A 71667-nucleotide genomic window follows, 5' to 3' on the forward strand; every position below is an offset into this window, starting at 1 on the left:
TCCAATAAAATCTATTTGCCAGGTATGGGCGGGAAATAATCCCTTTTGGATATGACCTTGGTAGGGGTGTGGAACTCCCCGTTTATTTAACTGTTGGCATAACTGACATTGTTGTACTGCAGTGGCAATATCATCGTGAGTGACAAGGATTCCCCTTTGTTGTGCCCACCTGTATGACGCTTGTTCTCCCAAGTGTCCACTCTTTTCGTGGACCCATTGTGCTAAGCCTGGGTTGTGCGTTGCACGAATCTGCACCAGCTGATTAGCATGAGAATTATGCTTTCGTTCTGCAGAAATTAAAGAACTGTGAGCATCAACATGAAATACAGTAACAATTGTGTTTTGACACCATAACCATATGTCTTCCCATAATTTCTTTCCCCATATTTCTTTATCATTAATTTTCCAATCATGTTTTTTCCATTGTGGCATCCACGTTGCCAAACCTTGTGCCACTGCCCACGAATCAGTATATATATGACATTGTTGCCCCTGTTCTTGTTGAAGTGCCTGATACACCGCATAAAGTTCAGCATATTGGCTACTCATATTATCTCCAGTGGTGACAATTATTTGTTGGGTGGATGGGTTATAGGCAACTGCTTTCCATTTCCGTGAGCTCGATATCATTTTGGCAGAACCATCCGTAAACCAGGTATGTTTTTGTTGTTCTTCAGTCAATTGATCATATGAGACACCCCATTTAACAGGAGATTCTGTTATATCAGTCTTGGGTGACACAGTTGGCTCACTGCTATATTGAGACACTTGTTCATGCAATAGAGACAACCCCTTTGGGCCAGGTTTGGCCCGGTCTTGAATATACCATTTCCATTTGATGATGTTAAATTCTTGTGCATGTCCAATTTTATGAGTAACAGGCGTGCTATGAATCCATTGCATGATGGGTATTTGGGGCGGCATAATTACCTCATGTCCGAGGGTAAGGCTTTTTGAGTCTATTAGAGCCCAATAGCAGGCTAACAACTGTTTTTCAAAAGGACTATATCTTTCACTGGAACAGGGAAGCTTGCTACTCCAAAATCCCAGAGGATAACGTCGGGCACCTTGTTTTTGCCATAAACTCCAGCTGGCATACTGATCAATGACATCTACCTGTAACTCAATGGGTCCCGGTTTAATTGGCCATAGATCTAAAGCAGTCTGAATAGCATGCTTGGCTGCTTCAAAAGCTTCTTTTTGTTCCATTCCCCATTCAAATTCATATTTTTTCCTGGTAACTTTATATAAAGGTGCAAGGAGCCGACTTAAATGTGGAATATGTGCCCTCCAAAATCCAAATAATCCAATAAATTTTTGTGCTTCCTTTTTGTTACGGGGTGCTGCAAAATCTAATATCTTTTGTCTAGCTTTAGGTAAAATTTCTTGTTTTCCATTATTCCAAAGTACTCCCAAAAATTTAACATTTGAACTCGGGCCCTGAATTTTAGCTGGATTAGTTTTCCATCCATCCTCCTCAAGTATGTCCATTACTTTTTCTAACTGTTGTTGTACTTTTTCTTCTTCATTTCCTTGGATCATAATATCATCTATATAATGTACTATTTGGACATCATCAGAAGCAGGTACCTTTGCCAAGGTTTCAGCAACCTGTCGATGGCAGATAGTGGGACTATGCACATATCCCTGAGGAAGTCTAGTAAAGGTATATTGTCCCAGCCACATGAAAGCAAACTGTTCTTGGACACTTTTAGGTATAGGTATGGTGAAAAAGGCATTAGCCAAGTCTATGACTGCATACCAAGTGCCTGGATAACATTGCACTTTTTCTATAAGAGTAATCAAATCAGGGACGGCCGCTTGAATAGCCGGAGTCACTTTGTTTAGCTCTCTGTAATCTACAGTCATTCTCCATGTCCCATCACCTTTTTTAACAGGCCAGATAGGATTATTCCAGGCTGTAGTTACTCTGCGAAGGACTTTTACAGCCAAATAATCTTCTATGGTCTCAGATATTTCTTGTTGTCCTCCAGGGATGCGATACTGTCTTTGATTGATCACTTGTGTGGCAGGTGGAATTTCTACTTCATGATGCAAACATCCCACAATTACAGCATTAATATGAAAAGACAAAGCTCTAATAGCAAACTGGTATTGTCCATCAGCCAAATTTAATGTCAATCCTTTTAGAATATCAATCTCAATTATATATTCTGGTATTGGCACAATCATAACTAGATATGTGTGCCGGGGTAGTTGCCCAATTTGCATAGAAAGATTAGTGGTAACTGCCTGGATTTCTTTTCCTCCCAATCCAGTTATCAGAATTGATGTACCTTGAAACTTAGTTGGATTCCCATAGATAAGGGTGGCCTCTGCCCCTGTATCTACAAGTGCCTTCACACTAGTTGTAGATCCATGCTTCCAAAATATTTTAATTGGTACATGTGGTCTAATATCTTTTCTTATAGTGGCACTAATCGATACAGAGGTTTGGCCTTCCCCTCAATCACATAAGTCAGCAAGAAGAGGATCCAAGGGAGGAGGTGGTGCACTAGGTGCAGTAGGCACTGGGTTGGAAGCATCCTCTATACTGTCCCTTCTATTCACTTGTTTTACATTCAGCCCTTTTTCTTTATATAGTTTCCATAATTCTCTAGTGTCAACTCCATCAATCTGGTCTTTAGGTACTCCTGCCTGGAGTAGGGCCAAAAACATATCACCTCGAGTCATTTTATCCTTTTTAAAGAATGTTTCTCTTTTTTCCCTTCTTGGAGAGTTTTCAGTTGTCTGCCAGTCTCCCAAGTCTGCTAGCTGCATAATCTTATCTGCAAGTGTTGATATAGGGCTTTCAGTTTCATTCATGAGAAGGGTTGTAATTATTTGTTTGTATGCCGGAGGTGCAGTTTTTATTAACTTGTTTCGCACCTGGACACTTAAAGTCATTTCATTTAAAGCTTCACCACACCCCAGAAACACAGCCCGTTTCATGGTTTCTTCTCTCATCTTTTGAACACAATCTTTTAAAGTATACCATGGTCTATTAGTGTCTGGCCACATATCATCCGTGGGGTATTTATCTTGAGCTCCTTTTACTGCAAGAGCCAATAAAGTTGTACCATCAGTGTCTTGTCCACGATCATTTGGGGGGTGAGCATTCATGCTCCAGTCTCTGAAAGCTCCCCATATTACTGGATCATTGGACAAAATTACAAATTTAAAAGCATCTCCTGCATCCAGATTAATTTCTGTAGCACCCATATCATATAGGCGAACAAGCCAGGTTATAATGTCTTCTCCAGGCTTTTGTGTAGCCCGGGCTAAAATATCAGAAATTTCTTGTTGGTTAAAATCCTCAATCACATCTTTCCTTACAGGATGATTACCATCCATTTCCATCCGCCGACGGCAAAGAGGACGTGCCTCTGTGCGTTTGGGCGGGTTTTCCTCTTCCTCATAATCAGTTTCAGAATCATCATCCCAGATATCACCATCCCATGTGTCCGGGTCCCACTTAGGACCGGCCGATGCTATGGCCATATGAACTTTTCGTTCGTTTACCTTTCCTCTCCTCTTTCTATATTTATATTTGGCAACTCTTACAGCAGCCTTTTCTGCTATAGCTTGGTAGTTACGAGCCTGATCTCCCAGTGCAAGATATTGACATTGAATCATAGCCAAGCGAGACTGCAAATCTAAATTTTCTTTTTCCAAGAGTGCCTTCTCTGTCTGTATCTTATCTCTATCTTCTATAGCCCGGCGATAAGCAGTCAACAAACACCAACCTCGCCGTGCCAAAAAAGAAACATCATCTTTCTCTTTCCTTTCCACCGTCTGCAAAGCTTTGGTCACAGCCAACGGTTCAAATCGTCGCAGACGAGCATCCCAAGCTTCACATAGCCCTGACCTATGAGCCCACTCCCCAGCCAGAGTGCAAAAGGGAGGGTCCTCCCATCCTGGAATTTCTTCCACCTTGGCTTCAGTTACCTTTCGTTTGAATAGGAAAGGCATCTCCTTAATCGAATCCTGCTCACAGCGCCAATTATGTTATGAGAGGTTCGGGGATTCGATCGGAGACGTAAAAGACACTTTTCCCGGGAAAAGGCCAGTTCCCACCACACAGAAAGCAGCTTTTCTATTTCGTTTTGTGCTGGTGGCTGTAGGTCAATGGAGCGGCCAAACATGGCTGTACTCATGTCAAGACAGTGGGGGATGTCAGAGGTACGTTGGGAGAAGCTGATCCTCTTACTGTTGGGGAGTGAGGGAGAGAGAGAACTGGGGGTACACGGGGGTGTGGAGTGCCTCCTTCAGGACCTGCTTCAGCTGGGGGAGAGAATGCTCCAGCTGTTTCCAGAATGACAGCTTGCCTCACACACCCCTGGGATGGGTGAGGGGGCATGACCTCTACCCAGGAAATGCCCCTTCCCCACCCTCTGGGCTCCTTCCCCTTCCCATTTGAGTGGGTTTTGGCTTCAGAGTCCCCATCAACTTCACTGATTTAAACACAGCCTCAAATCCCACCCCTTTTCTTGTTGAAAAAGGAGGGTGCTGAGGCCGGCGGGCAGCAGCCCTGCCCTGGCATGATGTGGTCACCACTGTGCTTGGAGGCAGTGAGAGGCTGAGACACACGGAGGGCCTGGGAGCTACATCTAGCTGGGAGGCGGCACACACTGGCGCGGGGTGATGCTGAGTGGTTTGCATCTTTCCTTGAGGGACCAGAGAGTCAGGAGTGGAAGGAATGGGGCTGGAGCAGGGGGACCTGGCCCAGGGAGAGGGAGGAGGCCAGCAAAGGAGGAGGCCAGAGAATCCACTCCTGTGGTCCTCAGCAGGCCTGTGAGGGTGTAAAGAAAATACGTTGTCCCCACTTGGTTTCCATGCCCTTGTCTTCTAGAAAGAGTTTGAGCAGCTGATGTTCAAGGACAAATGACAATGAGGAGGAGGAAGCAGGCCCTCTCCTCTGGGGACAGAGTCACATCCTACGATAAGCCACCCTAGTCCCCTGAGCTTCCTGGCAACTCAGTCAACAAAGGCGAGTGCCCACCCCACATTTCTCTGAGTCAGGAAAGTGGACACAGGCACAAGGAGATTCATCACCTGGGTGGCCTCAAGAGCTAGGAGTTCCAAGGACCAGTTTGTAACCAACTTAGGAAGGGTCTCATCGCCATGGAACTGGCTGTTGCGTGACTAGGCAGCTCGGAGAACAACCCAGCTGCCTCCCTATCTGAGTACTGAGTACTAGTGTGAAGTGAGGGACACAGAGAACTTCATCCCTCCTCCCGCTCCCCCCGCTTCGTCCCTCTGATCCTTGTGACCTTCCTACAGCAAGTGCCACTACAAACCTGGGAGGTGAAGGTCACTCAGAAGGAGGTAGGTGAGACATTGGAAGGCAAGAATGTGTTCTGGGGACGAGGCTGTGACCACATTAGGGAGTGTGAGCATGATATGACAGGTGGGAGCGGGATCAAGTCTAAAGACCCCTGGTTCTTCCTCAGATCCTGTACAATGCTGGGTAGTCAGACTGGGAGTGGGCACATATCTTCTCCCCCACCTCCCCCACCCCGGCTAAGTACCTGGAGAGGGCAGCAGGGACAGGACTTCTGTGGCTTTCCCTGCACTGACCTTCCCCAGCCCCTCCCTGCACCCTCTAGCAGCTCAGTCATGCCAAGAAGTTGGCTCAGGGCAGAAGGCAAAGACCAGTCTCAGCTCCCTTCATAAAGAGGATGCAGCCTGGTCGAGCCCTCAGGGTTGGTGAGAGTGCCCTGCCTGGCCTGGTCCTAGCTCCTGGTGTGGTGAGTGGTGCCAATGTGTCCAGAGGAGCCCAGTGTGCACCGAGGGAGCCACGGGGCCGCTGACCAGGGAGACACTGGGGCCCCTGGCTGTGGCCATGGCCATCTTCCTGCTCCTGGTGTACCTGATGCACCGACACCAACGCTGGGCCCCGTGCTACCCACCAGGTCCCATGCCCCTGCCTGGGCTGGGCAACCTGCTGCAGGTGGACTTCCAGGACTTGCTTTCTTGCTTTACTCAGGTGAGGAAGGTGGGGGTGGGCACAGATGTCCTGGGGACCCCACCAAGCAGCAGACCGTGGGTGGTGGGTGAAGCCACAGGCTGGACAGGGAGCTGGGGGGAAAGGAGGCGGCAGGTTTGAGAGGACTCCTGGGGGAGGGCATCTGTGCAGGGCCTGAGGACAGTCTGAATTTTCCAATCAAAGGTCACAGAGGGCAAAGGCCTGGAGGTGGGTGGGACTTGGCAGCGGGTTTGGGATCCAGTGGGACAGAGCTTAAGTTATGTGAGCCTGAGTCCCGTCTGAGGACATCAGGAGGAAAGGTCTTGAGATTGTGGGAGAGGAGTCTGGTTGTGAGCCCCATTTACATCAGGAAATTGAGGTTGAGAGGGGACAGTGGGACAGTGACCAGGTTCAAATCTTTTGCTGCTGTGAGACCTTGGGCCTCACTGCTCACCATGTGACCCTCAGTTTCTTCACCTGTAAAATGGGATGCTCACTTGGCCTTGTAACAATTTTGGCGACCTCTGCAAGGTCATAGCTGGGTTGTCTGATACAATGTGATATCCATGACTACAGTGGGTGTGATCCTCAGCATCACGAGTCCAGATAAAGTCCTGCATCAGACTTGGTGAGGTCCAGGGGTCCCCCAAGAATAGTGCCTGACTTGAAGCCCATGGTTGTGCTCAAGGGCTGGCGGCCATGCTCAGGCACTGGTGTACTGCAATGAGGACTTGCCCACTGCTCTTTGGTTCTCATACTTGGGTTTGAGTGGCGCCCATGGCAATTGGAGTAGGGACAGACTGCGTCCTGGTGGGGACTGGGCCTCCAGTGACTGGAGTCAAGACAGGGTCTAACCTACATGGGTCTCAAATGTGGGGCAGAGAGAATGGCTAGCGAATGGTGGGCCCAGGGCATGGAGGAAGGAGACTGTATCAGGGCTGGGGAAGGATGAGTGTTGGCCTCTCAGAGGACCTGGCCTGTAGTGAATGGGGGCAGGACTGTGTGAGCAATGACTGGGGGTGGGGCCTGGACAGAACGCTGTTGGAAGGGCCATCAAAGTGCGTGGGATTGGGGGCCAGGGAGGACAAGGTTTGCGAGGGGTGGGGGGGCTGGCACAGGGTGGGCCTGACCCAAAGAGGTGGGACTGTCTGAGCAAGTGTAGAGGGCGGGCATGTCAAAGGGGGCGGGACTGTGAGAGCAGGGCAGGGGGCAGGGCCGGGACCCACTTTCATACATCATCATCACCCAGAGTCCACAGTTTACATCAGGGTTCACTCTTGGTCTTGCACATTCTCTGAGTTTGGACAAATATACACTGACATATATCCACCATGATAGGATCATACAGAGAAGTTTCACTGGCCTAAAAATCCTCTCTATCCGCCTCTTCCCTGACCCCTGGCTACTGGCAAACACTGATCTTTTTTCTGTCTCTATAGTTTTGCTTTTTCCCGAATGTCATTTAGGTGGAATCACACAGCATGTAGCCTTTTCAGATTGCCTTCTTTCACTTGGTAATAGGCATTTAAGGTTCATCCATGCCTTTTCATGGCTGGATAGTGCATTTTTTTTTTTTAGTGCTGAAGAATATTCCATTGTCAGGATGTACCACAGTTTATCCATTCACCTGCTGAAAGCCATCTTGGTTACTTTCCAGGTTTGGCAATTATGAACAAGGCTGCTGTGAACATCCCTCTGCAGGTTTTCTGTGGACATAAGTTCTCAACTCCTTTGGGTCAATATCAAGGAGTGTGATTGCTGGATCATCCGGTGAGAATGTTTAATTTTGTAAGGAACCGCCAAACTGCCTTCCACAGTGTCTGTGCCACTGTGTATTCTCACCAGCAATGTATGAGACCTGCTGTTGCTCCACGTCCTTGCAGCATTCTGTGTTCTCAATGTTCCGGATTTGACCACTCTAATAGGTGTGTAGAGGAGATGTATTTTTATAAAATAATTTTTAAACCATGGTAAAAAAACACAACAAAATTTGCCATGTCAACCAGTAAGTGTACAGGTCAGTAGTGTCAAGTATATTTGAGACAGGAACCAGCCTAATGAGACAGGGCCATCTGCAAGGCCCCTGGCCTAACAAGATAAGGCCCCTAACCAATCGGCAAGCTAGGCGAATCAGGTAGAGACCACCAAGACCCACATTCCGCAGTTTCGGGACTCTCCTGGGTTTATGCATACATCCTAGCACCCAGGAGTTGTCTGAAGGTGACCCTAGCGCAATTAGCATGTTAAACATCACACCTGGGGTGGAGAGCTAGCATGCTAATGATACATGCAACGCATTGTGGTGGTGGCATGTTGAACAACAGTGCAAGCGCAAGAAAAACCCCACCTCTACGTGCCATGACAAGGCACTCCTCCCCAGCCCCTGCCTAATAAAAGCCCCACAATCCCGCTTCCTAGGGAGCCGGTCACCTGTCCCTTTCCCTTCTGCCGGCTCCCTTGTGCCTCTCCTGTGCACAAGCTTATAAACTTTTACTTTTCTACTCCTGTTTGTTGTCTCTCTTGATTTCCATCCTGGGGAACAACAAGAACCCTATGCACCGGTAACATATTCACATTGTTGTGCAACGGGTCTCCAGAGCTTTTTCCTCTGGACAAGCTGAAGCCCTGTACCCATAAACCAACTCAGAGAGGCGGGCCTTGCTCGGCTCCCCCTCTCCTTTTAGCTCCTTGGCCGCGGCCTCATGCGCCCCCCGACGCCCGCCTGCGGAACTGCAGCGGCGGCCGCCCTGCCGGGGCCTCCACCCGGATCCTAGCGCTGCGCTGAGCGGGTCGGCACTGCGAGTTAGGTGAGGCGGCCAGGCCCGCGGCCCCACGAGCTGCACGCAGCTTCCACTCTTCCTTTCTGTCTCCAGGGAGGAGCAGGAATTGGGGGGCTTCCTCCGCGGGCGCTCCCTGCCGCGGGGGGAGGGGCAAGGCGAGCCAAATGCCACCACCTTGCCCAGCACCCTGGCCGGAGATGCAGCTCCCTACCTGCCTTCTAGGCCTCTCTCCCCGCGTTCGCTCCGCCACCAGTAGGGGGCCCAGGGCGAGGAGCTCCCTGCTCCGCCATCGTGATGGCGTCACTCTTGGACTCTAAGTCTAAGGTCACAGTGTCCAGAGGACAGTTCTCTGAGCGGTTGAACACCTGTGACACGCGTGGTCCCTGGGGGCGCTCCCCCTCTACCCGGGAAGCCCAGCAGAAGCCTAGCGAGAGCGGGCTGAGTGTGTTTCTAAAATAAGAAATCTGAGTAACTTACATGTGGAGCAGTAGCTCAGAGCCTGCCTTTTTAAAAAAAAGTATAATTCAATTAAAATTATTTTATTGAGATCATATGGCTTATAACTTTGTTTATATTTCCAGGTATACATTATTATATTTCAGTTTCTGTATAGACTGCACGGTGTTCACCGCCAACAGTCTAGTTTACATCCCTCACCATCCACATGTGCCCTTTCACCCCTTTTGCCCTCCCCTTCTCCTCTTTCCCTCTGATAACCACCAATCTATTCTCCTTATCTATGTGTTTATCTTCCACATAGTGAAATCATGTGGTATTTGTCTTCCTCTGTCTCACATATTTCACTTAGCACAATACCCTCAAAGTCCATCCATATTGTCGCAAATGGCACGATTTTGTCTTTTTTTTTAAGGCTTGGTAGTATTCCATTATATATGTATAAAATATCTTATTTACTGGTTGACGGGCACTTGGGTTGCTTCCACATCTTGGCTATAGTGAATAATGCTGCAATGAACTTAGGGGTGCATAGATCTTTTTGAATTATCGATTTCATGTTCTTTGGATAAATACCCAGTAGTTCAATAGCTGGATTATATGGAATTTCTATTTTTAATTTTTTGAGACATCTCCATTCTGTTTTGCATAGTGGCTGCACCAGTTTGCGTTCCCACCAGCAATGTATGAGAGCTCCCTTTTCTCTGCATCTTCTCCAACACTTGTTATTTCTTGTGTTGTTAACAATAGCCATCCCGATGGGTGTGAGGTGATATCTCATTGTAGTTTTGATTTGCATTTCCCTAACAACTAGTGATGTTGAACATCTTTTCATGTGGCTGTTGGCCATCTGTATACCTTCTTTCTTTCCGGATATGAAAGATGTCTATTCATATCCTCTGCCCATTTTTTGATGGGGTTGTTCATTTTTTTTTGTTGAGTTGTATGAGTTCTTTATATATTTTGCAAATTAACTCCTTGTTGGATATATGATTTGCAAATATTTTCTGCCAGTTAGTGGGTTGTGTTTTCATTTTGTTGATGATTTCCTTTGCCTTTGCCGTACAGAGGCTTTTTAGTCTGATGTAGTCCCATTTGTTTATTTTTCCTTTGTTTCCCTTGCCTGAGTAGACATGGTATTCCAAAAGATACTGCTAAGACCGATGTCAAAGACTGTACTCCTTATATTTTCTTCCAGGAGTTTTATGGTTTCAGGTCTTTCCTTCATGTCTTTAACCAACTTTGAGTTAATTTTTGTGTATAGTGGAAGATAATGGTCTACTTGCATTCTTTTGCATGTGGCTGTCCAGTTTTCCCAACTCCATTTGTTGAACACACTTTCCTTCCTCCATTGTATGTTCTTGGCTCCTTTGTCGAAGATTAGCTTTCCATAGAAGTGTGGTTTTATTCTGGGATCTCGATTCTGTTCCATGGATCTGTGTGTCTGTTTTTCTGCCAGTACTATGCTGTTTTGATTACTATAGCTTTGTAGTATTCTTTGAATTCAGGGAGTGTGATACCTCCAAATTTCTTCTTTCTTCTCAGGATTGCTTTGGCTATTCGGGGTCTTTTGTTTTTCCATGTAAATTTTAAGATTCTTTATTCTATTTCTGTGAAGAATGTCGTTGGGATTCTGATTGGGATTGCATTGAATCTGTGGATTCCTTTAGGTAATATGGACATTTTAACTATGTTCGTTCTTTCAATCCATGAGCATGGAGTATCTTTCCATTTCTTCATGTCCTTCGATATCTTTCAATAATGTCATATAGTTTTCACCGTATAGGTATTTCACCTCCATGGTTAAATTTATTCCTAGTTATTTTATTTCTTTGTTGTGATTGTAAAAGGGATTATATTCTTGATTTATCTTTATGCTAGTTCATTATTGGTGTATAGAAATGCAACTAATTTTTCCCTGTTGATTTACTGCAACTTTACTGTGTTCATTGATTATTTCCAACAGTTTTGGAGAATTTTTTAGGGTTTTCTATATGTAGAAACATGTCATCCACAAATACTGACAGTTTTACATCTTCCTTTCCAATTTGGATCCCTTTTATTTCTTTTTCTTGCCTAATTGCTCTGGCTAAAACTTCCAGGACTATGTTGAATAAGAGTGGCGAGAGTGGGCATCCTTGTTTTGTTCCTGTTCTCAGAGCAATAACTTTCAGCTTTTCACTGCTGAGTATGATGTTGTGTCCAGGTTTGACATATGTGGCCTTTATAATGTTGAGGTGGAGCATGCATTTTGAGATGGCCCCAAATGCTGCTCTGACTTTGACCTCCTGACACGACCCCTGAGACTCAGTCTCCTCCATGCCTTGGGGACCATAGGGCCACCTGCCCTATAGGGCTGTGGGGAGGACATGTGGAGTGAGCAGCAGAGCCTGGCACGGGATTCTCTGATCAATGGAAGCTGCAATTGCACAATGATTGCAAAGGCCATCGTCCTCACGATTGTACTGTGTGCTCATTGTACTCACAAGGTTTCCTCAAGGCCCCCCGTCCTGGACAACAGGCTGCTAGTATCGGGGGCTCTGCCTGAATTACAGGCGTGTCTGTCCCTGCCCTTCATATCCTCATTATGGTGACTACTTGGAGGGCAAGACACAGCTAAAACAGGGGTTGATAAAGACAATTTGTCCAGGGCCACCGTGTGACCAACAGTGGGACCATCCTGCACCCTCCCCACCCCCTCTGCTAACACCGTCTGATTCTCTGACAGTCCTGGGAAGAAAGTTGGTGCTCATAGTACAGGACAATCAACTGAGGCCAATGAGAGGCCATAGGCTGGATCTGGGAAGTCCTGAGGATGCGCGTGCGTCTTGACCTCCTGGTCTGTTGAGTGGCCTCAAAGCTGCTCTCTCAGCCCCCTGGAGGCCCAGTGACCCCAGTTCCCCAGGACCAGTCCTCATTTGGATTAGCATAGCTGCCTCCCTCCCTCTGCCCCTCACCCCCTTGCACAAGACTTTCCAGTGGCCCTTTGGTCCCACTGCCAGATCACCTTGGCTTGCAGTGCCTAGCCAGCCAAAGTCCTCCAGGAAGTCTTCCCAGAGAGTCCTGCTCCAACCTGAAGCAGTGTCCCTACGCCCCTTAAAGCAGTCCCTGTAGAGCTGGCCTGGTCTGTCAGCCTTCCTGTTCCTCTTCTTGGTCATGAGCACCTTGGAGCAGGGGCCCACCATCGTCTTCCCGCCAGGCTGTGAGTGCCCAGCCCAGCACCCAGCACATGGTCCGTCCAGCGGGGGTGGAACAGAATCCAAGGCCTGAGCAAAGCAAGATGCAGGGAAGGCCAGGGAAACTGAGGAAGGCCCTGCTGGGCCCCAGCAAGTGATACCCTCTTGCCTTGGGCCTGGCAGGAGACTGGGGATGTGGGAATTCAGAAGGGGAGGAGCAGTTTTCACAAGTCAAGCAGGAACTGCAAACATAAAAGCCAATACCAAGAGGCCACAGCCCTGGGGAGCCATCTCTGGGTGGCCATCTCTGAGTGGGGGATGTCCTGAGGCACCCTGGGAAGAAGCTGGTCCTCTTACTGTTGGGGAGTGAGTGAAGGAGAGAACTGGGGGGACACGGGGGTGTGGAGTGCCTCCTGCAGGCCCTGCTTCAGCTGGGGGAGAGAATACTCCAGCTGTTTCCAGAATGAGAGCTTATCTCACATACCCCTGGGATGCATGAGGGGGCCTGATTCCTACCCAGGAAATGCCCCTTCCCCACCCTCTGGGCTCCTGAGCCTCCCCATTTGAGTGGGTTTTGGCCTCAGACTTCCCATCAACTTCACTGATTTAAAAACTCAGCCTCAAATCCCACCCCTTTTCTTGTTGAAGAAGGAGGGTGCTGAGGCTGGTGGGCAGCAGCCCTGCCCTGGCACAGTGTGGTCACACCCCTGCTTGGAGGAGGTGAGAGGCTGAGCAACAGGGATGGCCTGGGAGCCACAATTCCAGCTGGGACAGTGTGGTACCGAGGTTTGCATCTTTGCTTGAGGGACCACCGAGTCAGGGTTGGACGGGATGGGGCTGCAGCAGGCGGGACCCGGCCCAGGGAGAGGGAGGAGGCCAGCAAAGGGGGAGGGCCAAGAATCCACTCCTGTGGTCCTCAGCAGGCTTGTGAGGGTGTAGAGAAATTACATCATCCCCACTTGGTTTCCATCCCCTTGTCTTCTGGAAAGAATTTGAGCAGCTGATGTTCAAGGACAAATGATAATGAGGAGGGGGAAGCAGGCCCCCTCCTCTGGGGACAGAGTCACAGCCTATGCTGACACCCTAGTCCCCTGAGTTTCCTGGCAGCTCAGTCAACAAGGGCGAGTGCCCACCCCACATTTCTCTGAGTCAGGAAAGTGGACACAGGCACGAGCAGATTCATCACCTGGGTGGCCTCAAGAGCTAGGAGGTCAAAGGCCCAGTTTGTAACACTTAGGAAGGGTCTCCTGGCCATCGAACTGGCTGTTGGGTCACTATGTGAAGATGAAGCTGAACCCCAGGAAGCTGAGTAAGCAGCCAGCCAGTTGAGGGTCCTCAGCATCACTGTCGGCAGCCTCCAGGTGGCAGGAGCGGGGGGTTAGCTCCTGGCAAACACTGAGAAGAGTGCTGGGTCCGTGTGTGTGTGTTTGTGTGTGCCTGGTGCATGTATTAAAGTGTGTGTGTACGTCGTCTTGTGAGTGTGTTCATGTGTGTGTGCAAGTGCTTGTGTGTCAGTCTGTGAGCATATGGGTAGTGTCTGAACGTGTGTGTGATTTGTGAGTGTAGGACCGTGTCTGTGTGTATTGAATGTACTGGTGTGAAGTGAGGGCCAGGAGAATTTCACCCCCACACCCATTGACCCTCTGATCATTGTGACCTCCCTGAGAGTGCCAGTAACACACCTGGTAGGTGAAGGTCACTCAGAAGGAGGAAGGTGAGATATGGGAAGGCAGGAATGTGTTCTGGGGACGAGGCTGTGACTGCATTAGGGAATGTGAGGCTAATGTGACAGGTGGGGCAGGATCTAGTCCAAAGACAGCTGGTTCTTCCTCGGAGCCTGTACAATGCTGGGGAGTCATGCTTGGGGTGGGGACTTCCATTTTCTCTACCCCCGACCCTGGGTAAGCACAGGGGGAAGGGGGAGGGACAGGACTTCTGTGCCACCCCTGCACCTTGCCTTCCCTATCTGCTCCCTGCACCTCTGAAGGGACAATTATCCCAACCTGTTGGTTCAGAGCAGAGAGCAAAGGCCAGTCTCAGATCCCTTTATAAAGAGGGCCCAGGCTGGTCGAGCCCTCAGGGTTGGTGAGAGTGCCCTGCTTGGCTTGGTCCTAGGTCCTGGTGTGGTGAGAGGTGCCAGTGTGTCCAGAGGAGCCCAGTGCCCACTGAGGCAGCCATGGAGCTGCTGACCGGGGAGACACTGGGGCCCCTGGCCGTGGCCGTGGCCATCTTCCTGCTCCTGGTGGACCTGATGCACCGGCGCCAATGCTGGGCCCCACGCTACCCACCAGGCCCCATGCCCCTGCCTGGGCTGGGCAACCTGCTGCAGGTGGACCTCCAGGACACACTTTGCTGCTTTACTCGGGTGAGGAAGGTGGGGGTGGGCACAGAAGCCCAGGGGACCCCACCTAGCAGCAGACAGTGGGTGGTGGGTGAAGCCACAGGCTGGACAGGGAGCTGGGGGGAAAGGAGGAGGCAGATTTGAGAGGCCTCCTGGGGGAGGGCATCTGTGCAGGGCCTGGAGGACAGTTTGAATTTTCCAATCAAAGGTCAGAGTGGGCCAAGGCCTGGAGGGGGTGGGTCTTGGCTGTGGGTTTGGGATCCAGTGGGACAGAGCTTAAGTTATGTGAGCCTGAGTCCCTTCTGAGGACATCAGGAGGAAAGGTCTTGAGATTGGCGGAGGGGAGTCTGGTCATGAGCCCCATTTAGTCAGGAAATTGAGGTTGAGAAGGGACAGTGACCAGGTTCAAATCTTTTGCTGATGTGAGACCTAGGGCCTCACTGCTCACCTCCGTGACCCTCATGGGATGAAGAAACATCCCATTTCTTCACCTGTAAAATGGGATGCTAACTTGGCCTCCTGACAATGTTGGTGACCTCTGTAAAGTCATAGCTGGGGGGTCTGATCCAATGTGAGGTCCTCAGCTGTGCAGGTTGTGACCCCCAGCATCACTGTGACCAGATAGAGCCCTTTCACCCCCTCGCTGCTGGCACCTCAGGGTCCCCCAAGGCTAGGGCCAGGAGACTGAGGCCCCCAGCCTGGTGGGGCCGGCTTGTGGAACGCCCTTGACTTTCGACTTGCAGTTGCGGCGACGCTTCGGGGACGTGTTCAGCCTGGAGCTGGGCTGGACGCCCGTGGTCGTGCTCAACGGACTGGCAGCCACGCGCGAGGCGCTGGTGTACCGCGGCGAGGACACCTCCGACCGCCCACCTGTGCCCTTCATGGAGCACCTGGGCTTCGGGCTGCGCTCTGAAGGCAAGCAGAGGAGGGGAGGACCGCAGCCCGGCGGGGACTGGGCCTGCAGTGCGGGCCAAGCCGAGGGAGGGTGGTGGGCCTGTGCTGCAGGGAAGAGTCAGTGAATTTGAAGGAGCGGCAGGTGGAGGCAGGAGCCTCAGTCAAGTGTGGGGAGGTGGCTGTGGGCTGGACAGAGGGCGGGGCCTTACAGGGAGTGGGCGAGACCCGGGCCACTGTGAGCAGGAAGGGGACCTCCGGGTGGCGGGAATGAGGAGGGTGGAGTCAGTGTGGGCGGGGCAGGGGCGGGCCTGGACCTTCCTTGCGCGGAAGAAGGTCAGGGTGGACAGAGCTAAGAGTGGGGCCAAGATCTTCCCGCAGTGGGGAGAGCTGGCGAGCAATGTGGGCGGGCAGAGGGTGGGACCTGTTTCCAGATGGAAGGGGGTGTAAAGTGGGCGGGACCTGGTGTTGTGGCTGGCGGGAATGAGGTTAGTGTGGGCAAAGTAGGCGGCGCGGTGGTACGTGCAGGGTAAGGGGCGGGGGAGGTACCGACTGAGGCGGGGAGCAGAGCTGGTCCATGGCAGAGACCGAAGGGCAGGCGAGCCCGTGAGCAAGGTGTGCTCGCAGAGGTGGGGCCAGGGCACACCGGAGCCACGCCCACATCCGCCCGCCCCTAGGGGTGATCATGGCGCGCTACCGACACGGGTGGCGGGAGCAGCGGCGCTTCTCCGTGTCCACCCTGTGCAACTCCGGCCTGGGCAAGAAGTCGTTGGAGCAGTGGGTGACCGAGGAGGCCTCGTGCCTCTGCGCTGCCTTCGCAGATCAGGCCGGTGAGTGCTGGGCTGAGGGACAGGAGACAGGGATGGAGGCTGGGAAGAGGAGATGGAGGCGACCCCCTGACCTGCACCGTCCCCTCCCAGGACGCCCCTTTAGCCCCAACGCCCTCCTGAATAAAGCAGTGAGCAACGTGATCGCCTCCCTGACCTTCGGGTGCCGCTTCGAGTACAAGGACCCGCGCTTCCTCAAGCTATTGGACCTCACAGAGTACTTACTGAAAGAGGAGACTGGTTTCCTGCCCGAGGTGCGAGGGTGGAGGGTCCAAGGAGTCACACAGGCAAGCTCCATGGAGGAGACCTGCACCTGCAATGGGCCTCCACGGAGGAGGATTTGGAAGAGGGGTGTTGGATCAGCAGGGCCCAGGAGAAGGCTAAGGAACCTGTACCTCCCACATTGGAAGCCACCAGGACCCATGAGATGTAGATTTTAGGTTTATATATTTGGGGACAAGGCCAGGAGAAAGGGTGGAGGTCAGAACTTAGGAAGGAACCAGGTCAATAGTGAGGACACCCTGGAGGCGGCTGGGACCTGACTGTTGGAGGTGAACACTTGAGCACAGGGAGGACCCAGGGCCCCACATCTGTGGCTCTGACTGGTGCTGAATGCGATCCCCGTGCTCCTGCACATCCCGGGGCTGGCTGCCGAGGTCTTTCCAGGGCATAGGGCCTTCATGGCACTGGTGGATGAGCTGGTTGCTGAGCACAAGATGGCCGGGGACATGGCCCAGCCTCCCCGAGACCTGACTGACTCCTTCTTGGACGAGGTGGGGAAGGTGAGCTGCCAGGGACAAGGACAGGGTTGGAGGTTGAGGGACCCACGAGGTGAGCCTGGGCACGGTGGGGCCAGTGTATCACTCAGTGATCAGGAACCCGGGCTGATGGGTACAGAGTGGGAGGTAATTTGGGGGTTTCCTCCCTCTGCCCCTGAGCCCACTCTCTCTGCATGGCCCAGGCCAAGGGGAACCCCGAGAGCAGCTTCAATGATGAGAACCTGCGCCTGGTGGTGTCTGACCTGTTCACTGCCGGGATGGTGACCACCTCGACCACGCTGGCCTGGGCCCTCCTGCTCATGATCCTGTACCCGGATGTGCAGCGTGAGCCCAGCTTGGGGGTCTGGTGAGATGGGCCAGGGAGGAGAGGGACAGGCTGGGGACCCTGAGCTTGGTTTGGTTACCAGGAGCTCTGAGCAGAGGCTGGGCCCTGGCCGAAGGTCAGAGGGACTTCCTCCTCCCCGTGGGCACAGCCCCTGCACAGGAGTCAGGAGGAGGTTGGGGCCCAGCCCCCTGGCTTCTGACCACTGTGGGGATGCTTGTCTGTCCAGGCCGTGTCCAACAGGAGACTGATGAGGTGAGAGGGCAGGCGCAGCAACCAGAGATGGGGAACCAGACCCACATGCCCCTCACTATGGCCATGGTCCATGAGGTACAGCGCTTTGGGGATATCATCCCACTGGGCTTGCCCCACATGACATTGAAGTGCAGGGCTTCCTCATCCCCAAGGTAGGCCTGCGGCCCTCCTCACCCCAGCTCAGCTCCACCTGCCCCCTGGTAGCCCCAGCGTGGCCATTGCCAGGTGTGACCAGGACTGGAACTCAAGACACCTAATCCTCATTTCCACAGGCACCAACTGTCCAGCCTGGGTGGGTGTGGGGATGAAGCAGAGGCAGGGCTGGCCCTGTGCATTCAGGGACCCAGTAGGGGGCTGGAGGGGGTGACAACCTAAAATATGCCCCAGTGTGTTGGAGGAACCCATGAATGCAAGGACAGGTGGTAGGGATGGCTCCCGTGAGAGGCATGTCACTTGGCCCTGCCATGGGGACAGGGAAGGTGTGGGGAATTTCTTAGGCTGAAATGGACTTGGAAGAGTCCATTTGTATACCAGGCAGAAAGTGGCCCACACATGTTTGGTGTTAGGGGTTGGGGGTGCTCCAGCCTAGACATCACCAATACAAGGCATCAGCTGCCAGAGGACGACGCTCATCACCAACCTGTCATCGGTGCTGAAGGACGAGACCGTCTGGAAGAAGCCCTTCCGCTTCCACCCCGAGCACTTCCTGGACGCCCAGGGCCGCTTCGTCAAGCAGGAGGCCTTCATGCCCTTCTCAGCAGGTGCCTGTGGGGAGCCTGGCTCGCTGCCCCCTCCTGAGGGAGTCTTGGAGGCATTGAGCCCAGGACCCCAGGCTCACTGACCCCCATACCCACCCACAGGCCGCCGCTCGTGCCTCGGGGAGCCCCTGGCCCGCATGGAGCTCTTCCTCTTCTTCACCTGCCTCCTGCAGCGCTTCAGCTTCTCGGTGCCCACTGGGCAGCCCCGCCTCAGTGACCACGGTGTCTTTGGCTTCCTGGTGACCCCGTCCCCCTAGCAGCTCTGTGCTGTTACCCACTAAAGGGGGACAACCTGCTCCTTGAGGGTGTGCTGGTGTCTAATAAACCACACTGATTGCTCCAACCTGGTTTGAGTCCCACCAGGCCCCCTGATCAGCCCCTGGCAGAGATGCAGCCTCAGCAGCCTCCCCAGGACCAGCTCCTACCCCTCCCTGATCCAGCCTCACCTGGCATCTGACCCCATTTGAGAGACAGGTATACTGACACTCAGAAGATGACAGCTTACCCCCTAGTCACCAATAGAGAGCCAGCACCGTCTGCCCTGTTTGGTGACTAAGTCCATGTAGAAGTCTTGACTCCTGGGTGTCAGGGAGTGGGAGGCGTGTGAATGGGCTTCTGATAGGAATCAGCCCGATCCCTGGCTGAGTGAGCACCCTCAGGTTCACGGATTCACTACAGGCCTCACAGGAGACAGAAAAGCTGTTATACTGACGGTTATGGTCTTTCCAGAGAGAGGATCCAGATAGAATCAACAGTGGTCAAAGGCACATAGGTGGAGTTCAGGAAGAGTGGGCACAAGCTTCCAGCTGTCTCTCCAGAGGATTCATGCATACAGCGCTCAGTTCCTGCAGCAATGTTTTGTGACACAGCAGAGAGTATTGCTCACCAGGGAAGCTCACCCGAGTCTGAGTGTCCAGGAATTTGGTTGGGGGTCAGTCACTTAGACTTGGAGAGCCACATGGCTGACCTCAGTTACTCAGTCTCCAGCCCCTCTCGAGGTCAAACAGTGTGGCCCCAAATCCCCGCCATCAATCACATTGGTGGCAGGAACTGTGGTGTGACCCCAGCCCCAGGTACAGAGACACTCTTGTCAGGCAGGTCATCCCAAGGGCGTAGGAGAAGTTTCTCAGGATCTTGTCAGGGGCCAGGCACTTTTTCAGGAATGTGCAGGGATTGAAATCCCCAAGCCTGAGTAATCTTTTTCCACAGTCCACTCCCCTGGTTTTTGGCTCCTACACTAAAATGGTGTTATTTGTTTGAGTATCTACATTTTGTGTGTGTGTTTGTGGTAAAATACACACAACATAAAATTTACCATCTCCATTATTTTTGAGTGTACAGTTCAACGCTATTAAGTTCTTATATTGTTGTGCAACCATCACACCATCCATCACCAGAACTCTTTCATCTTGCAAAACTGAAATTCTGTCCCCATTAGACAATAACTCCCTATGGCCCGTCCCCATAGCCCCTGGCAACCACCATTCTACTTTCTGTCTCTATGAATTTGACTACTCTAGGGACCTCATATGAGGGGAATCATACAGTATTTGTCTTTTTGTGACTGACATTTCACTCAGCATGATGTCCTCAATGTTCATCAATGTTGTAGCATGTGTCAGAATTTCTGTCCTTTTTTAGGCTAAATAATACTCCATTGTATGCATAGACCACATTTTGCTTATTCCTTCATCCGTCGATGGACACTTGGGTTGCTTCTCTCTTTCAGCTTTTGTGAACACTGCTGCTATGAACATGGGGTACAAATATCTCTTTGAGACTCTGCATTCATTTTGTGGATATATAAGCACCAGACTGTTTTCCACAGCAGCTGCACCATTTTGCTTTATCACCAGCAGTGTACATAGTTCCGATTCTCCATACCCTCGCCAGCACTTTCTATTTTCTGTTTTGATAATAATAGCCATTCTAATGGGTGGGAGGTGGTATGTCACTGTGGTTTTGATTTGCATTTCCCTACTGATGAGTGACGTGGAGCATTTTTTTCATGTGCTCGTTGTCCATTTGTGTATCTTCTTTGTAGAAATGTCTATTCGAGTCCTTTGCCCATTCTACAATCAGGTTGTGCGTTTTGTTGTTGTTGTTATGAGTTTTAGGAGTTCTCTATATATTCTAGATATGAATCCCTTATCAGATACAGTCATGTGCCACATAAGGACATTTCGGTCAATGACAGACTGCATGTATGGCTGTGGTCCCTTAAGACTGGGCACCATAAGTTGGTACCACATATCCAAGGTGTGTAGTAGGCTGTACCATCTAGGTTTGTGCAAGAAACCCTATGATGTTCACGCAAAGACGAAATTGCCTAAAAATGCATTTCTCGGAATGTGTCTCCCTCCTTAAGTGACATGTGGCTGTATATGATTTGCAAATATTTTCTTCCATTCTGTAGGTTGCCGTTTAACTCTGTTGATGGTTTTTGATGTACAAATTTTTTAATTTTCATGAAGTCCAATTTGTCTATTTTCTTTTCTTTCCTATGCATCTGGTGTCATATCCAAGAAATCACTGCCAAATCCAATGTTGAGAACCTTTTGTCCTATGTTTTCTTCTAAGAATTTTCTAGTTTTAACTCTTAACATTTAAGTCTTTGTTGCATTTTGAATTAATTTTTTTGTATATGGTGCTAGGTGAAGGTCAACTTCATTCTTTTGCGTTAAGATATCCAGTTTTCCAAGCACCATTTGTTGAAAAGACTGTCCTTTCCCCATTGAATGGTCTTGCACCCATGTCAAAATCATTGGACTATATATGAGGGTTTGTTTCTGGGCCTTCTCTTCTCTTCATTGGTCTATATCTCTGTCTTTCTGCCACTAACACAGTATGTTGATTACGGTAGCTTTGTAGTAACTTTTGAAATCAGGCAGTATGAGTTTTATTCTTCTTTTTCAAGTTTATTTTGGCTATTCGAGGTCCCTTGAGATTCCATATGAATTTTAGGATTGATTTTTCTATTTTTACAAAATGTCAATGGGAGTTTGATAGAGATTGAATTAAGTCTGTAGATCACTCTGAGTAGTCTTGATGTGTTTACAATATTGTTTTCCAATCCATGAACCTAGGATGTCTTCCCATTTATTTGTGTCTTCTTTAATTTCTTTCAGCAATGTTTTGTAGTTTTCATGGTAGAAAGTCTTTCATCTCCTGGGTTAAGTTAATTCCATGTATTTTTTTTTCTGATGCTATTGTAAATGAAACATTTTCTTAATTTCGTTTTTGGAGTGTTCATTGTTAGTGTATAGAAATACAGCTGATTTTTGTGCATTGATTTTGTATCCTGCTACTTTACTGAATTTGTTTATAAGTTCTAACATGGTTTTTTTGTGGAATCTTTAGGTTTTTCTACACACAAGATCATATCATCTGGGAACAGAGATAATATCACTTCTTATTTTCCAAGTTGGATGGCTTTTGTTTCTTTTTCTTTCCTAATTGCTCTGGCGAGAGCTTCCAGTACTATGTTGAGTGGAAGTGGCCAAAGTGGGCATCCTTTCTTTCTTCCTGAAGTTAAAGGAAAAGCTTTCAGATGTTTACCATTGAATATTGAGTTTGCTGTGGGTTTCCCTATATGGTTTTTGTTATGTTGAGGTAGTTTCCTTCTATTCCTAGCTTGCTGAGTGTGTTTAACAAACACTAGCTTGAAAGAGTGTTGAAGTTTGTCAAATGCTTTTTCTGCATCAATTGAGATGATCATGTAGTTTTTGTCCTTCATTCTGTTAACGTGGTGTATAACACTGATCAATTTTCATATGTTGCATCATTCTTGAATTCCATTAATAAACCGCACCTAGTCATAATCCTTTCCCACTTGTATGATCCTTTGAATATGCTGCTCAATTTGGTTCGCTAGTGTTTTCTTGAGGACTTTTGCATCAGTGTTCGTAAGGGATATTGGTCTGTAGTTTTCTTTTCTTGTAGTGTCTTTGTCGGGCTTTGACATCAGGGTAATGCTGGCCTCCTAGAATGAATTAGGAAGTGTTCCCTCCTCTTCAGTGTTTTGGAGAAGTTTGAGTCGAATTGGTGTTAGTTCTTTAAATGTTGGGTAGAATTCAACAGTGAAGCCATCAGGTTTAGGGTATTTTTTATAGGGAGATTTTTGATGACTTATTCAATCTCCTTATTAATTAAAGTTCTATTCAGATTTTTTCCGTTTCTTTATGATTCAGTCTTGGCAGCTTTTTTATTTCTAGGGATTTGTCCATTTCATCAATAGATTATTCAATTTGTAGGCATATGGTTGTTTACAGTACTCTCTTATAATGTTTTTTATTTCTCTAGAATCAGTAGTAATATCCCTGCTTTCATTTCTGATGTTAGTAATTTGAGCCTTCTCTCTTTTTTCTTAGTGCATCCAGCTAAAGGTTTGTCAGCTTTGTTGATCTTTTTGAAGAACTAACTTTAGGTTTAATTGATTTTCTCTATTATTTATCTGATCTCCATTTCATTTATCTCAACTCTATATTATTTCCTTCTTTCTACTGGCTTTGGGTTTTCGTTGCTGTTCTTCTTCTAATTCTTTAAGGTGTAGTCTTAGGTAATTGATTTGTGATCTGTTTTAAGGTAGGCATTTACAGTTATAGACTTCCCTCTGAACACGACTTTTGCTATATTCCCTAAGTTTTGATATGTTGTTCTGTCATTTTCATTTATTGCAAGCTATTTTCTACTTTCTCTTATGATTTCTCCTTTGACCCATTGGTTGTTTATGAAGGTGTTGTTTAATTTCCACATATTTGTGAATTTTCCAGTTCTCCTTCTCTCATTGATTTCTATGTTGTGGTGGACGAATATCCTGATCACTATAAAGCCAATCCAGCATGATTTCCGTGCACAGGCAGCATATCAGCTGCTTCATCTGGAAAGTTCCACATGGCATTTAATTGAGGGGAAGAATAATTCCCCTTCTCAGCTTAAAAGAACCTTTTCAGTAGTTTCTTGATTTCGCCCTACCCCCACTTGGACTACGTTCTTGGCGACCAGAGGTCATAGAGGTGCTTTCTGTTGTCCCAGCATAATCTTTCCCTTTGGAAGGAACCCTGAAACAAGTGGCCATAACTTGGAGCAGATGAAATCCCAGCATGGAATAGTGTCACCATATGGCCCCATCCTCTCCTTTATTTTCATTTGAGCCATTACATATAGCAATAATGACAAGATTGTACATTAGCTTGTTTTTTGGAGTTGCTTTTTTTTCTTCCATTTCCTTACATATCCAGTGAGCCAGCCCCTTGGAGGTTAGCTCCATTATTTCCCAATTCCACAGGTAACTTTTACTTCCAGTAACAGACTACAGTGCAGCTGCTGTGTTACACCATTAGTGGTGCAGAAACCATTCAGGAAAGAAGGTTCATCAACCACAATCCTCCATTCTTCCTTTTCCCAAACTGTGCCTTCACCACTTTCCAGAGAGTCAGGTTTCTTCTAGTGAATGCCACTGTCGAAGCCAACTGTGTTTGGGGTCCCCAAGACCATCCTAGCTTTAATGTGCTCCTGGAGGATTCGCAAGACTTCAGAAATGCTGTTATAGTCACGGTTATTCTCTTAGTCTGTTTGGGATGCTAGAACAAAATACCCTAGAATGAGTGGTTATAAAAAGTAAAATTTATTCCTCACAGTTCTGGAGTCTGGGAAGTCCAAGATCAAGGCTCTGGCAGACTTGATGTCTGGTGAGGGCCCACTTTCTGGTTCATAGACAGTCACCTTTTCACTGTATCCTCAGTGTCTGCTAGCAGAAGGGTCAAGGGATCTCTCTGGGTTCTCTTTTATAAAGGCACCAATCCCATTCATGAGAACTCTATCTTCATGACCTAATCACCTCCCAAAGGCCCCACTAACAAATACTATCACATGGGGATTAGGTTTCAACATATGAATTTAGGGGGGACACAAACATTCCATCTACAGCCGCTATGGTTTATTACAGGAAAGGATACAGATTAAAATCAGGAAAGGTAGAAGACACATAGGACAGACAGACAGACACATAGGAGAGCCCAGCAGAGGTTTCCATTTGTCCCTTTCTAGGAGAGTCATAGGGACAGGGCTTAATACCCTAGCAACAAAAAGACACCTGAAGAGAATATTGCCAGTCAGGGAATGGCAACCGAGCCTCGGAGTCCAGGGATTTTACTGAGGTTGGTGTCGTAGTCACGGAGTACCTGTGTGGGTGATGGGGTGACTAAGTCTCCAGCCCCTCAAGAGGCCAGACTGATACAGGGAGATGCAGGGTCCCCAGGACATGTCGCATTGGTAGCATGAATGCCCTGGCATGGCCTGAGGCTCCAGGAAAACAGACACAGTTATCCAGCAGAATATTCCCAGAGCATAAAGGTCATCTCCCAGGAGCTGGTCAGTGGCCAGTCACTGCTTTACCAAGTGCAGGATTTGAACCGTCCAAACCTGCTGACTTTACTCTTTACTGCAAGTGACTCACTCAGCCTGGATACCCACATCCCAGGCCTAATTCTACCCACCACACCATGGGCCAGAGCTCAGCCAGCACCATCAAGTCTGCTGCCCCACTTCATGTATGATACCCCAGTTGGTGGGGAACTCAGGGAAGGCCGGGAAGGGATGTGCCAAATTAACACCCAGCCTCGGTCCTCAGGTGCCAGTGCCCTCCCTGGAAAGCCGATGGCAGTCCAGGAGTGAGCACCTTGCTAAGCTCTCAGTCACCCCAAGATAGGATGATCCCACTGTCCCAGCCCCTCAGGGATCCTCATGTCCAAGTGCCTTCCCAGTAGGAGTTGCTCACATCCAGGCTGTAGCTGGTGGAGGACACATGTCTGGGATCCAACCCAGGGCACTGTCCTCGGAGTGGCTGGGCCAGGTAGGGCTCTCTGGAAGCCTGGCCAGGGGCAGGGAATAAGCCCTGTGAGCCCTAGGCATGCCCTAGTGTCAGGAATCAACCTTGGACCCTGTTGTAAGAGCTTCGGTGGATTCAATCAGAGATGTAAAAAGGAACTTTCCAACCCAAACGAATGGACTGAATGCACACTTTATTGTATAGGGAAAGATAAAGGCAAAAGTTAGCAAATAGATATGGAGAATACAGGAAGTAGCTATATTCAAAGAAACATCAGACCGGGTACTTATATCATCCAAATAAGTCAGTAAAAAGAGGAAACAAAATCAGATAGATCGAAAAAGAGAAACATCAGATTGATCGAAAAGAGAAACATCAGATCGGGTACGTAGAACATCCACACCCTTACACCAGGGAGAGTCCCTTTAATTGACACTGCTAGGCGGGAGTGCCAATTGAAAGATGTCCTAGACAAGGTGTCGCCCCCGCAGGTGAGACTCTCACCAGGCCTCAGTTTCCAGCAGCTTATATAGCATAAGTAATTTCCAGAGTAAGCATTTTGGTGTTCTCATGCACAAATGGTTATCAGTTGTGTACGTGCATTGAGCTCCTTGGTTATCGTCCCAGCCCGGCACAGATGGCCAGTCCATCCTGAGCCCAAAGAGTCTTGTAATCTTACAAATTGCAACTATCTCTGTGGGACAAGGGCCAGTTCCCACCACACAGAAAGCCACTTTATATTTCTTTGTGTGCTGGTGGCTGTAGGTTCATGGATCGGCCAAACATGGCTGTACTCATGTCAAGACAGACCCTTGTGACAGTAGATAGCCGGAGGAGAAGCAGGCCACATGGGGATGTTGGAGGAGGACACCCTGGCTCTCCTCCTTGCTCTGCCAGGACACTCTGTGACCCTGGGCCACCCCTCCCTGCCTTGGGCTTCTGTTTCCACTTCAGCCAATGAGATGGTATACCAGATGGCCACTGGGTCCTGTGTTCCTGCTCTGACTCTATCGCCATGACCTTGTTAGCCTGGACACCCAGCCAAGGGAAGGGACTGCCATCCTCTCTACTGTCCCCATCGCCACAATTGACTGGCTCTGGACTGAGCACACAGGCAGTGCCCAAGGGTTTATAATGACTGTTGCTTACCCAAGTCTTGGGCAGACCCCCTGCTGCATTTAGGTAACAGCTTAGAGACCACTGACACTCAGGGCAGAAGCAGCCCCTTCAGCCTCTGTTACAAGAGGACCTTCATCCAACAGCATCCCTGACGGGGGTTCCACCAGCGTCTTCTAAGTGCATTCACGACAGGAAGCTCCCAGATCTCAGCAATCAGGGAACTTGGTGTGTCCCTTGGCACTGAGTCAGAAAGCCAGACAGGGCATCCTCAGCCTCTCCAGAGTATCCACTGTTGTGTCAGGGCTTGGTGGCAGGAGGGGGTGCTCCTGCGGCTGGTCAGGACAGGGAGTGTGGACAGGGCCACAGTGGGTTTGAGAAGATGTGAGGCCCCTGAGAGGAGGAGGTGGGCCTGCAGAGGCAGCAAGTCTGTGGATTTACTGATACTTTATCCTTCATGGTTCTGAGTCTTGGGGACGTCAGAGGCTGGGAACGAGACCAGCCACAGCTTCCTCAGGAACTGGGGCACCTAGTCCTTGGGACTTTCCTCCTTGCTTTCCATGTAAGAGGCCCTGAAAAGCACAAGCAGGCATGCCCTCTGGGTCCCTTGCTGGGAGGACTTTTTCTCAGGGCCAGGGGGCCCCTGATGCCAAGGGAGCAGGTCAGCATTGATAAAAGGCTAGGTATTCCTCCAGCCAAAGGGATGTGGCCTCAAGTTCCTGCCAACCAGGAAGGAAGCCGGAGGCAGGGGATGGTCATTCAGGAAGGTCGGGGCATCTGGCTATCTGGGCTTCCTTCCTACTCTGAAGAGTGTGACTTGATTTTTTTGATGTTCTACTTCTGACAACCTTTAAGCATGTTCTCTGTCTCTTTGCCTGCCTCCCACATCTGCAGCAGCTGATAATAAATCCCTGGTGCTCTCTCTTTTGGTCCCTACTAGAGTTTCAAACCACCAAGCCAGTCCCCACACAAGAGAGCCCTCAACCCAGCCCATCATCAAGCCACAGTAAATATCCAGGACAGTCTCCTTTCCTGGCTCTCAAGCCCTTTTGGTCCTGCTTGAGAGGCCAGTCCTGCTCTGCCCAGAGACGTCAATGATGCAAGTAGTAAAGCTTTTCATACGCTCCTGGTATGGGAATGGTGTCATCAGTCCACATCCAAAGAAAATTTTGAATGGGGACAGGGAGTCCCTTCGGCCTTTGCAGAGTGACCATAACAAGAACTTAAGACTTGCAGAGTCTGAAGAATAAAGACGTCTCAGTTTAAAGATCAAGTAGCATCAGACTTCTCAACAACAACCATCGAGGTAGAAGACAATGAGAATGGTCCTTAAAATTCTGCAGGAAAGTTATTTACAATCTAAAATTCTATACTCGGCAGAACTATTAGTCAAGTATGAATGGAGACATTTAAGACATCTAAGGACTCATAAACACCCCTCAGGAGAGCAGTGATATCAGCAAAAACGGCAGAGCTCTGAGAATTGGCCACTTCAGAAGAGCAATGAAAACACTGGCAAAACGATCAGATCCTTTTTCAGAAGTCTGGGAATTAACCACAAGGTCACAGCTACTCAGGAGCATTTTTTTCCAAGACACATGGCTAAGTCTCAGGATGAACAGGAAGCTTTGTGGCATTTCCACTTCCCTGGTCCTCTCCTCCACTCTCCAGCTCTGCAGTAACCTTGAAAAGAACTGCCAGTACTCCCAGGGAAGCCTCCTGAATGAGCATAGGACATGGAGCATTTTCAAAGCCTCATTTCCAAAGAATTGTCACTATTTCCCTGGCTGGGGGTTCCCTGGAAGACCCAATGTACATTGGTCTGTGTGTGACCTGAGAGCTCCCCTTTTGCAAATAGCCTTTTTTCAGGAGAGTTTCTTGAAGGTAATCAGAGGCCACTGTTGAAAATCAAAGCTGCCTGAGGGAATGGATAAGAGTTGGGGCAAATGATACACTAACCACACAGCTTAAAAGGAGACGCTGCGGCATGAGGTGTCCACAGGGGCTTTGAAAAGCTCTAGCACATTCCTGGGAATCTAGGAGGCCATGCAAGTGTGTAGGCCTGTGTGCAGCTGTGTGCATCCTCATGAAAGACCTCGGGGGGCCCTAAGGTCTCCCCTCTGACTGACCCTGAGATTCTGTGCAAACAGGAATTGAGGGCAGAGGGAAAGTTGTAAACTCTAAAGCCAGTGCCTGGTTGAGTGTTAAATGTATGTCCCAACACACAGAGAGCACCTCTGTGCAGCAAAGACTGGGAGAGTGATTGGTTCCAGACATTTAAGGAAATCTCTAACCAATCATTAGCTGACCACGAAGCTAACTGAGTAGACACTTTAGTGACCACACAGAACAAGGAATAGAGACTTTATTGAACTAGTTCAGAAAAGTCACTAAGCAAAGAAAGAACTATGATGATAACAAACAACCACACAAACCCTGGGGAGCAAAGAGAATCTGATTTCCCAAGTCGCCACAATATCTTCTTTAAAGTGTCTGGTTTCGACCAAAAACAACATAATATGCAAAGGAACATGAAAGTATACACACACATGAAAGAAAACCCATACACATGAAAAAGGAATCAATGGAAACTGTCCCTGATGGTGGAGTTGCTGGACACACACTGCGTATCAGCTAATTCAATATGTTCACAGAACTAAAAGAAGCATGTCTAAAGAACTAAGGGAAAGTGGGAGTATGATGTGTCACCAATTAAAGAATAACTATAATGAGATAGAAATTACAAAAAGGACCAAAGTAGAAGTTCTGGAGTTGAGCAGTACAATAACAAAATGAACATTCAATACAGAAACTCAAGAGCAGACTTGTACAGGCAGAAGAAAAATCAGTGAACATGAGGACAGCTCAGCTGAGCTGATCCAGGATGAGGAACAGAAACAAGAATGAAAACATGAGCAGAGATTCAGAAACCTGGGGGCACCATCAGGGATACCACACACACGTAATGGGAGTCCTAGCAGAAGAAGAGAGAGATAAAGGACTAGAAGGAATATTGAAGAAATATTGAAAACTGAATACTCCCGAAATTTGATGAAAAACATTAATCTGCACATCCAACAAGCTCAGTGAACGCCAAGTAGGATAAAAACAGAGATCTACACCTACACACATCATAATCAAACCATGAAAACACAAAGAGAGCTGCTTTCTTGCTTTGAAAGCAGCAAGAAAGATGTGAGCTGCTCCTCATCACGAACAAAGGATCCGAACTCAATAACATTGACGTTTCTAATCAGACACCACAGAGGCCAGAAAGCAGTGGGATGACAATATCCCTCAGGAAGTGACGGAACGATGTCACAAGTTTGGGAGGGGGCCCCCAGACTCCACCAATTGTCCAGTCAGGGTAAATGGCGAGCCCAGAGAACAACCCTTTTGCCCCCCGACACCCAGATTTAAATTTGCCACGGCTACACCAGAGCCTAGGAATCTGGGCTGCGCTGCAAGCCGGGTGAGGACCCTGAGCCCCGCAGGGAGCAGCTTCCACCAGAAGAGGTCCCGCCCAGGCATCCACAGGCCTCGCTAAGAGCCAGGGCACTTGGTGCTCAGTGTGCATGTGTGTGTGCAAGAATCTGTGCACCTTGAGTTCGAGTGTGAGTTTGTTTTTTCACGTGAGTGTTGTCTGAGTGTGGGTGGCCTTGTGGGTGTGTAGATTTCTGTGTGGTGGGTCTGTGAGTGTGTGTGTGTGATGGTAGGAGTCTGGGAAGGTATGAGTGACTTGTATGTGATTACATGTGTCTCTGTCTGTGCATGTCAAGTGTGCAGGGTGAGGTGACGGGGACAAATGGAGACCTTCAGCCCCCTCTGTCTCCCTGCCACCCCCTGCAGGGGTGGTCCCTCTCATCAACAGGCAAGTGCCAATGACCTCCCAAGTGAAGGTCTCTCAGGAAGAAGTAGGTGAGACATGGGAAGTCAAGGATGTGTTCTGGGGACGAGGTTGTGACCACATTAGGAGCTGTGAGCCTAATGTGAGGTGGGTGGGAGGATCAAGTCCAAAGATCCCTGATTCTTCCTCAGAGCTTGTACCATGCTGGTAGTTAATCTGAGGGTAGAAAATTGCCTTTTCTCCCAGCCCACCTGGTATCAGCAGCAGGAGATGGGAGGAGGGACAGGACCTCCGTGGCCACCCCTGTGCTGACTGGCCTGGCCCCTCCCTACACCCTCTGGAAGCTCAGTCATGCCAAGAAGTTGGCTCAGGGCAGAGGACAAAGACCAGTCTCAGCTCCCTTCATAAAGAGGGTCCAGGCTTGTCGAGCCCTCAGGCTTGGTGAGAGTGCCTCCCTGGCCTGGTCCTAGATCCTGGTGTGGTGAGGGTGCCAGTGTGTCCAGAGGAGCCCAGTGCACACTGAGGCAGCCATGGGGCTGCTGACTGGGGAGACACTGGGGCCCCTGGCCGTGGCCATGGCCATCTTCCTGCTCCTGGTGGACCTGATGCACCAGCGCCAATGCTGGGCCCCACACTACCCACCAGGCCCCACGCCACTGCCTGGGCTGGGCAACCTGCTGCAGGTGGACTTCCAGGACACGCTTTCCTGCTTTACTCGGGTGAGGAAGGTGGGGGTGGGCACAGAGGTCCTGGGGACCCACCTAGCAGCATGCAGTGGGTGGTGGGTGAAGCCACAGGCTGGACAGGGAGCTGGGTGGAAAGGAGGAGGCAGGTTTGAGAGGCCTCCTGGGGGAGGGCATCTGTGCAGGGCCTGGGGGACAGTTTGAATTTTCCAATTGAGGTCAGAGAGGGCAAAGGCCTGGAGGGGGTGGGACTTGGCAGTGGGTATGGAATCCAGTTGGACAGAGCTTTAGCTGTGTGAGCCTGAGTCTCTTCTGATGACGTCAAGAGGAGAGGTCTTGAGATTGGGGGAGAGGAGTCTGATCATGAGCCTCATTTAAATCAGGAAATTGAGGTTGAGAAGGGACAGTGACCAGGTCCAAATCTTTTGCTGCTGTGAGATCTTGGGCCTCACTGCTCACCCCTCTGACCCTCAGATCCTCTCCTGTAAAATGGGGTGCTAACTTGGCCTACTGACAATGTTAGTGACCTCTTAAAGTCATAGCTGGGTGGTCAGATCCAACGTGAGGTCCTTGGCCATAGAGGATGTGATCCCCAGCATCACAAGGCCAGATACAGTTTTGCACCAGCAATGGTGGGTGTCCAGGTGTCCCCCAAGGCTAGCACCAGGATACAAGGGCCTGCAGCTGGTTGGAGGCACATGGTCACACTCCTTGGGCTGGCGGCCGTGCTCAGGCGCTGGTGTACCTCAGCGGGGACTTGCCCACTGCTCTTTGGATCTCACACTTGGGTTGGGGTGTCGCCCAATGCAATCAGAGGACGGGTAGACCATGTCTCGACAGAGATTGGGCCCCCAGTGCCCAGATAAAAGACAGCGCCTAACCCACGTGGGTCTCAAACATGAGGCAGAAAGAAAGGCTAGGGAATGGTGGACCCAGGGCATGGAGGAAGGAGCCTGTACCAGGACTGTGGCAGGAGGAGTGTGGGCTTCTCAGAGGACCAGGCCTGCAGTGAAAGGGGGCAGGATTGTGTTAGTAATGATGGGGAGGGGGAGCAGGAACTGTCCCTTGTTAGAAGGGGAGTCAAAGTGAGCGGCATTGGGGGCCAGGGAGGACAAGGCACGGGGAGCCTGGGGAGCTGGCAGGAGGTGGGCCTGATCCAGAGATGCAGGACTGTCTGAGCAGGTGCAGAGAGCAGGCCTATCAAAGGGGGTGGGTCTGTGACAGCAGGGCAGGAGGCGGGGCCAGGACCCACATCCACACATCATCATCACCCAGAGTCCACAGTTTACATCAGGGTTCACCCTTGGTGTTATACATTCTATGACTTTGGACAAATGTATACTGACATGTATCTACCATGACAGGATCACAGAGAGAAGTTTCACCGCTCTAAAAATCCTCTGTGCTCCACCTATGACCTCCCCCCAGCCCCTGGCAACCACTGATCTTTCTTCTGTCTCCAAAGTGTTGCCTTTTCCGGAATGTCATATAGGTGGAATCACACAGTGTGTAGCCTTTTCAGATTGCCTTCTTTCACTTGGTAATAGGCATTTACGGTTCATCCATGGCTTTTCATGGCTTGAAGGCTCATTTCTTTTGAGTGCTGAAGAACATTCCATTGTTGGGTTGTACCACAGTTTATCCATTCACCTGCTGAAAGACATCTTGGTTGCTTCCGAGGTCTGGTAATTATGAACAAAGCTGCTGTGAACATCCCTGTGCAGGCTGTTGTGTGCACGTAAGTTCTCACCTCCTTTGAGTCAATATCAAGGAGCGTGATTGCTGGATCACATGGTAAGAATGTTGAGTTTTGTAGGGAAGCGCTAAACTGCATTCCAAAGTGGCTGTGCCATTTTGCATTCTCACCAGCAACGTATGGGACTTTCTGTTGCTCCACATCCTCGCAGCATTTGGTGTGGTGTTCTGAATTTCACCATTCTAATAGGTGTGTAGTGGAGATGTATATTGTTTTAAGAATTTTTAAATCGTGGTAAAAAAAAAACACAACAAAATTTGCCATCTCAACCAGTGAGCGTACAGTTCAGTAGGGTTAAGTACATTCACACTGTTTTTCAAAGAATCTCCACAACTTTTTCACGTTGCCAAGACGAAGCCCTGTACCCACAAACCATCTCTGAGAGGCGGGCCCTGACGGGGTCCCCCCTCCCACCCGTGATCCTTCCTTGTTCGAGGCCTCCTGCGCCCCCCGGCGTCCGGCCGCGGAACTGCAGACGCTGCCGTCCTCCTGGGGCCTCCCCCTGGATCCTAGCGCTGCGCTGGGCGGGTCCGCCCTGCGAGTCAGGTGACGCGGTCAGGCCCGCAGCCCCACAAGCTGCACGCGGCTTCCACTCTTCCTTTCTGTCCCCAGGGAGGAACGGGAATTGGGGAGTTTCCTCCGCGGGCGCTCCATGGCGCGGGGGAAGGGCACTGCGAGCCAAATGCCATCAACTTTCCCAGCGCCCTGGCTGGGGCTGTAGCTCCCTACCTGCTTTCTAGGGCGCTCTCCCAGGGGTTGCTCTGCATCTTGTTGGGTTCCAGGGCCCAGGGCTCCCTGCTTTGCCATCGTGCTGACGTCACCCTTGGGCTCTAAGTCTCGGTTCACAGTGTCCAGAGGATCGTTCCCTGTGCGGGTGAACACTTGTGACTCCTATCGTCCCTGCGGCGGCGCTCCATTCTACCCCAGCAGCTTCTCCAGAGGAGAAGCCCAGCGAGGGTGGGCTCAGTGTGTTTCTAAAACAATAAATCTCAGTAAATTACATGTAAAGCAGTAGCTCAGAGCCTGCCTTTGTTTTCTTTTTTTTAGTATTTTTGAAAAATTATTTTATTGAGGTCATAGTGGCTTATAGCAAGTTTCAGGTGTACATTATTATATTTCAGTTTCTGTATAGACTGCATTGTGTTCACCATCAATAGTCTACTTTTTATATCTCACCATACGTATGTGCCACATTACCCCTTTTGCCCTCCCTCCTTCCCTCTTTCCCTCTAGTAACCACCAATCTTTTCTCCTCATCTATGTGTTTATCTTCTACATATGAGTGAAATCATGTGGTATTTGTCTTCCTGTGACTTATTTTGCTTAGCATAATACCCTCAAAGTCCATGCACATTGTCCCAAATGACACTATTTTGTCTTTTTTTTAATGGCTGACTAGTATTCCATTGTGTATATATATACCACACCTGCCTGGCCTGGTCCTAGGGGCCTGGTGTGGTGAGGGGTGCCAGTGTGTCGAGAGAACCGAGTGCCCACTGAGGGACCCATGGGGCTGCTGACTGGGGAGACACTGGGGCCCATGGCTGTGGCCGTGGCCATCTTCCTGCTCCTGGTGGACCTGATGCACTGGCGCCAATGCTGGGCCCCACGCTACCCACCAGGCACCACGCCCCTGCCTGGGCTGGGCAACCTGCTGCAGGTGGACTTCCAGGACACGCTTTCCTGCTTTACTCAGGTAAGGAAGGTGGGGGTGAGCACAGAGGTCTTGGGAACCTCACCTACCAGCAGACTGTAGGTGGTGGGTGAAGCCACAGGCTGAACAGGGAGCTGGGTGGAAAGGAGGAGGCAGGTTTGAGAGGCCTCCTGGGGGAGGGCATCTGTGCAGGGCCTGGAGGACAGTTTGAATTTTCCAATCAAAGGTCACAGAGGGCAAAGGCCCAGAGGGAGGTGGGACTTGGCAGTGGGTTTGGGATGCAGCTGGACAGAGCTTAAGTCGTGTGAACCTGCGTCCCTTCTGATGACATCAGGAGGAAAGGTCTTGAGATTGGGAAGAGGAGTCTGGTCATGAGCCCCATTTAAATCAGGAAATCGAGGTTGAGAGGGGACAGTGACCAATTCAAATCTTTTGCTGCTGTGAGACCTTGGGCCTCACTGCTCACCTCTGTGAACCTCAGTTTCTTTTCTTTTTTTTTTTTAATTTTATTTATTTATTTTTTCCCCAAAAGCCCTAGTAGATAGTTGTATGTCATAGCTGCACATCCTTTTAGTTGCTGTATGTGGGACGCGTCCTCAGCATGGCCGGAGAAGCGGTGCGTCTCTGCGCGCCCGAAATCCAAACCCGGGCCGCCAGCAGCAGAGTGTGCGCACTTAACCGCTAAGCCACGGGGCCGGCCCCATCAGTTTCTTCACCTGTAAAATGAGATGCTAACTTGGCCTACTGACTATGTTGGTGACCTTTGCAAAGTCAGAGCTGGGTGGTATGATACATTATAACGTCCTCCACCACACAGGTAGTGACCCTAGTGCCACGAGGCCATATAGATTCCTTGTACTCCATCGCTGCTGGCGGCCCAGTGATCCTCCAAGACTAGGGCCATGAGACTGGGTCCCACACCTGGGGTGTGACGAGACTTCTCCAATGCCCTTGACCATCGGCCTGTAGCTGTGGCACCATTTCCGGGACGTGTTCAGCCTGCAGCTGGCCTGGACGCCCCTCGTCGTAGTCAACGGGCAGGCAGCCACACGCAAGGCACTGGTGGACTGCAGTGAGGACAGCGCCGACTGCCCACCTGTGCCATCTTCAAGCACCTAGGCTTTGGTCTGCACACAGAAGGCAAGCAGAGGAGGAAGGATCGCGGCCTGGCGAGGACTGGGCCCACAGTGACCTGAGACCCAGCAGGGTCAAGTGGAGGCAGGGTGGTGGACCTGCGGTGCAGGGAGGATTCAAGGAATCTGTAGGGGCAACAGGTGAAGGAAGGAGCCTGTGCCAAGGGTGGGCAGGTTGACGTTGGCCGGGTGGAGGGCAGGGCCTTACAGGGAGTGGGCCAACCCCCACAACTGGGAGCAGGAAGGGGATGTCCAGGTGGCGGGAATGAGGAGGGAGTCAGTGTGGGCAGGACAGGGGACAGGCTAGGACCTTCTCTGAAGGTGAAGGGGGTCACGGTGGGCAGAGCCAAAGGCGGGGCCTCGACCTGCCCCCAGTGGGGAGACGTGGTGAGCGATGAGGGCGGGCAGAGGGTGGGACCTGTCCCCAGCCAGAAGGGGGTGTAAGGTGGGCGGGATTTGATGGCAAGGAGAACGAGGATATAGTTGGCGGAGCAGAGCCAGGGCTGCGTGAGATTGGGGTGGGGCTTCACCAAAGTGGGCGAGACTGGGGAAGTAGGGCAGGGAGCGGGACCGAGATCTGTCCTGTAGCAGGGCGGCGGGCAGACGAGCCCGTGAGCGAAGTGTGCGCACAGAGGCGGGGCCAGGGCACACCTGAGCTGCGCCCACGTCCGCTCCGCCCCCAGGGGTGGTCTTTGCCCGCTATGGGTGCGCGTGGCGGGAGCAGCGGCGCTTCTGCGTGTCCACCCTGTGCAACTTCGGCCTGGGCAAGAAGTCACTGGAGCAGTGGTTGGCTGAGGAGGCCTCGTGCCTCTGCGCCGCCTTCGCAGACCAGGCCGGTGAGTGCGGGGCTGAGGGACGGGAGACAGGGATGGAGGCTGGGGAAGAAGAGATGGAGGCGACCCCCTGACCTGCACCGTCCCCTCCCAGGACGCCCCTTTAGCCCCAACGCCCTCCTGAATAAAGCGGTGAGCAACGTGATCGCCTCCCTGACCTTCGGGCGCCGCATCGAGTGCCACGACTCGCGCTTCCTCAGGCGATTGGACCTAACGGAGGACTTACTGAAGGAGGAGTCAGGGTTTTTGCCCCAGGTGAGAGGTGGAGGGGCCCAAAGAGCCCCGCAAGGGAGCTCCATGGAGGAGGCCTCTGCCCAGCAAGGGGCTTCTGCAAAGGAGGATTTGGATAGAGGGGTGTTGGGTCAGCAGGCCCAGAAGAGGGCTAAGGAACTTGTACCTCCCTTGTTGGAAGCCACCAGAACCCACGAGATGTAGGTTTTAGGTTTATCCTTCTGGGGCCTAGGCAAGGAGAGAGGGTAGAACTGCGAAGTGAGGGAGAAATCAGGTCAATGGTGGGGACACCTTGGGAGCGACAGGGACCTGACTGGTGGAGGTGAACACTTGAGCACAGGGAGGACCCAGGGCTCCACATCTGTGACCAACAAGATGCTGAATGCGATCCCGGTGCTCCTGCACATCCCAGGGGTGGCTGCCAAGATCTTTCCTGAGCGTAGGCCTTCATGGCCCTGCTGGATGAGCTGGTTGCAAGCACAGGATGACCTGAGACCTGGCCCAGCCTCCTCGAGACCAGACTGACACCTTCTTGGATGAGTTGGAGAAGATGAGCAGCCAGGGACAGAGGTGGTGGGTTAAGGGACCCATGAGGCGAGCCCTGGCAAAGTGGAGCCTAATTATCACCCAGTGATCAGGTACCTGGGCTGATGGGTGCAGAGTGGGAGGCCATTTGGGGGCTTCCTTCCTCTGCCCCTGAGCCCACCCTCTCTGTGGCTCAGGCCAAAGGGAACCCTGAGAGCAGCTTCAGTGATGAAAACTGCACCTGGTGGTAGCTGACCTCTTCTCTGCCAGGATGGTGACCACGCTGGCCTGGGCCCTCCTGCTCATGATCCTGCAGCTGGACTTGCAGCATGAGCCCAGCCTGGGGGCCTGGTGGGCTGGGCCAGGGAAGAGAGGGACAGGCTTGGAGCCCTGAGCTTGGTTTGGCCACCAGGAGCTCTGAGCAGTGGCAGGGCCTTGGCTCAGAGATCAGAGTGACCTCCTCCTCCCCATGGGCACAGACCCTGCCCAGGAGTCAGGAGGAGGTTGGGGCCCAGCCCCCAGTGTTCTGACCACTGTGGGGACACTTGTCTGTCCAGGCCGTGTCCAACAGGATATTGATGAGGTGATAGGGAAGGCGTGGCAACCAGAGATGGGAGACCAGGCCCACATGCCCTTCACCATGGCCGTGGTCCATGAGATGCAGCGCTTTGGGGACATCGCCCCACTGGGAGTACCCCACATTACATCACGTGACATTGAAGTGCAGGGCTTCCTCATCCCCAAGGTAGGCCTGCGGCCCTGCTCACCCCAGCTCAGCTCCACCTGCCACCTGGTAGCCCCAGCATGGCCATTAGCAGATCGGACCAAGACTGGAACCCAAGCCACCTAATCCTCATTTCCACAGGCACCAACCGTCCAGCCTGGGTGGGTGTTGGGATGAAGCAGAGGCAGGGCTGGCCCAGTCCATTCAGAGCCCAAGTTCTGGGGTAGGAGTAGGGGGGAGAAACATGTAAATTTGCTGATGTGTGGAGGAGGACTCCATGCATGCAAGACAGGTGGCAGTGAGGGTTCCCGTGGAAGTAGGTCACTTAGCCCTGACATGGGAACACGGAGCGTGCTGGGAAGCTTTTTGGGTGAGAGTGACATGAAAGAGTCCAGGTGTGTACCAGCCAGAGAGTGTGGCCCCTTGGGTTTTGGTGGCAGGGGTCAGGGAGTCGTGCAGTCCGGACCTCCCCATGCCGGGCATCTCTTGCCAGGGGATGATGCTCATCCCCAACCTGTCACCTGTGCTGAAGGACGAGACCGTCTGGAGGAAGCCCTTCCGCTTCCACCCCGAGCACTTCCTGGATGCCCAGGGCCACTTCGTCAAGCAGGAGGCCTTCATGCCCTTCTCAGCAGGTGCCTATGGGGAGCTTGGCTTGCCGCCTCCTCCTGAGGGAGTATTGGAGGCGCGGAGCTGAGGCCCCCAGGCTCACTGACCCCCGCATACCCATCCACAGGCCGCCGCTCGTGCCTCAGGGAGCCCCTGGCCCGCATGGAGCTCTTCCTCCTCTTTACTTGCCTCCTGCAGCGTTTCAGCTTCTCGGTGCCCACTGGGCAGCCCCGCCCCAGCAGCCATGGTGTGTTTGGAACACTTGTGAACCCATCTCCCTACCAGTTCTGTTCTGTGCCCTGCTAGAGGGAGACACCAAGCCACCAACCTGATCTCTCGGAGGTGCTGATGTACAATAAACCCGTCTGATGGCTCAACCTGACTTGAGTCCCTCCTGGACCCCCTGATCAGCCTCAGGCAGTGATGCAGCCTCAGCAGCCTCTTCAGGCTAGCATCTCCCCCTCCCTGATCCAGCCTCACCTGGCATTTGACCCCACTTGAGAAAGGTGTATACTGAGGCTCAGGAGGTGACAGCTTACCCCCTAGTCACCCTTGGAGACCCAACACTGGCTGCCCTGGTTGGTGACTAAGTCCATGTAGAAGTCTTGACTCCTGGGTGTCAGGGAGCAGGAGGAGTGTGAATGGGCTTCTGATAGGAATCAGCCCGATCCCTGGCTGGGTGAGTACCCTCAGGTTCAGGGACTCACTACAAGGACTAACAGGAGTCACAAAAGCTGTTACACTCACGGTTATGGTCTTTCCAGAGAAAGGATCCAGATAGAATCCGCAGTGGTCAAAGGCACATAGGTGGAGTTCAGGAAGAGCGGGCAAAGCTTCCAGCTTTCTCTGCCAAAAGATTCGTGGAGACAGTGTTCAGTTCTCCCAGCAATGATGTGGGACACAGCAGAGAGTATCGCTCATCAGGGAAGCTCACCCAAGTCAGGGTGTCCAGGGGTTTTCTTGGAGGTCAGTCACTTAGACTCGGAGAGCCACAAGGCTGACCTCAGTTACTCAGTCTCCTGCTCCTCTCAAGGTCAAACAGTGTGGCCCAAAGCCCCCATCATAAATCACATTATTGGCATAAACTGTGTGGTGTGACCCCAGCCCCAGGTACAGAGACACTCTTATCAGGCAGGTCATCCCAAGGGCGTAGGGGATGTTTCCCCAGAGCTTGTCAAGGGCCGGGCTGTTTTTTTAGGAATGTGCTGGGATAGAAACCCCCAAACCTACTGAGTAAACTTTTTACTGCTCAGGCCACGCCCCTGGATTTTGGCTCTTACAGTAGAATGGTCATATTTGTTTGAGTATCTACTTTTTCTGTGTGTGTGTGTTGGGGGGGGAATACACACAACATGAAATTGGCCATCTTAATCATTTTTGAGTGTACAGTTCAATGCTATTAAGTTCTCATATTGTTGTGCAACCATCATACAGAATTATTTTCATCTTGTAAAACTGAAACTCTGTCCCCATTAGACAATAACTCCCCATGCCCCTCCCTGTAGCCCCTGGCAACCACTGTTCTACTTCTGTCTCTGTAAATTTGGCTACTCTAGGGATCTCACATAAGTGGAATCATACAGTATTTGTCTTTTTGTGACTGGCTTATTTCACTTACCGTAACGTCCTCAAAGTTCATCCATGTTGTAGCATGTGTTAGAAGTTCCTTCCTTTGTTAGGCTGAATAATATTCCATTGTATGTATAGACCACATTTTGCTTATCCCTTCATCCGTCGATGGACACTTCGGTTGCTTCTACCTTTCAGCTATTACAAATAATGCTGCTGTGAACATGGAGTACAAATATCTCTTTGAGACTCTGATTCATTTTGTGGATATATAACCACTGGACTGTTTTCCATAGTAGCTGTGCCATTTTACATTCCCACCAGTAGTGCACGAGGGTTTGGATTCTCCACATCCTCGCCAACACTTGCTTTTCTCTTTTGATGATAGTAGCCATTCTAAGGGGTGTGATGTGGTATCACATTGTGGTTTTGATTTGCATTTCCCTAATGACGAGTGATGTGGAGCATCTTTTCATGTGCTAGTTGCCCACTCGTATATCTTCTTTGTAGGACTGTCTCTTCAAGCCCATTTAAAAATCCCATTGTGTGGTTTGTTGTTATTGTTGTTGTTTTTGAGTTTTAGGAGTTCTCTCTATGTTCTAGATATTCATCTCTTATCAGATGCAGTCACGCACCACATAACAACATTTCAATCAACAACAGATCATACATACAACAGTGGTCCCATAAGATAAGTACCATAGAGCCTAGGTGTGTAGTAGACTATACCATCTAGGTTTGTGTAAGTACACTCTATGATGTTCGAACAGTGACGAAATCACCTAACAACACATTTCTCAGAACGCGTCCCCGTCATTAATTGACATGTGACAGTATATGATTTGCAAATATTTTCTCCCATTCTGTAGCTTGGTTTCTTTACTCTGTTGATAGTATATTTTGATGTGCAAAATGTTTTGATCTTCATGAAGTCCAATTTGTCTATTTTTCTTTTGTTGCCTATGCATTTGGTGTTATCTCCAGAAATCACTGCCAAATCCAATGTTGAGAACGTTTTCTCCTATGTTTTCTTATAAGAATTTTCTAGTTTTAGCACTTTCATTAGGTCTTTGATCCATTTTGAATTAATTTTTGTATATGGTGCTAGGTGAAGGTCCAACTTCATTCTTTTGCATTAAGATATCCAGATTTCCCAGCACCTTTTGTTGAAAAGACTGTCCTTTCCCCACTGAGTGGTCTTGGCACACATGTCAAAATCATTTGACTATATATGAGGGTTTTTTTCTGGGCCTTCTATTCTCTTCCGTTGTTCTATATCTCTGTCTTTATGCTGGTACCACAGTGTGTTAATTACTGTAACTTTGTATTAAGTTTGAAATCAGGAAGTACGAGTTTTATTCTTCTTTTTCAAGATTGTTTTGACTATTTGGGGTCCCTTGAGATTCCATATGAGTTTTAGGATTGATTTTTCTAATTCTGCAAAAAGTCATTGGGATTATCATAGGGATTGCATTAAATATGTAGATCATTCTGAGTAGTCTTGATGGCTTTACAATATTAAGTCTTCCAATCCATGAAGATAGGATGTCTTTCCGTTTACTTGTGTCTTCTTTAATTTCTTTTTGCAATGTTTTGTAGTTTTTATGGTACAAGTCTTTCACCTTTTGATTAAGTTAATTCCTAAGTATTTTCTTCTCTTTGATGCTATTGTAAATAAAATTTTCTTAATTTCAATTTCAGAAAGTTCATTGATAGTGTATAGAAATACAGCTGAATTTTGTGTATTGATTTTGTATCCTGCTTCTTTACTGAATTTATTTACAAGTTCTAACATGGCTTTTTGTGGCTTCTTTAGGTTTATCTGCATACAAGATCATATCCTTTGCAAACAGAGATTATGTTTCTTCTTCCTTTCCAGTTTGGATACTTTTTATTTAGCTTTCTTTCCTAATTACTTTGTCTAGAACTTCCAATACTCTGATGAATGGATGTGGCAAAAGCGGGCATCCTTTCTTTATTCTAGATGTTAAAGGAAAAGCTTTCCGCTTTTCACCATTGAGTACCATGTTGGTTGTGGGTTTTTCATATATAGCTTTTGTTATGTTGAGGTACTTTCCTTCTAGTCATAGTTTATTGAGTGTTTTTAACATGAAAGATTATTGAATTTGGTCAAATGCTTTTTCTGCATCAATTGAGATGATATGTAGTTTTTGTTCTTCATTCTGTTAACTGGTGTATAACTGATCAATTATCATATGTTGAATCATTCTTGAATTCCATTAATAAACTCCACCTGGTCTTAACCCTTTCCCACTTGTATAATCCTTTTAATATGCTGCTCAATTTGGTTTGCTAGTATTTTCTTGAGGATTTTTGCATCAATGTTCATAAGGCATATTGGTCTGTCATTTTCTTTCCTTGTAATGTCTTTATCTGGCTTTGATATCAGCATAATGCTGGCTTCCTACAATGAGTTAGGAACTGTTCCAGCCTCTTCCATTTTGTGGAAATGTTTGAGTAGGATTGGTGTTAGTTCTTATTTAAACTTGTGGTAGAATTCAACAGTGAAGCCATCAGGTCCAGGGCATTTCTCTGTCAGGAGATTTTTGATTCCTTATTCAATCTCCTTATTTATTACAGGTCTATTCAAATTTTCTCTTTCTTTATTATTCAGTCTTGGTAACTTTCGTGTTTCTAGGAATATGTGCATTTCATCAATAGGTTATTCAGTTTGTTGGCGTACAACTGTTCACAGTACTCTCTTATAATGCTTTTTATTTGTGTAGAATCAGTAGTAATGTCCCCACTTTCATTTCTGATTTAGTAGTTTGAGTCTTCTCTCTTTTTTTCTTAGTCCATTTAGCTAAAAGTATGCCAGCTTTCTTGATCCTTTGGAAGACCAACTTTTGATTTAATTGATTTTCTCTATTATTTATCTAGTGTCCATTTCATTCATCTCTGCTCCAGACTATTTTTTGCTAGCCTTGAGTTTAATTTGCCCTAATTTTCTGCTTCTTTTTTTGTTTTCACTTTTTTTCTTTTGGTGAGGAAGATTCACTCTGAGTTAACATCCATTGCCAATCTTCCTGTATTTTTTTTTTTGCTTGAGGAAGATTAGCCCTGAGCTAACACCTGTGCCAGTCTTCCTCTATTTTCTATGTGGGAATGCCTCCACAACATGGCCAATGAGTGGAGTAGGTCCGCACCCAGGATTGGAACCCGTGAACCAAGGATGCTGAAACGGAGCATGTAAAACTTTAACACTCAATCACGGGGCTGGCCCCCTTTTCTGCTTCTTTAAGGTGTAGACTTAGGTAGTTGATTTGAGATCTGTTTTAATGTAGGCATTTACACTTATAAACTTCTCTCTGAACACAACCTTGACTGAATTCCATAAGTTTTGGTATATTGTGCTGTCATTTTCATTCATCTCAAGCTGTTTTCTACTTTCTCTTATGATTTCTTCTTTGACCCATTGGTTATTTAAGTGTGTGTTGTTTAATTTCCACATATTTGTGAATTTTCCAGTTTTCCTTCTGTTAATGATTTCTAGGTTGTGGTGGACGAATATCCCGATCACTGTCAAGCCAATCCAGCGTGGCCTGCGTGCAGAGGCAGCATATCATCCACTTCATCTGGAAAGTTCCACATGGCATTTAAAGAAGAGGAAGAATAATCCCCCTTCTCAGGTTAAAGGACAGTTTTCAGTAGTTTCTTGATTTTGCCCTACCCCCACTTGGACTATAAGAGGTCATAGAAGTGGCTCCTGTTGTCTCAGCATAATTTTTTCCTTTGAGAGCATCCCTGACACAAGTGGCCATAACTTGGACCAGATGAAATCCCAGCTTGGTGCAGTGTCAGCATATGGCCCCACCCTCTCCTTTATTTTCATTTTAGCTAATTATATATAGCAATAGCCACTGAATTGTATATTAGCGTGCTTCTTGGAGTTTTTGCTTTGTTTTGTTTTGTTTGCATTTCCTTACATATCCAGTGAACCAACCCCTGGGAGCTTAGCTCTATCATTTCCGAATTCCATAGGTCACTTTTACCTCCAGTAACTGACCACAGTGCAGCTGCTGTGTCACACCATGAGAGATGCAGAAACCATTCAGGAATGAAGGTTCATCAACCACCACCCCCTTCTTCCTATTCTCAAAATATGCCTATACCACGTTCCAGTGAGTCAAGTGAATGCCACTATTGAAGCCACTGTGTCAGGGGCTCCCAAGACCATCCTAAGTTCAGTGATTTTCTGAAGGACTCAGAATGCTGAAATGCTGTTATATTCATGGTTATTGTCTTTGTCTGTTTTGGATCTTACAACACAATATCGTGGAATGAGTGGCCTTTAAATAACAAACTTATTTCTCACAGTTCTGGAGTCTGAGAAGTCCAAGGTCAAGGCTCTGGCAGATTTGGTGTCTGGTGAGGCCGCCTTTCTGGTTCGTAGACAGTCACTTTTTCACTGTGTCCTCACCTGGTAGAAGGCTCAAGGGATCTCTCTGGGTTCCCCTTTATAAGGGCACCAATCTCATTCATGAGAGCTCCGTCCTCATGACCTAATCACCTCCCAAAGGCCCCACTAACAAACACCATCACATGGGGATTAAGTTTCACCATATGAGTCTGGGGGGACTCAAACGTTCCATCTATACCAGTTATGATTTATTACAGGAAAGGATACAGATTAAGTCAGCAGAGGTAAAAGACACATAGGACAGACAGACACACACACAGGAGAGCACGGCACAGCTTTCCATTTATCCTGTTCCAGAGGAGTCATTGGACAGTGCTCAATTCCCCAGCAGTGATGAGTGACATACGCAGAGTATTGCCAATAGGGAAGTGCAACCAAGGCTTGGTGTCCAGGGATTTTATTGGGATTGGTGTGACAAGCATGGAGCCAGTGTGTGGCTGACAGGAATGAGTAAGTTTCCATCCCCTCCAGAGGCCAGACTGATACAGGGAGATGCAAGGTCCCCACCACATGTCACATTGTTAGTATGAATGATCTGGCATAGCCAGAGGCCCTAGGAAAACAGAGAGAAGGTTATCTGGCAGAATATTCCCAGAGCCTAAAGGACATCTCCCAGTAGCTGACAAGTGGACAAGGATTGCTTTACAAGATTCAAGTTCTGCACCCTCCAAATCGGCTGAGTGAGGGACTCACCAGCCTGGAGGCCATATCCCAGGCCCAACTCCACCCATCCGACCACAGACCAACAGCTCAGCCAGCACCGTCAAGTCTGCTGCCCCATTTCATCTACGACACCCCAACACATGAGGAATCCAGGAATGGATGGGAAGAGATGTGACAGGTTAACACCCAGGCTCAGTCCTCAGGGGCCAGAGCCCTCCCTGGGAAGCCTGATGGCACTCCAGAATTGAGCACCTTCCTGAGCTCTCAGTCACACCGAGATAGGATAGTCCACCTTTTCCAGCCCCTCAGGGTTGTCCTGTCCAGAGGCCTCCCTAGTATGGGTTGCCTCATGGCTAGGCTGGAGCTGGAGGTGGATACTTGTCTTGGCTTCTACCCAGGGCACCATCCTCTAGGTGGCTGCATCAGGCTGGACTCTCAGGAGGCTTGGCCAGGGGCAGGGAATAGCCTCGCAGGCCACAAGCATGCCGTAGGGACAGCGGTTAACCTTGGACCCATGTGAGTTGGATGGCCATAGAAGGAGAGGCACCATGGGGACCTCAGGGGAGAACACCCTGGCTCTTGTCCTTGCTCCGCCGTGAGACTCTGTGACCCTGGGCCAGTCCTTCCCTGCCCTAGGCTTCTGTTTCCCCTTGAGCCAATGAGATGTTTGTACCAGATGGCCACTGGATCCCGTCTTCCTTGCCTGAATCAGAGGCTGTGACCTTGTTAGCCTGGAGCTTCGGCCAAGCACAGGGACTGCCATCCTCCACCTGTCCCCATCCCTGCAATTGACTGGCTCTGGACTGAGCACACAGGCAGTGCCCAAGGGTTTCTAATGACTGTCTGCTTACCTGAGTCTTGGGCAGATCCCCTGGTGCATTTAGGTAACAGTTTGTGAACCAGAGACAGTCAGGGAAGAAGCAGCTCCTCCAGGCCTGTTTTCCAGAGGACCCCCACCCAACAGCATCTCTGACAGGGGATCCACCAGCATCTTCCAGGTGTCCTCATGACAGGGAACTCCCAGCTCTCAGCACTCAAGGAGCTTGGTCTGTCCCTTGGCACTGGGTGAGAAAGCAAGCCAGGGGCCTCTCAGCCTTTCCAGAATATCCACTGTCGTGTCAGGACTTGGTGGCAGGAGGGATTGTTGTTCCAGCAGTTTTTTGGGACAGGGAATGTGGACGAGGCCACACTGGGCTTGAGGAGACGTGAGGCCCCTGTGTGGAGGCAGGTGGGCCTGCAGAAGCAGCAACTCTGTGGATTTATTGATACTTTGTCATTCGTCGTTCTGAGTCTTGGGGATATCAGAGGCTGGGAACCAACCCAGCCACAGCATCCTCAGGAGCTGGGGGACCCAGCCCTGGGGACTTTCCTCCTTGCTTTCCACCTCAGAGGCCTCTAAAAACCACAAGGAGACATGCCCTGTGGGTCCCTTGCTGGGAGGACGTCTCCCTTGGCGAGGGAGCCATGATGCCGGGGGAGCAGGTTAGCATTGATAAAAGACTAGGTATTCTTCCAGCCCAAAGAGAGTGGCCTCGAGTTCCTGCCAACCGGGAAGGAAACAGGAGGCAGGGGAGGCTCATTCAGGAAGGTCAGGGCATCTGGCTGTCTGGGCTTCCTCCCCACTCTGAGGGATGTGACTCCATTTTTTGATGTTTGATTTCTGACAGCTTTTAAGCATCACCTCAGTCTCTTCCCTTGCTCCCCCACATCTGGACCAGCTGATAATAAATCTGGTGCTGTCTCCTTTGGTCCCCACTAGAGTTTCAAACCACAAAGCCGCTACCCACACAAATGAACCCTCTCCCCAGCCCATCACCAAACCACAGTAAATATCCAGGCCAGTCTCCTTTCCTGGCTCTCTCAAGCCATTTTGGTCCTGCTTGAGAGGCCAGTCCTGCTCTGCCCAGAGACCTCAATGATGCAAGCAGTAAAGCCTTTCATACCCTCTTGGTGTCATCAGTACACGTCCTAATCAAATTTGAGAGAGGTCTCTCCTGCTTTAACAGGGTGACCATAACAAGAACCTAAAGATTACAGACTTATAAAGAAGAAATAACTCTCACTTTTAGGAATTCAAGTAGCATCAGACTGAACACTAATACTTGAGGTAGAAGACAGTGAGATGGGTCTTAAAAATTCTACAGGAAAGTTATTTGCAATCTAGAGTTCTCTACCCAGCTGAACTATTAGCCAAGTATGAATGGAGACATTTAAGACATCTATGGTCTCTCAAACACCACAGGAGAGCAGTGATATCAGCAAAAACGGCAGAGCTCTGAAAATTGGCCACTGAGGAAGAGCAATGAAAACATTGGTAAAATGATCAGATACTTTTTCATAATTCTGGGAATTAAACAAAAGCTCATGGCTACTCAGAAGCATTTTTCTCAAGACACATGGCTGAGTCTGAGAATGAACAGGAAGCTTTGTGGCATTTCCACTTCCCTGGTCCTGTCCTCCACTCTCCAGCTCAGCAGCAACCTTGAAAAGAACTACCCACACTCCCAGGGAAGCCTCCTGAGGGAACACAGGACATGGAGCATTTTCAAAGCCTAATTCCCATAGAATTGTCACTATTTCCCTGGCTAGGGGTTCCCTGGAAGACCCCATGTGCAGGGCTGTCTGTGTGTGACCTGAAAGCTCCCCTTGTGCAAACAGCCTTTTCTCAGGAGAGTTTGTTGAAGGTAATCAGAGGCCACTGTTGAAAATCAAAGCTGCCTGAAGGAATGGATAAGAGTTGGGGCAAATGATACACTAACCACAAAACTTAAAAGGGGAACCAGGGGCATGAGGTGTCCACAGGGGCTTTGAAGAGTGCTAACACATTCCTGGGAATCTAAGAGGCCATGCACGTGAGTAGGGCTGTGAGTAGCTATTTGCAGGCTCAGGAAAGACCTGGGGGGGCCCTAGGATCTCACCTGTGATTGACTTTTAAGTTCTATGCAAATAGGTAGTGAAGGCGGAGGGAAAGTTGTAATCATTAAATCAGTGCCTAGCTAAGTGTTGAAAGTATGTCCAGACACACACACAGAGCACCTCTGTGCAGCAAAGACTGGGAGAGGTTTTGGTTCCAGGTATTTAAGGAAATCTCTAACAAATCATTAACCAATGACCACCACGCTGAGTAGAGACTACAGTGGCCACACACAACAAGGAATAGAGACTTCATAGAATTAGTTCAGAAAAGTCACTAAGTCAAGAAACAACTATAACGGTAAGAAACAACCACAACAACAAGCCGTGGGAAGCAAAGAGAATCTAATTTCCAGAGTTGCCACATTCTGTTATTTGAAAGGCCAGTTTTCAACCAAAATTACAAGACATGTAAAGAAACAAGCAAGTATGGCCCATACACAGGAAAAAGGAATCAAGGGGAGCCATTCCTGATGGTGGAGTTGCTGGACACAGACTGCATATCAGCTAATTCAATATGTTCACAAAACTAAAGGAAGCCGTGTCTAAAGAACTAAAGGAAAGTGAGAGAATGATGTCTCACCAATTAAAAAATACCTGTAATGAGATAGAAGTTACAAAAAGGCGCCAAGTAGAAATTCTGGAGTTGAAAATAGAATAACTAAAATGGAAGTTCACTACAGGAACTCAAGAGCAGATTTGAACAGGCAGAAGAAAAATCAGTGAACATGAGGACAGGTCAGCTGAGATGATCCAGGCTGAGGAACAGAAACAAGAATGAAGAACAATGAGCAGAGATTCAGAAACCTGTGGGGCACCATCAAGCATACCTCACACATATAATGGGAGTCCTAGCAGAAGAAGAGAGAGACAAAGGACTAGAAGGAATATTTGAAGAAATATTGAAAACTGAATACTCCCCAAATTTGATGAAAAACATTAATTTATACGTCCAAGAAGCTAAGTGAACTCCAAGTAGGATAAAATCAGAGATCTAAATCTACACACATCACAAGAAAACCATCAAAAGACAAAGAGAGAATTTTGAAAGCAGCAAGAAAAAAGTGAGATGCACCTCATCGTGAACAAAGGATCCATCCTCAATAACATTGATGTCAGATTTTTAATCAGACACCACAGAGGCCAGAAAGCAGTGGGATGACAATATCCCTCAGGAAGTGACTGGAGGATGTCACAATCTTGGGAAAGGGCCTCCAGACTCCAGGAATTGTCCAGTCAAGGTAAATGAGGAGCCCACAGAACAACCCTGTTGTCCCCCACACCCAGATTTAGACTTGCCACGGCTACACCAGAGCCTAGGAATCTGGGCTGTGCTGCAAGCCGGGTGAGGACCCTGAGCACCGCAGGGTGCAGCCTCCACCAGGAGAGGCTCTGCCCAGGCATACATGGGCCTTTCTGAGAACCAGGGCCCTTGGTGCTGGGTCTGTGTGTGTGTGAGAATTTATGCACCTTGAGTGCAAATGTGAGTTTGTGTGTTCATGTAAGTGTTGTCTGAGTGCGGGTGGCCTGTGGGTATGTAGATTTCTGTGTGGTGGGTCTGTGTGTGTGTGTGTGCGTGCTTGTGTTAGCATGACGGTAAGAGTCTGGGAATGGATGAGTGGTTTGTGTGTGATTATGTGCGTCTGTGTGTGTGCGTGCGCAAGTGTGCGGTGTGAGGTAAACGGGACCTGTGAGGTAAATGGAGAACCTCAGCCCCCCCGTCTCAGCTTCCACTCTTCCTATCTGTCACCAGGAAGGAGCAGGAATTGGGGGGTTTCCTCGCTGGCGCTCCATGCTGCGGGGGAAGGGGCAAGGGGAGCAAAATGCCACTAACTTTCCCAGTGCCCGGGCTGGGGCTGCAGCTCCCTACCTGCTTTCTAGGGCTCTCTCCCAGCATTTGCTCTGTATCACTGGGGAGCCCAGGGCCCTGTCTCCATGTTTGGGGGACCAGGGTCTGGAGCTTCCTGCTCTGCCATCGTACTGACATCACCCCTGGACTGTAAGTCTCTGGTCGCAGTGTAACCGAACTCAGCGGGTCCGTCTCTTTGTGAGTGCAGAGCCGAAAAACACAAACAAGGTTGAAGTGGGTGAAGAAAAACTTTCATTGCTTGCACAAGCAATGGAGGACACCAGGGAGAGTTCCTAAAGCAGTGTGTCTTCAAGCTTAGTGCCCATGGAGACTTTACACATCAGAGTGTAGAGGATAATGCACAACTGTGTAACAACTGGGCCCAATCAGGGTGCATGTGCATGCCATTACATAACGAGTTCAAGGAACATATCATTACCTAATGGGTCCATGGAAACTTTTGGACACTTAGAGGTTGAGCAATTTGCAAAGATCTTGCTGCAACCATGTAAGTTTCACTGTAGAATGGCAACATCTGAAAAACTGCACATTTTCTCCTTGTCTGGAAAACATCTGACAGACCATGTTGGTTATGGAGCAGACTCTCGGTAACCCTTTCTTTGCCTGGTGTCTGGTTACAGCAGTGTCCAGAAAGCCCTTCCCTGCCTGGCTGAACACCTGTGATACCAGTGGTCCTGGGGTACTGCTCACCCCTCTAGCCCCAGCAGCTTCACCGGAGCAGAAGCCCAGCGAGGGTGGACTGAGTGTGGCTCTAAAATAAGAAACCTCACTAACTTACATGTAGAGCAGTAGCTCAGAGCATACGGGATTCTTTGGTATTTTTTTTTTAAGTATTTTATTGAGGTCATATTGGAGTATAACATTGTGTACATTTCAGGTGTACATTATTATATATCAGTTTCTATAGAGACAACATCCTGTTCACCACCAATAGTCTAGTTTTATCCATCATAATACATATGTGCCCTTTACCCCTTTTGCTCTCCTCCCCTTCCCTCTTTCCCTCTGGTAACCACCAATCTGTTCTCCTTATCTATATATTTATTTGTTTGTTCATCTTCCACATATGAGTGAAATCATATGGTATTTGTCTTCCTCTGTCTGACTTATTTTGCTTAGCATAATACCCTCAAAGTCCATCCATGTTGTCACAAGTGGCACGATTTTGTCTTTTTTGTGGTAACTAGTATTCCATTGTGTATATATGTATATGACATCTCCTTTATCCATTCATCATTGATGATGATGGGTTGCTTTCATGTCCTGGCTATTGTGAATAATGCTGTGATGAACATAGCGGTGCATATGTCTTTTTGTTTTTATTTTTTTATTTTATTTTATTTTTTATTCTATTTTTTTTTAATTTTTTGTTTATTGCAGTAACATTGGTTTATAACATTGTGTAAATTTCAGGGGTACATCATTATACTTCTCTTTCTGCACAGATTACATCATGTTCACCACCCAAATACTAATTACAACCCATCACCACACACATGTGCCGAATTATCCCTTTCGCCCTCCTCCCTCCCCCCTTCCCCTCTGGTAACCACCAATCCAATCTCTGTCTCTGTGTGTTTGTTTATTGTCGTTATTATCTACTACTTAATGAAGGAAATCATACGGTATTTGACCTTCTCCCTCTGACTTATTTCACTTTGCATAATACCCTCAATGTCCATCCAAGTTGTCACAAATGGCTGGATTTCGTCGTTTCTTATGGCTGAGTAGTATTCCATTGTGTATATATACCACATCTTCTTTATCCATTCGTCCCTTGATGGGCACTTAGGTTGCTTCCAAGTCTTGGCTATTGTGAATAACGCTGCAATGAACACAGGGGTGCATGTATCTTTACACACTGGTGTTTTCAAGTTCTTTGGATAAATACCCAGCAGTGGAATAGCTGGATCATATGGTAGTTCTATCCTTGAATTAATGATTTCATGTTCTTTGGATAAATATCCACTAGTGGAATGGCCAGATCATATGATATTTCTATTTTTAATTTTTTGAGAAATCTCCATACTGTTTTCCATAGTGGCTGCACCAGTTTGCATTCCCACCAGCAGTGTATGAGGGTCCCCTTTCCTCCACATTCTCTCCAACACTTGTCATTTCTTGTTAATTACAGCCATTCTGACGGGTGTGAGGCAATATCTCATTGTAATTTTGATGTGCATTTCCCTAAAAATTACTGATATGGAACATCTTTTTGTGTGCCTGTTGGCCATCTGTATACCTTCTTTGGAAAAATTTCTGTTAATGTCCTCTGCTCATTTTTTGATTGCGTTGTTTATTTTTTTGTTGTTGAGTTGTATGAGATCTTTATGTATTTTGGAAATTAACCCCTCTTTAGATATATTTGCAAATATTTTCTCCCATTTGGTAGGTTGTCTCTTTGTTTTGTTGATGGCTTCCTTTGCCGTGCAGGAGCTTTTTAGTCTGATATAGTCCCATTTGTTTATTTTTTCTTTTGTGTCCCTTGTCTGAATAGACATGGTATTCAAAAAGATACTGTGGAGACCCATGTCAAAGACCACACTGCTTACGTTTTCTTCTAGGAATTTTATGGTTTTGGGTCTTACCTTCAAGTCTTTAATCGATTTTGAGTTGATTTTTGCGAATGGTGTAAGATAATGGTCTACTTTCATTCTTTTGCACGTGGCTGTCCAGTTTTCCCAACTCTATTTATTAAAGAGACTTTCCTTTCTCCATTGTATGTTCTTGGCTTCTTTGTCAAAGATTAGCTGTCCATAGATGTGTGGTTTTATTTCTGGGCTCTCAATTCTGTTCCACTTATCTGTGTGTCTGTTTTTCTGCCATACCATGCTATTCTGATTACTATAGCTTTGTAGTATATTTTGAATTCAGAGGGTGTGATACCTCCAACTTTGTTCTTTTTTCTCAGGATTGTTTTGGCTATTCGAAGTCTTTTGTTGTTTCATATAAATTTTAGGATTCTTTCTTCTATTTCTGTGAAGAATGTCATTGACATAATGATTGGGATTGCATTGAATCTATAGATTGCTTTTGGTAATATGGACATTTTAACTATGTTTATTCTTCCAATCCATGAGCATGGAATATCTTTCCATTTCTTTATGTCTTCTTTGATTTCTTTCAGTAATGTCTTGTAGTTTTCAGGGTATAGTTCTTTTACCTCCTTGATTTAATTTATAAATAGGTATTTTATTCTTTTTATTGTGATTGTAAATGGGATTGTAATCTTGATTTCTCTTTCAGCTAGTTCATTATTAGTGTATAGAAATGCAAGTGATTTTTTTGTATGTTGATTTGTACCTTTAACTTTCCTATATTAACTGATTATGTCCAATAGTTCTGGTGAATTCTTTAGGGTTTTCTATACATAGAATCATGTCATCCCCAAATGGTGACAGTTCTACTTCTTCTTTTCCAATTTGGATCCCTTTTATTTTACTCTGGCTAAAACTTCCAGTACTACGTTGAATAAGAGTAGTGAGAGTGGGCATCCTTGTCTTGTTCCTATTCTCAGAGGAATAGCTTTCAGTTTTTCACTGTTGAGTATGGGTATGTCATACATGGCCTTTATTGAGGCCTTTATGTTGAGGTAGAGCACGCGTCTTGAGATGGCCCCGAATGCAGCTCTATGACATTGACCTCCTGATGTGATCCCTGAGACTGACTCTCCTCCATGCCTTGGGGACCATAAAGCCACCTGCCTTACAGGGCGGTGGGGAGCAGAAGTACCTGGCACACGAGTACCTGATCAATGGAAGCTGCACAATGATTGCAAAAGGCCATGGGCTTCATAATTGTACTGTGTATTCATTGTACTCACGAGGTTTCCTCAAGGGTGCTCATTCTGGACAACAAGCCCTGAGTATCGGGAGGTTCTGCGTAAATTAGAGGCATGTCTGTCCCTGCCCTTCATATCCACATTAGGGTGACTGTTTGGGAGGGTGTGACACATCCAAAACAAAGGGTGGATGAAGATAATTTCTCCAGGGCCACTGTGTGACCAACACTCTGACCATACTGCCCCCGGCTGACACCACCTGATTATCTGACAGTCCTGGGTAGGAAGTTGCTGCCCACAGGACAGGACATTCAACTGAGGCCAATGAGATGCCACAAAATAGATCCAGGAAGTCCCCAGGGTGCCCATGGGTCTTGCCGTCCTGGTCTGTAGAGTGCCTCAAAACTGGTCTCCCTGCCTCCTGCAGGCCCAGGGACCCCAGTTCCCCACAGTCCTGTCCTCGGCCAGATTTGTAAAGCTGCCTTTCTCCTGCGGCCCCTCACCCCCCTGCACAGGACTTTGCAGTGGCCCTTTGACCCTGCTGCCAGATCATCTTGGATGCAGTGCCAGGCCAGCCAGAGTACTCCAGGAAATCTTCCCAGAGAGTCCAGCTCCAGCCTGATGCAGTGTCCCCTGACCTTCAAAGCAGTCCTGGCACTGCCGGCCTGGCCCATCAGCTCTTTGACTTCCCACTCTTCCTCTTGGTCTTGAGCATCTTGGAGCAGGGGCCCACCATCATCTTCCTGCCAGGCTGCAAGTGCTGAGTCCAGCACCCAGCATGGTCCATACAGCTGGGCTGGCACAGTATCCAAGGTCTGCCCAAGGCAAGATGCAGGGAAGGCCAGATAAACTGAGGAAGGCCCAGCTGGGCCCCAGCAAGCTACACTGGTCCTGGGCCTGGCAGAGAGTGGGGATGTGGGAATTCAGACAGGGAGGAGCAGCTTTCACAAGCCAAGCATGAACTGCAAATGTTGAAAGCCACTTCCAAGATGCCACAGCCCCAGGAAGCCATCTCTGGGTGGCCATCTCTGAGTCAAGAACGTCCAGATATACCCTAAGAAGAAGCTGGTTCTCTTACTCTTGGGGAGTGAGTGAGGGAGAGAACTGGGTGGACACAGGAGTGGGGAGTGCCTCCTGCAGGCCCTGCTTCAGCTGGGGAGAGACTTCTCCAGCTGTTTACAGAATGAGAGCTTATCTCAATACCCCTGTGATGGGTGAGGGTGCCTGACCTCTACCCAGGAAATGCCCCTTCCCCACCCTCTGGGCTCCTTTCCCTTCCCATTTGAGTGGGTTTTGGCCTCAGAGTTCCCATCAGCTTCAGTGATTTAAAACCTCAGCCTCAAATCCCACCCCTTTTCTTGTTGAAGAAGGAGGGTGCTGAGGCTGGTGGGCATCAGCCCTGCCCTGGCATGGTGTGCTCAACCCCCTTTTGGGGGGGGAAAGAAGCTGAGCAAGAGGGAGGGCCTGGGAGCCATAATTCCAGTCAGACAGTGGCACACACTGGCTCTGGATGATGCTGGTGTTTGCATCTTTCCTTGAGGGACCACAGAGTGAGGGTGGAAGGGATGGGGCTGGAGCAGGGGGGACCTGGCCCAGGGAGAGGGAGGAGGCCGGCAAAGGGGGAGGCCAGAGAATCCATTCCTTGTGGTCCTCAGCAGGCCTGTGAGGGTGTAAAGAAATTACATCGTCCCCACTAGGTTTCCACCCCCTTGTCTTCCAGAAAGAGCTGGAGCAGCTGATGTTCAAGGACAAAAGACAATGAGGAGGAGGAAGCAGGCCCCCTCCTCTGGGGACAGAGTCACATCCTCTGCTAAGCCACCCTAGTCCCCTGAGCTTCCTGGCAGCTAAGTCAACAAGGGCCAGTGCCCACCCCACATTTCTCTGAGTCAGGAAAGTGGACACAGGCACCAGGAGATTCATCACCTGGGTGGCCTCCAGAGGTAGGAGGTCAAGGACGAATTTGTAGCAAACTTCAAAAGTTTCTCCCACCCATTGACCTGGCGTGTTGGGTGACTAGGGAGTTCTAAAAACAACCCTGTTGCCTCCTCCACCCAGATCCAAAGGTGCAAAGGCCACAACCAAGTGGAAACCAAGGAAGGTGAGCCAGCAGCCAGCCAGGTGAGGGTCCTCAGATCACTGCCACTGGCCTCCAGGCAGGGAGAGGAGGGGTCAGGGTAGTCAATTCCAGGCAACCACTGAGAACAGGTGCTCTAGTGCTGGGTCTATGTGTGTGTAGCAGTGGTGCATGTATTAATGTGTGTGTGTATGTGGTTTTGTGAGTGTGTTAATGTCTTTCTGCATATGGTTGTGTGTCAGTCTGTGAGCATGTGGGTAGTGTCTGAATGTGTGAGTCGTTTCTGAGTGTGTGATCTCTCTATGTGTGTATTGAGTGTACTAGTGTAAAGTGAAGGACATGGAGAACTTCATCCCACCCCTCCTACTCACCTTGGTCCCTCTGATCATTGTGATGTCCCTACAGCAAGTGCCAGGAAAAAATCTGGGAGGTGAAGGTCACTCAGGAAGAGGCAGGTGAGACAAGGGAAGGCAAGCATGTGTTCTGGGGATGAGGCTGTGACCACATCAGGGACAGTGAGCCTAATGTGATAGGCGAGGGCAGAATCAAGCCCCAAGTCCCCTGGTTCTTCCTTGGAGTCTGTACAATGCTGGGGAGTCAGGCTGGAGGTGGGGCCTTCCCCTTTTATCTACCCCCCTGCCCTGGGTAAGCACCTGGAGAGGGCGGCAGGGATAGGATTTCCGTGGCCACCCCTACACCTGACCTTCCCTGGCCCCTCCCTCCACCCTCTGGAAACACAGTCCTCCCAACTTGTTGGCTCAGGGCAGAGGGCAAAGGCCAGTCTCAGCTCCCTTTATAAAGAGGACCAAGGCTGGTCGAGCCCTCAGGGTTGGTGAGAGTGCCCTGCCTGGCCTGGTCCTAGGTGCCTGGTGTGGTGAGGGGTGCCAATGTGCCCAGAGGAGCCCAGTACCCACTGAGGCAGCCATGGAGCTGCTGAGTGGGGAGACACTGGGGTACCTGGCTGTGGCCGTTGCCATCTTCTTGCTCCTGGTGGACCTGATGCACCAGCGCCAATGCTGGGCCCCATGCTACCCACCAGACACCATGCCCCTGCCTGGGCTGGGCAACCTGCTGCAGGTGGACTTCCTAGACATGCTTTGCTGATTTACGTGGATAGGAAGGTGGGGGTGGGCACAGAGGTCCTAGGGACCCCACCTAGCAGCAGACAGTGGGTGCTGCGTGAAGCCACAGGCTGGACAGGGAGCTGGGGGGAAAAAAGAGGAGGCAGGTTTGAGAGGCCTCCTGGGGGAGGGCATCTGTGCAGGGCCTGGAGGACAGTCTGAATTTTCCCATCAAAGGTCAGAGAGGACAAAGGCCTGGAGGGGGTGGGACTTGGCAGTGGCCTTGGGATCCAGTGGGACAGAGCTTAAATTATGTGAGCCTGAGTCCCTTCTGATGACATCAGGAGGAAAGGTCTTAAGATGGGGGAGGAGAGTCTGGTCATGAGCCCCATTTAATAAGGAAATCGAGGTTGAGAAGGGACAGTGACCAGGTTCAAATCTTTTGCTGCTGTGAGACCTTGGGCCTCACTGCTCACCACTCTGAACCTCAGTTTCTTCGCCTGTAATATGGAATGAGAACTTGGCCTACTCACAATGTTGGTGACCTCTGCAAAGTCATAGCTGGGTGGTCTGATCCAATGTGAGGTCCTCAACAGTGCAGGTTGTGACTCCTAGCATCCCTGACGCCACATAGAGTTTTTCTACCCACTTACTGCTGGCAGCCCACGGGTCCCCCAAGGCTAGTGTCAGGAGACTGGGTACAGCAGCCTTCCAGGCGCTGGGCTTGGCAAACGCCCTTGACCCTCGGCCTGCAGCTGTGGCGCCACTTCGGGGACCTGTTCAGCCTACAGCTGGCCTGAATGCCCTCGGTCGTGCTCAACGGGCTGGGGGCCATGCGTGAGGCGCTGGTGGACCGCAGCGAGGACAACTCCAACCGCCCACCTGGGCCCATCTTTGAGCACCTGGGCTTTGGGCCACGCTCCGAAGATAAGCGAAGAAGGGGAGGGCCGCAGCCCGGTGGTGACTGGGCCCACAGTGACCGAGACCCAGCAGGCTCAAGCGGAGGCATGGTGGTGGACCTGCGGTGCAGGGAAGCCTCAGCGAATTTGAAGGGGCGGCAGGCGGAGGAAGTAGTCTGTGCCAAAGGTGTGGAGGGGGATGTGGGCGGGGCGGAGGGCTGATGTGGCCGAGGCGGAGGGCGGGGCCTTAAGGGGAGTGGGCGGGCCCTGGCAATTGGGAGGAGCAAGGGGACCTCCTGGCGGCAGGAATGAGGAGGATGGAGTCAGTGTGGGCGGGGCGGGGCAGGGGGAGGCCAGGACTTTCCCTGAATCGGAAGCGGGTCCTGGTGGGCAGAGCCATGAATGGGGCCGACACCTGCCCCCAGTGGGGAGAGCAGGCGAGAAATGAGGGCAGGCAGAGGGTGGGACCTGTCCCCAACCAGATTGGGGTGTAAAGTGGGTGAGACTTGGTGGAGTGGCTCGGGCGAATGAGGTCAGTGTGGGCCAAACGGGCGCGGTGTATATACAGGGTAAGGGCGAGGCCTGTACCGAATGAGGGCGGGACTGAGTGAACCAGGGCACGGAGTGGACCTTACCCTTGGCATAGAAGGAAGGGCAGACGAGCCCGTGAGCAAGGTTTGTGTGCAGAGGCGGGAACAGGGCACACACGAGCCACGCCCACGTCTGCCCGCGCCCATGGGTGGTCTTTGCCCTCTATGGACACGGGTGGTGGGAGCAGCGGCGCTTCTCCGTGTCCACCCTGCGCAACTTCGGCCTGGGCAAGAGGTCACTGGAGCAGTGGGTGACCGAGGAGGCCTCGTGCCTCTGTGCCGCCTTCTCAGACCAGGCCGGTGAGTGCTGGGCTGAGGGACAGGAGACAGGGATGGAGGCTGGGGAAGAGGAGATGGAGGCGACCCCCTGACCTGCACCGACCCCTCCCAGGACGCCCCTTTAGCCCCAACGCCCTCCTGAATAAAGCGGTGAGCAACGTGATCGCCTCCCTCACCTTCGGGCACCGCTTTGAGTACAACGACCTGCCTTTCTTGAAGCTATTGGACCTCACAGAGGAAGGACTGAAGGAAAATTTAGGCTTCCTGTCCGAGGTACTAGGATGGAGGAGACAAAGGAGCCCTGTAGGAGAGCTCGGTGGAGGAGGCCTCCACCCTGCCTTGGGCCTCCATAGAGGAAGATTTGGCTAGAGGGGTGTTCTGTAAGAGGGCTAAGGAACCTGTACCTCCTTCTTTGGAACCCATGAGATGTAGATTTTAGGTTTATCCTTCTGGGACCCATGCAAGTTAGGGTCTAGGGCCAAACTTAGGGAGGAACTAGGTCAATACTGAGGACACCCTGGAGGCAGCTGGGACCTGACTGGTGGAGGTGAACACCTGAGCACAGGGAGGATCCAGGACCCCACATCTATGGCCCGGACAGGTGCTGAATGCCATCGCCATGCTCCTGCACATCCCGGGGCTGGCTGCCAAGTCCTTTCCAGGTCATAGGGCCTTCATGACCCTGCTGAATGAGCTGATTGCTGAGCACAGGGTGACCTGGGACCAAGCCCATCCTCCCGGAGACCTGACTGACTCCTTCCTGGACAAGGTGGAGAAGGTGAGCTGCCAGGGACAGGGATAGAGGTTGTGAGTTGAGAGGCCTATGAGGGGAGCCTGGGCAAGGTGGGGCCTGTGTATCACCCAGTGAGGAGGCTCCTGGGCTGTTGGGTGCAGAGTGGGAGGCCATATGGGGGCTTCCTGCCTCTGCCCCTGAGCCCACCCTCTCTGCACGGCCCAGGACAAGGGGAACCCCAAGAGCAGCTTCAATGATGAGAACCTGTGCCTGATGGTGACTGACCTGTTCACTGCCGCGATGCTGACCATCTTGACCACGCTGGCCTGGGCCCTCCTGCTCATGATCCTGTACCCAGATGTGCAGCGTGAGCCCAGCCTGGGGGCCCAGTGGGATGGGTCAGGGGGGAGAGGGACAGGCTGGGGACCCGGAGCTTGGGTTGGCCACCAGGAGCTCTGAGCAAAGGCTGGGCCCTGGCTTAGGGGTCAAAGTGACCTCCTCCTCCACGTGGGCACAGCCCCTGCACAGGAGTCAAGAGGAGATCGGGGCTCAGCCCTCCTAGGTTTTGACCACTGTGGGGACACTTGTCTGTCCAGGCCATGTCCACAGGAGATAGACGAGGTGATAGGGCAGATACAGTGACCAAGGATGGGGGACCAAGCCACATGCCCTTCACCATAGCAGTAGTCCATGAGATGCAGCGCTTTGGGGACATCATCCCACTGTGCTTGCCCCACATGACATCCCGTGATATTGAAGTGCAGGGCTTCCTCATCCCCAAGGTAGGCCTGCGGCCCTGCTCACCTCAGCTCAGCCCCACTTGTCACTGGTACCCCCAGCATGGACATTGCTAGGTGGGGCCAGGAATGGAACCCAAGCCACCTAATCCTCATTTCCATAGGGACCAACTGTCTAGCCCAGGTGGGTTTGTGGATGAAGCAGAGGCAGGGAAGGCTTTGTCTTTTCGGATCCCCAGTCAGGGGAGGCATGAGAGGGAGACAAACTAAAATGTGTCCCAGTGTTTTGGAGGAGCCATGCATGAGGGACAGGTGGCAGGGAGGGCGCCTATGGGAGACAGGTCACTTGGCCCTGCCATGGGGACAGGAAGGTGCCACAAAGCTTCTTGGGCTGAGATTGACTTGAAAGAGTCCAGGCGTGTGCCAGGCAGAGAGTGTGGCCCATGTGTGTTTGGTGGCAGGGGCCCTGGCGCCCACTAGCCAGGACCCCACCCATGCCAGGCATCTCCTGTCAGGGGACGACACTCATCACCAACCTGTCATCTGTGCTGAAGGACGAGACCATCTGGAAGAAGCCCTTCTGCTGCCACCCCAAGCACTTCCTGGACGCCCAGGGCCACTTCGTCAAGCAGGAGGCCTTCATGCCCTTCTCAGCAGGTGCCTGTGGGAGCCTGGCTCACTGCCCCCTCCTGAGGGAGTCTTGGAGGCATGGCGTCGGGCCCCCAGGCTCACTGAGCCCCCCATCCTTACCCACAGGCCGCCGCTCGTGCTTCGGGGAGCCCCTGGCCCGCATGGAGCTCTTCCTCTTCTTCACCTGCCTCCTGCAGCACTTCAGCTTCTCGGTGCCCACTGGGCAGCCCCGCCCCAGCGACCACGGTGTATATGGTGTACTGGTGACCCCATCCCCCTACCAGCTCTGTGCTGTGCCCCACTAGAGTGGGCACTAGCCCCCCTACCCACTCCTAGTGGAGGCCCTGATGTACAATAAACCAGTGTGATGGCTCCAACTGGGCTTGAGTCCCACCCAGGCCCCCTGAACAGCCCCTGGCAGTGATCAGCCTCAACAGACTTCTCAGGGCCAGCTCCTACCCCTGCCTGATCCAGCCTCACCTGGCATTTGACCCCAATTGAGAGACAAGTATACTGAGGCTCAGAAGGTGACAGCTTACCCCCTAGTCAACCATGGCGACCTAACACTAGCTACTTGAATTAGTGACAGAATCTACACATATGTCCCGGCTCCTGCTGGGAGGAGATAGAATAGGCTTCTGAGAGACATCATTGAGGCCCTGGTGGGGATGGGGAGGGCCCCACTCAGCCTGGATGCCCACATTTCAGGCCAAACTCCACCCCCTCCACTACGGGCCCACAGCTCAGCCAAAACCATCAAGTCTGCTGCCCCACTTCATCTACGACCCCCCAGTTGGTGGGGAACTCAGGGACGGCCAGGAAGTGATGTGCCAGGTTAACATCAGGCTCAGTCCTTAGGTGTCAGCGCCCTCCCTGGGAAGCCTGATGGCATTTCAGGAGTGAGCACCTCCCTGAGCCTCTCAGTCACCCCAAGATAGTATGGTCCCCCTCCCCCAGCCCCTCAGGGACACTCGTGTCCTGGCCCCTGCCCAGTAGGAGTTGCTCACGGCCAGGCTGGAGGTGGAGGAGGATGCTTGTCTGGGCTCCAACCCAGGGCACAGTCCTCTGAGTAGCTGTGTCAGGCAAGGCTCTCAGGAGGCTGGTCCAGAGGCAGGGAATGAGCCTGGTGGGCTGCAGGCATTCCCTAGTGAGAAGGTCCAGCCTTGCACCCATGTGACAGTGGGATGGCCAGAGGAGAAGGATGCCATGACAGAACTCTGGAGGAGGACGCCCTGGCAGTCATTCTTGCTCTACCAGGACACTCTGTGACCCTGGGCCACTACTCCCCTGCCCTGGGCTTCTGTTTCCCTTTCAGCCAATGAGATAGTTGTATCAGAGGGCTGCAGGGTCCTGTCTTCCTGCTCTGATTCTGCAGCTGTGACCTCGTTAGCCTGGAGCCTGGGGCCGAGGGCAGGGACTGCCATCCTCTCTACTGTCCCCACCCCCACAATTGACTGGCTCTGGACTGAGCACACAGGCAGTAACTAAGAGTTTCTAATGACTGTTGCTTACCCGAGTCTCGGGCAGACCCCCTAGCGCATTTAGGTAACAGCTTAGGGACCACCAACACTCAGGGCAGAAGCAGCCCCTCCAGGCCTCTGTTGCCAGACAATCCCCACCCAACAGCATCCCTGACAGGGGTCCCACCTGCAATTTCCAGGTGCCCTCATGACAGGGAGCTCCCCAGCTGTCAGCACTCAGGAACTTGGTCTGTCTCTTGGCACTGAGTCAGAAAGCCAGCCACGGCCCCCTTCAGCCTCTCCAGAGCATCCACCATCATGTCAGGGCTTGGTGGCGGGAGGGAGTGTTCCTGCAGCTGTTGGGGCAGGGGTGTGCACAAAGCCACACTGTGTGTTGAAGATGTAAGGCCCCTGAGAGGAGGCAGGTGGGCCTGCAGAAGCAGCAACTCTGTGAATTATTTGATACTTTGTCATTCATGGTCCTGAGCCTTGGGGATGTCAGAGGCTGGGCACCACCCCAGTCACAGCTTCCTCAGGAGCTGTGGGATCCAGCCCCTGGGCCTTTTTTCCTTGCTCTCGACCTCAGAGGCCTCTGAAAAGCACAAGCACCCATGCCCTGTGGGTCCCTTGCTGGGGGGACCTTTCCCAGGGACAGGGAACCCCTGATGCCCAGGGAGCAGGTCAGCGTTGATAAATGGCTAGGTATTCTTCCAGCCCAAGGGGAGTGGCCTCGAGAGTCTGCCAACCAGAAAGGAAACAGGAGGCAAGGGAGGCTCATTCAGGAAGGTCAGGGCATCTGGCTATGTGGGGTTCTCCACTGTGAGGCGTGTGACTCCATTTTTTGGTGTTTCACATCTGACAGCTTTAAGCATCACCTCTGTCTCTTCCCTTGTCCCCCACATCTGGACCAGCTGATAATAAACCCCTGGTGCTCTATCCTTTGGTCCCTATTAGAGTTTGAAACCACTAAGTTGCCACCCACACAGGAGAGCCCTCATCTCAGCCCATCACCAAACCACAGTAAATATCCAGGCCAATCTCCTTTCCTGGCTCTCTCAAGCCATTGTGGGCCTGCTTGAGAGGCCAGTCCTGCTCTGCCCAGAGACCTCAGTGATGCAAACAGTAAAGCTTTATACCCTTTTGATGTGGGAATGGTGTCATCAGTCAACATCCAAATCAAATTTTGATTGGGAGGTCTCTCCTGCTTTTGCAGGGTGACCATAACAAGAACCAGAAGACTTGCAGGGTTAAAGAAGAAGGAATCCTCAGTTTCAGAATCCTCAAGGAGCATCAGACTTGTCAACACCAATTCCTGAGGTAGAAGACAATGAGAAAGGTCTTTAAAATTCTGCAAGAATCTTATTTCCCATCTATAATTCTATACCCAGCTGAACTATTAGCTAATATAAATGGAGACATTTTAAAACATCTAAGATCTCTGAAAGACCCCTCAGGAGAGCAGTGATGTTAGCAAAAATGGCAGACCTCTGAAAATTGGCCACTCCAGAAGAGCAATGAAAAGACTGGCAAAATAACAGATACTTTTTCAGAAGTTTGGAAATTAATCAAAAGCTCACGGCCACTCAGGCACACATTTTTCAAGACAGATGGCTGAATCTCAGAATGAAGAGCAAGCTTTGTTGCATTTCCAGTTTTCCGATCCTAACCTCCACTCTCCAGCTCAGCAGGAGCCTTGAAAAGAACCGCCCACACTCCCAGGGAAGCCTCCTGAGAGAGCAGTTGGCACTGGAGCAATTTCAAAGCCTCATTCCCAAAGAATTGTCACTATAGTACTTGGCTGGGGGTTCTGTGGAAGACCCCGTGTGCAGGGCTGTCTGTGTGTGACCTGAGAGCTCCCCTTGTGCAAACAGTCTATTCCTCAGGAGAGTTTGTGGAAACTAATCAGAGGTCACTGTTGAAAACCAAAGCTGCCTGAGTAATGGACAAGATTTGGGGCAAATGATACACTAACCACACAGCGTAAAAGGAGAAGCTGGGGCATGAGGTGTCCACAGGGGTTTTGAAAAGCTCTGACACATTCCTGGGAATCTCAGAGGCCCTGCACTTGTGTAGGGCTGTGTGCAGATGTGTGTATGCTCAGGGAAGACCTGGGTGGGGGGCCTAAGCTCTCCCCTCTGATTGGCCTTGATGTTCTCTGCAAACATAAAGTGAAGGAGGAGGGAAAGTTGTAAACTCTAAAGCCAGTGCCTGGCTGAGTGTTGAAAGTATGTCCCAACACACACTGGGAGCACCTCTGAGCAGCAAAGACTGGAGCATTGTTGGTCCCAGGCATTTAAGGAAATCTCTAACCAATCATAAGCTGACCACTAAGCCAACTGAGTAGAGACTTCAGTGACCACACACAATAAGGAATAGAGACTTTATGGAATTAGTTCAGAAAAGTCACCAAGGAAAGAAACAACTACAATGCTAAGAAACAACCACAACACACACCCTTGGGAGCAAAGAGAATCCGCTTTCCAGAGTTGCCACATTATCTTATTTGAAATGTCCAGAATTCAACAAAAAATTGCAAGACATGCAAAGGAACTAAAGGCTCTGGCCCATTCACAGGAAAAAAGTAATCAGTGGAAACTGTCCCTGATGGTTGAGTTGCTGGACAGAGATGTCTATCAGCTAATTCAATATATTCACAGAACTGAAAGAAATCATGACTAAAGAACTAAAGGAAAGTGGCAGCATGATGTGTCACCAATTAAAGAATATCTGTAATGAGATAGAAATTATAAAAAGACACCAAGTAGAAATTCTGCATTTGAAAAGTTCAATAACTGAAATGAAAGTTCACTGCAGGAACTCAAGGGCAGATTTGAACAGGAAGAAGAAAAATCAGCGAACATGAGGACAGTCAGCTGAGCTGATCCAGGCTGAGGAACAGAAACAAGAATGAAGAACAGTGAGCAGAGATTCAGAAACCTGTGTGCCACCACCAAGCATACCACACACACATAATGGGAGTCCTAGCAGAAGAAGAGAGAGATAAAGGAATAGGAGGAATATTGAAGAAGTATTGAAAACTGAATACTCCTCAAATTTGTTGAAAAATATTAGTCTACTCATCCAAGAAGCTCAGTGATCTCCAAGTAGGATGAAATCAGAGATCTGCACCTACACACGTCACAATCAAACCGTCAAAAGACAGAGAATTTTGAAAGCAGCAAGAAAGATGCGAGATGCACCTCATCATGAACAAAGGATCCGTCCTCAATAACATTGACGTCAGATTTGTAATCAGACACCACAGAGGCCAGAAAGCAGTGGGATGACAATATCCCTCAGGAAGTGACTGGAGGATGTCACAAGCTTGAGAAAGGGCCTCTGGGCTCCACCAATTGTCCAGTCAGAGTAAATGGGAAGCCAGGAGAAAAATCCTGTTGCCACCTGACACCCCGATTTAATCTTGCCACAACTACACCGGAGTCTAGGAATCTGGGCTGTGCTGCAAGCCGGGTGAGGACCCTGAGCCCTGCAGGGAGCAGCCTCCACCAGAAGAGGCCCCGCCCAGGCGTCCAGGGGCCTCGCTGAGAACCAGGTGTTGGGTGTGTGTGTGTGTGAGAGAGAGAGAGAGAATCTGTGCAAGTTGAGTGCAAGTGTGAGTGTTGCCTGAGTGTGGATGGCCTTGTGCACATGTAGATTTCTATGTGGTGTTTCTGTGGGTGTGTGTGCATGTGTGAGCATGAGGGTAAGAGTCTGGGAATGGATGAGTGGTTTGTGGGTGATTAGGTGTGTCTGTGTCTGTGCGTGTGTCTTGACATGAGTACAGCCATGTTTGGCCGCTCCATTGACCTACAGCCACCAGCACAAAAAAAAATATAAAAAGCTGCTTTCTGTGTGGTGGGAACTGGCCTTTTTCCGGGAACTGGCCTTTCTCTCACGGAGGGAGTTGCAAGTTGTAACATTTCAAGGCTCTTGGAGCGTCGTAGCACGGGATGGACTGGCCATCTGTGCCGGGCTGGGACGATAACCAAAGAAAACAATGCACGTACACAACTACTGGGCCGGGATGTTAGCCAGGGGGCTCAGTGCACGTACGCCGCTGATAACCATTTTGTGCATGGGAACACTAAATGCTTGCTCTGCAAACTCTGTAATTGCTTACTCTGAAAATTACTGATGGTATAAAAACTGCTAGAAACTGAGCCCTGGTGAGAGTTCCACCTGTGGAAGGGACACCTTGCCCAGGACGTGTGATCCTTGCCCAGCCGCGTCGATTGACAGGGCTCTCCCGGCAGTGGGGCGTGGATGTTGTGAGTAACTGATTTGATGTGAAGTAATTGATTTGATGTGTTCTCTTTTCGGTCAACCTGGTGTTTCTCTTTCCGGTTGACTTGTGTCATTTTCTCTTCAGCCGATGTGGGTGTTTTCCCTTTCCAGTCAGGCTGATGTTTTTTCCCTTCTAATACTTGACCTATCTAGATCTGTTTGCAGACTATCGCCTTTACTATCCTCTATATAATAAAATATACCTTCGGTCCATTTGTTTGGAGTGGAAAGTGTCTTTTACGTCTCCGATCGAATCCCCAAACCTCTCATAACATAATTGGCGCTGTGAGCAGGATTCGATTAAGGAGATGGCTTTCCTGTTCAAACAAAGGGTAACTGAAGCCAAGGTGGAAGAGATCCCAAGATGGGAGGACCCTCCCTCTTGCACTCTGGCTGGGGAGTGGGCTCATAGGTCAGGATTATGTGACTCTTGAGATGTTCGTTGCGAGATATAAATCATTGGATGTGACCAAAACTTTGCAGACAGTAGGAAAAAAGAGATAATGTTTCTTTTCTGGCATGGCGAGGTTAATGTTTATTGACTGCTTATCATCGGGCTATGGAAGATAGGGATAAAATACAAGGGAGAATGTACTCTTGAAAAAAAAAGTTTCAAATTTACAGTCCCGGCTGATGTCACCCAAAATAAAAACTCTTTCCTTGCCGTGAGCCTGGCATTCTAGTTTTATTTGGCCCCTCTTAAGTGACAAATAGAGAGCCTGAATATGTATCCAATAATAATTTGGCGAGCCAGCCGGGAGGCTCTTTGTCCGTGGCTCGGTGGCCCTGGGCCGGGTGGGATGTCCTGGGAAACAGTCCAGCAGCTGCCTAGGTGATTTGCCCTGGGGACTGCTCCCAGTGCTTTCCATCTGACCTGGCACCGCTGACCCTGGGCACATTTTTCTTATGACAGGGAAACAGCCTCTAGAATTATTTGTTTGTTTGCCTATTTGTTTGTTTTTGCTTACACCAACAACTCCCTTCCCCTCCATCTAAAATCCTGTCTCTTTAAGAGGCAGGGCTATCCCTACTGGAGTGGGAATAATTGTAGGACTTTTACCCGGAATCTGTTAGATGCATCTATCTGTTCTGTTTGGGATCCCATTTAACTGTCTGTTCTGTATGTTTGTAATTTTGAAGGGGGGAAGTTCCATCTGTCCCCAAGGAGAGCCCTCTGGGCCACCTCTTGGCTAAATGGGCTATATTCAGCTAGGAGCCCATGTCCAAAAAAAAGATAATTTTTTTTTCCTATAACACCACATGGCCACAATATTCCATAGACTCCAGAGAGGAAAAGTGACCAAAATGGGGCAATTTCAATTTACCAAAACTGATATATTTGCTTATACAATTGGAAAAAGCCAGCTAAAATGTTAAACCACTAGTGGGAAGCCTATTTTAATCTTTTGAGGTTTTTAAATAAAATCAAGAATACTATATTGCCTCTTTAAGAGAAAATAATTAAATAATGAAACATGCCAGCAGCCTAAGCTGAATCTGCTGCTCCCCTCCCCTCTCTTGCGGAGCTTCCCCGCTTCAACTCCCCCGGAATTCCTGATCTAAAATTAAACAAGTGAAAATAAATAAACTTTTGAAATAATTTAAAATTGAGATGGCTATTCTAGAAAATCTGTTTCAGGTGAGTTCACCTTAAGGGTCACCCTTAAAAGAGAGGATTCAAAACCTCTCAGATGAAATGCAATCTTTAATTAATACACAGAGACTTCTAAAAGACAAAGGTATTTCAAAAACAGCTTCCAAAATCTTTTTGGTAACTTGAAGCTTTAGAGTTTTGCTAAATTAAGTTGATAACAATTTATTGAGTCTCTGGGTTGTTTCCACATAAGATAAAACATTAAAAATTGGTTACTAAGCATAAATTTGTCTGCCTGTGGTTTCTTATCTAAAAAAAAAAAAACTAAAACATGCTTACATTTATTGATAAACATGTTATGTGCATGTTGAAAAATTTTCTATGAAAAAGTACACATTTCTAGAAAGTCTATATACAAAAAACAAAATATATGTTGTCCATAAAAAAGATCTAGAGAATAGAGATATTTTTGTTTGTTTTATTAAAAAAGATAAATTTGTTCTAAAGTACTAAAAAAAAAAAAGGCATAGGACAAATTCTAAATGTAAAAAATAAGTGACAAAAGATTTGTAAAAGTAAAGCCCTGAGGAGTTTTACACATGATCAAGTTGGCTAAAGTAAGCTGATAAAAAATTAAAATTTGGCTTTCTCTCTTATAAAGGTAATTTTCTTAAACTTTTAGTTTGCTCTTTATATAGAGATTAAAAGGTGTTCTTTTGAGTAAGTCTATGTAAAAGACAAAACACCTATGTTTTGTTAAAATAATTTCCTATGTTCAAAAAGACTGAAGTCTCTCCCTTAAGGTTTTTGTTTTTGTTTTTTGACTGTTTTAACTCTCTGTTTGCCTTTCACTATTTTTGTTATCCACTTGATTAAATAAATAACTAGGCATTATTTCCTATTTGACCAAGTGTTTTAAAATCTTTTGATATTTTTGATAAATTTCTGCCAAAATTAAAGTTTTTTTAACTTAAAAAAAATTACAAAAAGACATATGATTATGATGCTAAAATACAATACTATATTTCATGTTGATGCTCACAGTTCTTTAATTTCTACAGAACAAAAGTATAACTCTTATGCTGATCAGCTGGTGCAAAGTCATGCAACGCACAGCCCAGGCTTAGCACAACGGGTCCACGAAAAGAGTGGACACTTGGGAAAACAAACTTCATACAGGTGGGCACAACAAAAGAAAATCCTTGTCACCCATGATGATATTGCCACTACAGTACAACAATGTCAGTTATGCCAACAGTTAAATAAACGGGGAGTTCCACACCCCTACCAAGGTCATATCCAAAAGAGATTATTTCCCGCCTACATGGCAAATAGATTTTATTAGACCATTGCCAAATTCTTGTGGCTATACTTATGCCTGCACTGCTGTTGATACATATTCTGGTTATTTATTGGCTATGCCAGCTAAAGTGGCCACCCAACAGAGTGCCATAAAATTATTAGATATAATCAAGTTATATTATAGAACACCAAGACAAATTTAGAGTGACAATGGTTCCCACTTTACAGGTAAGTTGATTCAAACCTATACCAAAAAAAATTATATAAAATAGATTTATCATATACCTTATTACCCCCAAGCTGCAGGCCTCATAGAACAAATGAACAGATTGCTTAAACAACAATTAAAAAAACTTGGTCATGGCTCATTAAAGGGGTGGCACAACCATCTAAGTACTGCTCTAAATGTGTTAAATAACAGGCCACTAGGCCCTAATGAGACTCCTCTGTCAAGGTTGTTACCAGCAAAGATTACAGAAGTGGCAGCCGCCACCCATGAGCTTATGACCTTAACCTATTGGCCCCTGACGCAGTCTGCTAAACCGCCTTTTCGTGCCACGGCCGAAGCGGCTGTATTGGATTTATCTACTGTTCATTCTATTCAATTGCCCCCTAAGAAGCAGTCTATAGTCCCTACTGGGATAGGGGTACAATTTCCCAAAAATACCTTTGGTTTGTTAAAAGGATGCTCTGGACTGGCAGCAAAAGGTATTGATATACTGGGAGGAGTTATTGATCCAGATTATCAAAGAAAAATAAAATTTATATTATATAATAGTAGTGACACAGTACTAACTGTAGAGTCTGGGGAACGAGTGGGACAATTATTGGTGCTTCCCCTCCTGACTCCAAATGTGTCACAAAGACAACCTCCAAATGAATTAACTAAAAGAGGAATGCAAAGATTTGGGTCTACAGATGGATGGAAACCTGGAGCAAAGGTGTGGGTGACACATCCACCCAATGCGGCTCCGCGTGCCGCAAAAATAGTGGCCCAAGGGCCCACTACAACGCTCATAGTTATGTATCCAGGAAATGAACAATTATATCATGTTCCTAAAAATTCTGTTTCTTTGCGTAAATAGATATTCCTACTGTGTTTGCTATGCTGTGCTGCACTTCCATGTCTGCTACAGACCTACATGCCAACTAATGTCTCCATAAGACAACCTTTGACCCTGCACTGCTGGACCAACTGTTCTACACCAGTGGGACCTATAACCTAGACTATGAATGGCCAAAAAATTTGGTCTCAAAAACATCAAGCAATCTCTCGGTATAAGCCTATATCTGATCAGTCACGCAAAACTAGTTATAATTTCTCTATTACCCCACCTTCTGTTACCCTCCGTGATGGGGGCTGATCTAGACTTCTGCAAACTAATTTGTTAGGCCTAAGTGTTACCTTATCAAATGTTATCTTTGATGCTGTACGTGATATGCAAGATCAAGTTAATAACATTTCATATTCTAAGGGGTTATTTGATTGGTTACCTTGGGGTTTGGGTCCTTTATTGCGAGATAGTTTTATAATTATTGTAGTCATTAGATTTTAGATTCTTAGATGTGCCTTATGTACTTGTGTACAAAGTTCATTGTCTATGCGTATGGTGTCTTATGGTTAATGGAGACGGCCACGGCCAAATATGTCTTGACATGAGTACAGCCATGTTTGGCCGCTCCATTGACCTACAGCCACCAGCACAAAAAATATATATAAAAAGCTGCTTTCTGTGTGGTGGGAATTGGCCTTTTCCCGGGAACTGGCCTTTCTCTCACGGAGGGAGTTGCAAGTTGTAACATTTCAAGGCTCTTGGAGCGTCGTAGCACGGGATGGACTGGCCATCTGTGCCGGGCTGGGACGATAACCAAAAAAAACAATGCACGTACACAACTACTGGGCCGGGATGTTAGCCAGGGGGCTCAGTGCACGTACGCCGCTGATAACCATTTTGTGCATGGGAACACTAAATGCTTGCTCTGCAAACTCTGTAATTGCTTACTCTGAAAATTACTGATGGTATAAAAACTGCTAAAAACTGAGCCCTGGTGAGAGTTCCACCTGTGGAAGGGACACCTTGCCCAGGACGTGTGATCCTTGCCCAGCCGCGTCGATTGACAGGGCTCTCCCGGCAGTGGGGCGTGGATGTTGTGAATAACTGATTTGATGTGAAGTAATTGATTTGATGTGTTCTCTTTTTGGTCAACCTGGTGTTTCTCTTTCCGGTTGATTTGTGTCATTTTCTCTTCAGCCGATGTGGGTGTTTTCCCTTTCCAGTCGGGCTGATGTTTTT

At 49.2% G+C, this 71667-nt stretch overlaps 3 pseudogenes; all 3 read left to right on the forward strand.

Annotated features, from left to right (window-relative positions):
* Window positions 1-14556: 14556 nt before the first annotated feature.
* Window positions 14557-22527, forward strand: LOC131421551 (cytochrome P450 2D14-like; annotated as a pseudogene).
* Window positions 22528-30850: 8323 nt separating this feature from the next.
* LOC131421414 (cytochrome P450 2D14-like) lies at window positions 30851-39919 on the forward strand (annotated as a pseudogene).
* A 17746-nt stretch (window positions 39920-57665) lies between these two features.
* Window positions 57666-61102, forward strand: LOC131421415 (cytochrome P450 2D14-like; annotated as a pseudogene).
* Window positions 61103-71667: the final 10565 nt, after the last annotated feature.

The sequence above is a fragment of the Diceros bicornis genome, chromosome 25 (assembly GCF_020826845.1).
Source record: "Diceros bicornis minor isolate mBicDic1 chromosome 25, mDicBic1.mat.cur, whole genome shotgun sequence".
Classification (NCBI taxonomy): Eukaryota; Metazoa; Chordata; class Mammalia; order Perissodactyla; family Rhinocerotidae; genus Diceros; species Diceros bicornis.